Genomic DNA, 72,089 nt, shown 5'->3' on the forward strand with positions numbered 1-72,089 from the left:
CTCTTTCTTTCTTGATACAAATCCACTGCGTTTAGGTTATTATCTTAACAAAAAGAAAGCTTGTCACTGATTCCTAAAAGACTTAGATCTAAGAATGACAACTGGGAATAGATCTCTCTCCTCTTTCTATGAGTAAATTTCCTGCTCTACTTTCTTTTGAAGTGACCTGGAGACATCATTTGTTGTAGTAGAAACCGAGCAACCATTCTTCATCAGCTCTCAATATTATGCATGGGAACATGAACTCTTTGAGAACTCAGATCTGTATTTCTTGATCTTGCATGGCTATCACCCCTCTCACTTAGCAAATCTAGCGGGTTATCACTCGCTTGCAGTCACTAGGGTCTTCCTCTCTATCTCATATAGTTGCTATTTTCTCTTCTCCTATTCGGATTCTTAAGTATGACCTCTCCAGATTTTCACTTGCATGCAAGACTAACAGATGTTGGGTGACACAATCTACTCTATATTCTGCAATTATCTCTAATTGTTGTCCATCAAAGACTATTTGAATGGCAAACATCTTACAGGCTAGTCTCTATCACTTGGATATATTTCAATCTCTTGCATGTATGCTCACTGTCTTCACTTTGACACGCTTCTCTTAATCAAAATTTTTCCATATGCAATCCATTATCACTGGTATTAGTGGCGAACACTCAGCAAGTATGTCCTATCAATCTATCCTTGATTTTATGAGGCATGCCTGTGTTTTCCCTTTTTTCAACGAATTGTTCTAAGGGATTGGTTTACTCGCGTGAGCGAAGTTACAAAGATCGTAGTTAGAATTTAGCTTGTCACCTCTAATTCATCCTTCGAAGCTCATCATACCAGCACGGTCTGCAACACTCTCTCTAGCTTGCTATGTGGTTATTTGCTTGCTTACCTGATATCTTTGACCATGCATGAACATGCAATTGTCACCTAGTGATTTTTCAATGGGATTCTTCCGTTTCTCTTCTCTATTTATCTTCATCAGATATATGCTTCTGATCCACATCCATACGGTAGTACTGAAGTTGGGGAGAATTGGCTCTCAGCTCTCATCCTTTTCCAACAGGTTACTCCATTGTCTTGTGTACTCCTTTTGAAGATGTATTCTTCCTGTTGCCCTTCCTCTTCCTCCACCCCACTCTCAGCTGAAAAATTAGCCACTAACTTTGCCAAGCTTGACCTTCCCATTCGTCCTCTGGAGCGAATCTCTTTACCTAGCAGCAAGCTGGAAGACATTCGGGACAATACTCATTTTACTTTGTTGGGTTGGGTTGTTGATGGATTAGTGGTCACCATGTATGATCTTAATCATTTTATAGCCAAAACCTTCAACCCTAATCACTTTGAAATTGATGGCAAGCACCTTGTTGATTGTTTTACTCTAAAGTGCAAGAATGAGAAAACAATGAACTTGATTTTATTTGCTCAACCATGGGCTTATAAGAGCCATCTTGTAGTCTTCCAACCATGTGATCATTTCATTCCAGCTACTATCATCCCATTTAGGTATGTTATACTATGGGTCCAAATCGCCAAGTTGCACTGGAGGTATCATGATCATGACATCCTCAACTTAATCTTCAACAAAGTGGGGTACATCATTAAGATAGAATGTCCTAAAGGTGATGGATCTCATCCTCCTACCCCTGCAGCTTGGGTTATAGTCCCACTTCACCAGGACCTGGTTTCTTCCGTATTATTTGATATTGCTGAAAATGAATCCATCCAAATCAAGTTCGCCTATGAGATGCGCCCTTCAATCATATGTTCCTTATGTATCAAAATTGGCTACAAACATTCTGAATGCCACTATCTCAAAATTTGCCTCTTCTCATACTAGTTTGGTGGACATCACTCCTATGCCTCATGCCAACATCCCTCTAGCAGCTACTCCACCGAAGAGAAATGACCACCTTAGTTGCATCTTGGATCTATATGATGAAGCTTTCATCAGAAGCTACAGAAATGAATCATCTCTATTTGAAGGCTCGGTTCCACATGCTATAGAAGATGCTATTAAAAGAAGTTTTCTGAAGTTTGAAACTATCTATGATGTGTGTTCTCCAATTCCACAAGAATCCTTCCTCCACCACCAGGGGCTGCATCCAACCCTCCCAGAAACTCTTACACAATCATTCCATCTCACACTAGGGATGTTGATATGCACTTTGTGGTTCATCACTTAAACCCCCCTCATTCTCTTCTAGACTTCAGCCATGAAGCCTCTCCTACTTTAGCCTTAGACCACATCCCCATGTACACTCCTCCACCTGCCCCCCCCCCAACAACCCCCTGTGAGTATGGGATCCGGTATCGAGCATTCTGGATTGGACCTAGACCTTCTTGCATTATGGGCAGCTAACTTTTAGAACAATACTTCCAACAAAAGGTAAATCAAAAATTTCTGAAGCAGCTAATATCCTTTCATGCAAAAGAAAGCTGATGATTCAAGAAATCCAAGAAGAGAACTGTCACATCCACCCAGCCGGTACCCTATCTGGCATAGCCGAGTGTGTGATCCACAACCCTAAAGATCAAGTATCGAGGAAATCATCCTCCCACATAGGCAATAACATAATCATGAACAGATATAATCAATGTGTAAATATTATAAATAAAAGATCCAAATAAGGAAAATAATGACAGTATAATCAGAGTGCGGAAAAATGATATCAGATGTAAACATAAAAAAGGAGTAGAGTGAGGCGGAATCTCACTCCACAGTTACAGCGGAAATGTAGCACGTAAGTCTAAAAAGAGATTCAATTGTTCTTAAAAGAAAGTAAAGAAATGGAAATCAACTAAACTAAGAGTCTTCTACTCTATAGATAACGTCTTCATAAGTATAGACTTCATCAATCCAACTCAGACGTTCCCACTCCACATTAGGTCTAATCGTAGTACGCAATGTGATCACTCGTGGGATCATCAATGTGATCTTCATTGTTGCCAACACATTGCGTATAGTACACTTCTTCAACTAGTGCTTCTTTATATTGGCCTTCATAGTAATTAGTACCTGTAGAGTAATCTAACACAAGATGTTGCACAAAAAGGAGTGAGTTCGAATGAACTCAGCAAGGCAAGTTAATTCACAACAACATAAATAACATGATTTCACCATACTAACAATGCTGGCCGGCTTGCTGAAATCCAGGACTCTGACCTACACTCCTAGGCTAGAAAGTAGGAGTAGGGTATGGTGTAGGTCTAACAAAGCGCTGCTCAGTATGGTCAACTAATCCAGGATTCCTTGACTGCCAAGGTCTTTGCGCACGAGCATTCTCCTTTTCAGTCTCTTCCAACTTTTTCGAATTTTGAACCACTTGTGCATAACTTTCAATAGGCTGAACTGTGATATATGCTCTGATTGTAGGTTGCAATCCTTTTAAGAATTTATGTGCTTTAGCACGATCAGGCTTCAAAGAATCAGGAGCAAAGAAGTGGAGCTCTTCGAACTTCTGTTGGTATTCCAACATAGACAGTGATCCTTGCATCAAAGCCATAAACTTAGCTTCCTTCGCATCCTGTACGGCTTCAGGAAAATAATTCTTATAAAATGCTTCCTTGAAAATTTCTCAAGTCAGTCCACCAGTATGCAAAGCTTCCAAGATAGGACGAGTAGAGGTCCTGTCACGCCCTCCCACCGACCCTATCGCATACCCAAGTGTATCCACCCCAAATCGGTATCGAGTGATCAACCTCCCCATAACATACATAATCATGAAATCTAACAGAGTGCGGAGAAATCTGATCCTATGAATGATCATATATTAGTTAGATATATCGTGTCGATAGTAAGTCAATCCCCTTTCATCCGGAGTAGCTCAGATAAACTGATAGCTATCCCGGTACTTGGGTAACTAATTATTCTCCACTTTGTAGCGCATCCTTGTGGTGTAGTCTCTGTAGCACCGCTTCCACTCTTCGACTGCTCGTCGGAGCATCCCCCCGATCTTCGAGTTTGTGGTACCGCTCACCTTCCCGGGTTGTCTCTTGCCTTGGCTTCCTCTGGCCGTCATAGTATTCGTCTGGATAGTCTCAACATTGTCAATGGATGAGTTTCGCTCGGTGGCGTTATCCATAATACATTGGGGGATTCGAACAATCATTGCAAATGATATGAGACAAACAATGATGAATGAATCTAACTCTAAGTATGTGGTCTCTGTTGGGGACATGCTTTAAGTCATAGCACCGTACTTCCTTAGGAAAGTCCACTCACATCCTCACCATTTAGATATCTTGGATTCCCTCCAACCATTTAAGATATCTCGGCGACCGATTGGTTGGGTCCTTCATCCCTCGGACAACCTTGGCGGGGGTTAAGTCAACACACTCTCTCACAACCATTTGGTATAAGTTCGGCGCATGTCGGGGTATACCTAGCCAATGCAAGTCTTCTACTTGGTTACATCGTCGATCCGGATACTTCCATTCCTCGTCCCCGCGATCCTTTCCGGTATCCTTCACACTAGAGTCCTCATAGTCCCGACTACGGACTCACCAACCCTATTGATCATCCACATATGGTAGGAGCTCTCCGTCCTCTCACGGGTTGGTTACCGGTCTTAAGCGCCCGTGAGCCCAAGTCTAGCCATTGCAACCCTACCAATAAATGGCCCCCACAATGTGATTCCTGTCCTCTCACGGGTTGGTTACCGGTCTTGAGCGCCCATGAATCCCCATTGCTACCACGGGTCGTTCGGTCTCAATACCCCTCCGATTAGGGTCCGACATAACAGGACATCCTAGCCAAACACTACTAGACAATCCTATATATGTCATCCAACAGTTTAGGAAGGTGTCCAGAGGGCATCTCCGGAAACATCCCATAATATTCCCGTAGTAGTCCAAGGACGAAGTGTCAAAAGGACACCTCTCCTTTCCAAACCATACGTAAGCATACACATGCATCAATTCATATCATCACATATATGGTAACTCCATATATGGAAAGAAATCAATATTTACAATCACTTGTATAACATTGGTAAGTAAATCATACATGAATCAATTCAATATGAATACGTAATGCTACTGTAATCAAAGTTATGCAACAGTAGTATATCATTGTAAGAATCTAATTTAGGAAACATATCAATGATATTCAAATATAGAAACTAGATTCATGCTATCTATGTAATTAAGGAAATAACCATCCTTACCTTTTATAACTCGCAAAGAATCCTAAGAAATCAAGTAAGATCTTGGCAAACTTGAGAAGAAGGTCCTAAACAAGTATATACAACATATTAGGAAAGATCCCTAACGAAAATATAGCAAAACATCCGAACAGACCAATTCGAGTTCTGTACTCATTGGTCGAGTGGATTGGTCGAGTGGTCCGTCACCAATCGGTCACCAATGCGGTGTAGCTTAGAAAATCGAGTTTTGAGATATGAAATCCGAATTTGGTGGTTCAAAAGGGTACTAATCAAGGGGTAGACTACATCGTAGTATTCTAGCATATAGGGGACCTCAAAACACTAATCAAATCAAGGTATCAAGATCCAAATTAGGAAACAAAAAGTTACCATAAATAAATCAAACATGGATCTTGATGAATTTTGAAATAGAAAACAAGGACAAAAACTATAGGAGGATGGATTATTGCTTTCGGTAATGAAAACATGAAAACATACATAGGTCTTCATGGAATAAGGCTTAGAAGCATAAATCTAAATAAGGAAATAAAACCTACCATATATGTAACTATCATGCATCATGAAGAACACATAGTAAGATAGAAGAGAACAACTAGAATTCTATGGATTATGGATCATGGAAAGAAAACACAACCATTAACCACTAACATGATCAATGAAAGAAGATCCAAAGAGATCAATTCGATTAGGAAATTAACAGGATTAAATCATGGTTTGATCATGAATCCTTCAAAAGCTTGCAATGATCATGGTTAAGATCATTGTTCTAGCCTTAAATCCTTAGGATGATCATGAGAACATGTTCGAGATGTTTGCAGCGAGGATGCAGCATCTCTTCTATTGTCTCAACTCAAAAAGGAAAGAAAAACAAAGATGGAGGAGAAGAAGAGAGAGTAGACATACCTTTTGATGCAAAAGAAGAGTTCCCGAGATCCGCCAAGAAAACTCCAAGGATGCAAGAGAGATGACTTGCGAGGTCTTTGGTTCGTTCCGAGGGTTTGGAGGCAGCAAATACGAGTGGACTCGAGGTTAGACTTAAATAGAGCAAGAATCAACCTAATTGCCAAAGACAACACCCATTGGTCGGTGGATTGGTCGCTGGCCCATCGACCAATCGCGACCAAGGCAAAACGGGATTGAAGGCCCGATCAAATCCAAACCTAAAGGGGTTTTGTACACAAGTCAGTGACTTACCTAGTAGGTAGAATGCCTTCAAACCAAGATAGAGAGCACTCCAAGTCCATCAACTAATTAGATCTTCATCGGGATTCTGTTTCCATAAATAGACCTCATCATCAACCTTCATGGATTCAAAGCCGGCACCGTCCTCTCGGATGGCCCGCGACTTCTTACTTTACTTCGGGTCATCGGCCTCAAATAACAAGGTTTCCGGGTCAAGGTTAGGGCTGGGTTTCCCAGGTCCACCAGGCGTCAACTTCATGTTGAAGCTTCTGTTCAGCGAACAAAATCTTCTGAAGCTTCAGAACACTGCAGATGACGAAAAGCCTTTTCTAACTCTCGCAGCCACTTGTTTGGAAACAAAGCATCCTTGGACACTCCGGTGAAGGTAGGCACTTGCAACTTCAAGAAACTCTCCATCAGACGAGTATGAGGAGTTCCAGCCAACCTTTCCGCATTCAGGACTACGGCATGAGGATTCCCATTAACACCAACACGAGTCTCGTTATGCAGAGTCATGAAACCCTTCAGCATCTGATTGAACTGATTTGCTTGCTGTTGCATCATATTGCCCATGATGTTGGCAATATCATGGAAACTTCCGATGTTTGGGGCACCGGGTATGTCATGAGTACCTTGATCACCAGTGTGGGTCTGCTGATCAGAACCATCATTTGGTGTTTCACCACCGAAAGGTATCTCACCACCTCCTTGGCTACTCTGGATCCACCACAACCACTTCTTAACAAAACCATTTTGCAAAATCGAAAACATCAAAAAGATCGAAAATCGAAGATTCGAGAAAATCCACAAGTCCAAATGATTTGGAATCATACTCATATACTTCCATTTAGTCATCAAATATGCAATCATAGGACAAAAATCACAAATTTCCAAAATTCATCAGAAATTGGAGCTATTGAGTTTGTTGGTCGACTACTTGGTCGATTGGCCCAGTCGACCAACCAATTGACCAAGCCTAGCAGCACGCGAAAATCTAGCTTTTAAGCACCAAAAACTCATTCCATGTTAATTACATATGTGTTTGACCATGCTATATTATATCTCTTTTCATATGATGAAATCATTTGTGTATGATACGGTGAAATTGAGAATGTTATTGGAGAAGTATGATTCGGGATTGGGGAATGTCCTTTTGACATTTCTGTCCTTGGACATCGGAGGGAATAGTATGGGATGTTTCCGAAGATGCCCATCGACGCTCTCCCAAATTATTGGATGTCATATATAGGACTTGTCTAGTGGTGTTGGCTAGGATGTCCTTGTTGTATTAGACCCGAATCGGAAGGGCATTGAGACCGAACGACTTGTGGTAGTAATGGGGATTTGTGGGCGCTCAAGACCGGTAACCAACCCATGAGAGGACATAGATCACATTGTGGATACTCGTTAGAGGCCATTTATTGGTAGGGTTGCAAATAGCTAGACTTGGGCTCACGGGCGCTCAAGACCGGTAACCAACCTGTGAGAGGACGTGAGAGCTTTCCGTCTACTATTTGTGGATGACCAATAGGGTTGATGAGTTAGTAGTCAAGGACTATGCTAACTCTAGTGTGAAGGATACCGGAAAGGATCACCAGGGGCGAGGAATGGAAGTATCCGGATCTGACTTGATACGACTGAGTAGATGACTTGCATTGGGCTAGGCTTTACCATGACATGCGCCAATACTTATACCAAATGGTTAGGTGAGAGAGTGGTGACTTAAACCCCAGCCATGGATTGTCCCGAGGGATGCAAGACCCACAGCCTACCGGAGCCGAGTGACTGGACCTACCCAAGAAAAGTATGGTGCTATGACTTAAAGCATGTCTACCATAGATACTAGCATACATAGAGTTAGAATCATATTTGCATCATCTGTTTCATATCATCTTGCATCGTATTATGTTTTGGATCATGTGATTTATGTATTATGAAATAATTGCCTTGTTGAGTTCTTTTGAACTCACTCCTTTTGTGCAATGTTTTGTTAGATTATCCTACAGGTGTTGAAGAACTTGATGGCCCCCACTATGAGGAGACCCCCGATGAAGCATACTACCCTCTAGGTGCTGGCTACTACGAAGATTACTGTGAGGATCCCGCGGGTGATTATGCGATGTTCCAGGATTAGCTCTTCCCTAGCGTGGGAGCAGCCGTGCCTAGTCTCTTATGTTTGCACCTATGAGGACATTTTGTATAAAATTGAAGAAACACTAGTTTAGGGGTTTATCTCTTATGTTATCTTTGATACTTGGTCTATAACCCCTTATGATTTTCAAACTACTTTTCGCTGCAACTGAGGGAGTGATTTCCGCTCACTCTCTTTATACTCTAATTATATTATGTTTGGATATGTTTTACTTCCGCACTCTGATTATACTCTCTCTTTTAATCTTGTCTTGATCTTATTGTTTATGTGTCATTACATTGATTATAGTGTTCATGATTGTGTTATCGCGTATGTGGGAGGCATGGTTGCTCGATACTTGATCTTCGGACTTGTGGATCACATACCCGAGTATGCCAGGTAGGGTACCGGCTGGGTGGATGTGACACCTCTCACTCCACAAGTAGACAAACTTATATGGCAAGGCACTTCCTCAGGAAATTTCACAATCAGATCGGCATACAGATTAGTTAATCACTCAACTTCAAATACATCAGTATTGCCGACTATCTGGAATAAACTTTGGAAGCTGCCCCTCCATCACATAATCACTCATTTTTTATGGAAAGCCCTACATAACAAACTAACCATGGCCTCATTGTTAAATTAGAGAGGCTGTGCTTGTTCAACTCTATGTCTTCATTGCGGGGAAGAAAACACAACACTTGATCACATCTCCTCCATTGCTCGGTAGCCTCACAAGTTTGGCAACATTTACATAGAAGAAACATGTCTGATGGAGCACTCCTAGTAGACAAAATTATGCAGCTAATCAATCAATGGCATGCAAGAATAGCATCGGAAGGCACACTTTCAAGTTTAACTGCATTATGGTTACTCTGGCGAGCCTACACCAAATTGATAGACTCATAAGAACGGCATTCCACAACTCGACTATTTTTCAAATTCTGGAAAGGATTGCAATTCTACTTTCATGACACCCCTCCAGCCATCGAAAAGAAAAACAACACTTTCATTATCTGGAAGTCTCCCAATCCTCCACAAATAAAGCTAAACGTGGATGGCTCTCTTTACCAAACCAAAAGAGTTGCAGGATATGGGGGTGTAGCTAGGGATCATAAAGGTCATATGCTCTTCTGTTTTGGTAGAGGCATAGCAGCACAAGATATATTGAAGGTTGAAGCCCTAGCCATCCATCAAGCTTTAATTTGGGCTCTCGACTTCAAATTTCAAAACATTGTGGTGGAGTCTAATAATCAAGCCCTAATCTGCATTCTACAAAATCACATATCTAATGCCCTATGGAAAGTGTACCCGATCATAGAGGATATCGTCCACCTCAAGGAGTCATTCTCGTCAATCTCTTTCAACCATGTCCTACGTGAGGCAAACATGGTAGCTGATGCCTTAGCCAAAGACAATGCACTCACCCAAAAAGCTTTCCTAACTCTTAAAAATCCCCCTCCCCTAGTCTCCTGGTTTTTACTATTTGATATGCTTCAACTAAGTTGTAATAGAGGCTTTTCCTTCCTACCCAAAAAAAAGGTAATGCTTTTGCTTTGGCATGAAAACCGAATATCATACGGTTACAACTGAATCGGTTGAAAAATGATACTTTTTAAATCTGTCAGAAAATAATGAAATGCAAATATGGTATAGCAGCATTTGGTGGAAATCCAATCCTTTTACACACCCCTAGTATTAGTGCATCGGTTGAACCATCAACATGGTCCAGCGGCATAAAACATGGTCACCAACACCCAACATTTTTATTACAATTTTTTTTCTAAAAAAAAAAAAAACCCAATATTTTAAACCCACCCTTTGATTTTCATTTGCCAAGCATTGAAGACTTCAGCAATTACATTTGCCTAAGACAGCATTTTGACCAATCTTGCTGAGGCCAAGAAGGAAAGCCCAATTGCTGTAGTTGGGCGAACCGTTGCTGCGCCGTTTTCGGCTTCTATATTGGAGAAATTGCAACACCCTCCACCGCGGAAGGTCTGGCTCTCTCTCACTCTCGGTAGCTGTTTGGATAGTCAGCTGGTTCAACTGAGGATGCTCAGTTCCCCATTATTGACGCTCTGTATTACGGTAAAGGAATTGGGTTTCTTAACAAAATCGACAGCTCGTTTCTGCGTGAATGTTTTTACCTTTTCCAATGTTGGTTATGGATTTTACCAAATGCTTCATGAAAATCCTGGGATCTAGTCCATTGTATGAAAATTTGAAGCTTGGATTAAATTTCCTTCATATAATACTTAAGCTTGGTCTCTCAAGGGTTGGGTGTATTCCAAACCAAACTCGTGGGTGAAGTCCCACATTTCTGGTTCTGTTAACAGAGGTTTACAGTTTTGATTACGGGGAATTGAGTTCTGGGAACTCCTTCATTTGTTGTTATTGGTTTCCAATTCCCATTTGCAGTAATTGTGCAAGGTCACGGTTGTTCTGTTGACTCCAGTTAGTTCAGTAGCTCTTCGATATTTGTGTCATATAGCATTTGTGGTGGTTCAAAGACTTTGTCAGCCCTGGACTGTGTGATTTTATCGTGTATAAACTATCCTATTTTCTACGAGTTTGAGATTGAATGTCTATCATATAGGTAGTTGAGAGCTTAGAGCCCTAGATAGAATTTTGTGAGGAAGAAGGATAAGTTCCGTTGGATTTGGAATTAAATATGGATGTTAATACTTAGTTTCTTAGATGTTAGGGATGCTTTGAACTTTAGATGCATGCATGTAGTTAATAATTTCTCTTACTTTGGATGCAAGCATGTAGTTAATAACCTCTCTAACTTTAGATGCAAACGTTTTTTTTCCCAACCACTCTGCTGCATTTATCCTTTGGAAATTTGTCACCACTGTTGTTTCATTACTTTTTATTGCACAATATTGCTATGACATTTGGGTTTTAACTGGTCTTGCCTATTTGTTGTTGATGAATGGTCCTTCCAGAACTATATCTCCAATTCAGGGAAGAAGAACAAATCTTATTAGTTCATGGGAAGTGGATTCTGATACACAGGGAGGAATAGGTTTCCTGATAAATCTTTACTGTTCACTATATGATGGCTGCAACTCCGGCTAAGAGCATTGTGAGTCCATTGATGAATATTATTAAATTTAAAGGAATGCCTATATTACAGCAGCTTCATTTAGAGGAGCGACTGTTCAGGACGTCTTCTGATAACTGGTGCATCATAAATGATGGAACAAATGCTCCTACTATTGTCATGGGAGTAAGCGGGTAGGCTTTCCTGATCATGTTTTGCATTTGCATTTAAATTGTGGATGGCAGATTTAGTTTTATTCTATTTCATATGTAACCAACTCATCATTCGTTCCAGTAAAGTTGTATTTTATCTATTTTTCTTTTCGTAGGTTTTTTTTATTTTTTTTCCTTGAGCTAATCAGTTGGACTAATAAGTATTTGGCCCATAGAGATGTCTGCCATGGTTATTTTAGTGGCATGGTCGTCACCTTATTCAGTATGAGACAATATTTTATTTATTTCTTACCTCTATGATTTATGATTGCTTACTTGAACCGACTTGCCTTATTCTAAAATATTATTCCTTCAAATTGGCTTTTCCAGAGTATTAACTTATTACAGAAAACAATGTTAAAGCAATGCTATTATTGTATGCCTTCTAACAAGGATTGCAGTAATTGGTTGAGTTGCTTGGTCTTCTGATCATTTCAAACTAGTAATGAGATATTCAATATTGGCTTGGCTTCCTTGTTTTTCCATTGGATCCATGCCTGCATATCCTATCCCTTTTTCTTAGTCATCTCCAACGGCTCCCTTGTGGGGTTCTTCCCCTCCTAAGTGGGGATCATCCAGGGCTGCCCCCTTCCCCATTCCTTTACTCTTGTGCCTCCAAGAGGCTACAATCCAAAACTGACCGCACATCACCCCCAGTCCCAAGTTCGAAATCCTCAACCCATGCCATTGCTGATAATCTGATGATCTTCTCCAAGACCTGCCTTTCCTGCATTTCGTCTATCCTCACCACTCTCTAGTGCTTTGAATCCCTCTCTGGTCTCTGTATCAATCTTATGATATCTGTCTCTTCCTTGCAGTTGTCGCAGACCCAGTCAAGGCCTCTCTCCTTCATCTCACAAGGTTTTCGTTGGTTCCCTTCTAGTAGTCCACCTTGCCTCCCGCTTGTCCTTAGAAGGCTCCCTACTCATCAGGAAACCCCATGCTTATCCTCATCCATAAAAGGCTACAACTTTGGAAGGGTTAGCTTCTGATGTAACCCCATAATTTAGGGTCAGATTTTCAAGATCTTCAGAAATAGGTCCAGCCCCAGATTAGGGTTTTGGGGTAAGCTAGCGTTTTGGCTAGGGTTTAGGATGGCTGTAGGCTGCAGATCTGAACTACTGTTGCTGTTAAACTAGTAGTTTAGAAACTGTTTAGAAGAAGGGGGGGGGGCGCTGGGGTTTGAAGGTTGTAGGGTTTTATGAAATCCTGAAAATTCTGCAACTCCTCTTGAAGAAGATGAAGTGCAGAAAATTCCAGGTTAAGGGAAAGTAGGTTGGAGGAGACTATTGACTTAGAGTTTCTATTCTAGGTGCGACTCTAGGAAAGGAGTTTTGGGGTCTAGAGGGACTGAGGAGGTAGGGGTTTATGAAGATGGATGGCTGCTGCTATCGCAAAAACAGGGTGGAAAAGGGGGAGGGCTTGCAGATGCTAGGGAAGGGGGTAGAAGTTGCTAGGCCAGTGGGGGAAGGGGAAGGGGTGATTTGTGATGGGGGTGGGGGTATTTACAAAGTCTGAAACTGAGGGGGAGGGGGAAGGGATGGGAAGGCTGCGGACTGAGCTAGAGAAGATTAGGGTTAGGGATGGGATCTCTTGCTTACTTGTGATTGCAGATTTGCTGAGAATTATGTGCTGAATGCTGGAATCAATGAATGAAGCTTGAGGGATGAAGAATAGCTCTCAATACCCAGCCACAGGGCGTCCCTTAGGATCCCACGGCTTCTCAATTCTCAAAACTCAACTTTTCTTAGTATTCAAGACTGCCCATTACAAGAAAGACTCAGGCTATTTATAGCCACCCAGCTCTAATTAGAGTCAAAACTCTTTTCTAACTTGAAACAACTCAATAGGACTCTTTTAAAGGAAATAACTTGACTCTTAAGGAAACTGACACTTACTATATTTGGACTCTAAAACCAACTCAAATTCCTTCAGATAAGGTTTCCTTGAAATTAGGAATCTTATCCTGACTGGCTAACAACTCTAATTAATAAGGAATTGAGAGTGAGTCTCCTTTATAGTTTAGGATACTACCACCTTACATGGATTCTTACTTAATTAATACACTTGCTATTTTAAACAAACAAGGACTCAACTGACCAACTTGGACCATGTGAAACTCATAATTACTACTCAATACTGAAACTCTTAATAACTCACAATTAACTCATCAACATCAAAAAATAAAGTTAGATCCCTCACTTTGGGCCGTGGGGAGTAAAATAAGACCCATATTGGGTCCCAAAAGGGTGCTTGGAAAATGACCAAAATACCCCTGGGGTATTTGGCCAGCTTTAGGTGCACCTTTTGGGTTTGGTTTTTGGGCCTAACTTTGGGGGGGGGGGGTCCCAACCTAGGATACATCAGCTTCTCTTTGCTGTTGGGAGGATTGTTCTCATTAGATCAATCATCTGTTTTAAGACTACCATCAAAACCATTGGAGGCTTCTTTTGTGCTTCTCCTTGGAAAGGTGAGGAATACCCTAGGTTTCTTCACCCTATTAATTGGTGTGTTGTTTGCCTTCCTAAATCTGAAAGTGGTCATGGCATCCAAAAGATCTGCGATTAAAATATTGCAAGCTTTGCTAGAAAACTTATTTGGAAAAACCCAGTTGCCCCTTTTTAGTCAAAGATGTCAAACATCTGTTCTTCTCATATCCCCTCTCCCTTCTATCTGGGAGAAATCCCTTGCATCATTTTACCCCCCCCCCCCCCCCAAAAAAAAAAAAAGGGGGACAAAAGAACAGTTCAGGACATTGCTTGAGAATTGTTATGGATTCTAATATCCTACTGTAGCAACATTATCAGGGACTACACTACTAAGCTGGTGGTTGGCAATGGTTTCACAGTAGATGAAACCTGCTCATCTAGGATTATTGACTTGTAAAGCCATCTGTTTTGATGTTTCCTCTGGACTTGATATCCCGTTCCCCCCCCCCCCCCCCAACCAAAAGAAAAAAATGAGAGAAAAAAGAATTAGAGACATTCATATCCCCTCTTATATAGAAGATGAAATACGTTTCAGTGAAGCATGAGTTACACGCATAATGTTCCTAGTTTCTTTTACCTTTCAAGTTTTCCTACCTTCTGAGTTGTGGTTCTATGTGTTTCTTTCTGTATGCTAAACCAATTGAGTCCATTTATGTAGGAAACCATCTGAACTTCTTGAAATTAAACCTGTGTTGCAAGACAAGATTCCTGTGGTAAGAAGATTTAGTGGGGGTGGGACTGTTATTGTTGATTCTGGGACCATTTTTGTAACTTTTATATGCAACAAGGATGCCGTTCCTAATGTAGAATCATTTCCTCGCCCCATCATGTCTTGGAGTGGTCTGATTTATGAAGACGTGTTCCGAGGAATCGCTGATTTTCAGCTCCGTGAGAATGGTATTGGTCGGAATTTCTGTTTATAATCCTTTATGTACTACTATATCAAACATATAAAGGAAATCTTGTTTGTCTGTGCTGCACAGCTTGATTCTTTGTTTTCATTTTAATGTTGACATACAATGCACATGACATTCAAAATTCTCTGTCTCATGTAGCTGCTTATTAAGCAAAAATTTTATTGTAGGATTAGGTATACATAGCAGGTAATATGTCAAATGCAAATTATGTCATTTATAACTCCATAACGAACAACTGATGTGGTTGCGATCTACTTAACAAGTAGATCTAAGAAGTTCTTTATAAACCAGAATGGCTGACAAGAGTGCAAGGTATAACAGCTCAATTTGTAGGAAAATCAATAAAATCAAATCTGGATATCAGATGTAAACAGAACTTAAAAGAATTGTTGTCTAACAGTAGAACAGTAACATACTGAAAGATCAGAGTTGGATTTAGGACACCGGTCATGTTTCAGAATTGATTACTCCGGTGAATAGAAACTTCATTCTTAGATCTGAGACCACCAGTCCAAAACTATAGTAGGTGATGTCTTAACTTGAAACAAAAATGTCTCAACAAATTAATACACTTCAGCAGATTTGGTACTGTTTTACAACTAGCAAAAAAGGTGTTAACTAGAGAAAAACAAATAAACAAATAATTAAAGAACCAAATTAACAATCCTACAATGGGGAAGATTAAGCTTGTAAGTTGTGTGTCAAAGTCTACTGCACTGAGGTCAGAACTGAGTAAACTTGTCTAAGTTACTGAGTTGAGACATTGAGTTGACTCTTTGCCTTTATACAGTCTTTTGCTTTTTTCATATTTCATGAAGTACCGTTGATGTAGATCACAGCTTACTAGTCGATATGCGCCTGCAGGAACAAGCCCTGAAAACCAGCCCAGCAAGATTGCAGGATTCTAACTGCTGTGAGAGGTAGCCTAGTCTGATGGTGTGGCAAGTTTTTGTTGGTTTGGTGGAGCATCACCTAAGCCAGCCCCAAAGAGAAGCATGTAGAAGATAAGATCAAGACATGTATTGAAAAAAAGAAAAGAAGCGAAAATTGCATATAATTCCTCTGTTATGTTATCCTAGATTGAATAGGATCGGCTAGGAGCTAGTCCTTCCAAGACCATGTTCAGATCCAACTCTTTTTATTTTTATTTTTATTTTTTTTTCAAACCAGAACCAACTCAATTGGGTTCAAGAAAGTGTTTCTGGAAATTTCAGTTAGGGGGTTTATAAGGCAAATCAGAGAGATTTCTGGTGGGGTCTTGGCTGATTTGTTTGGTTTGAAACTTGAAGGGTGTGTTAGGGACAAAGAGGAGAGATAGAGTTTCCAATTTGGAACTATGGCAATCTTTGATGGAAAAGTCTTCAAATGGCAATGTTAGTTGTTTAATAAGATCATGAATGCAAGGAAAATTCCTGATGAATGGAGGAGAAGCATTATGTTCCCAATTTACAACAATAAAGGAGATTCTTGTCACAATTGTCAAGGCGGCAAAGTGAGGCGAGGACAACAGAAACTAAGGTGCACCAAGCAAGGCGCTAAGGCGTCGCCTAGGTGACAAGACGACATGAGGTCGCCTTGACCCAAAAGAGAGCTAGGGCACCAAGGCGTCGCATTGACAACTATGATTCTTCTAATAATTATAGAGGCATAAAATTGATGAGTCATACCATGAAATTATGGGAGAGTAATTGAAACCCATTTGAGACAAGAAACCACTATTACGGGGAACCAAATTGGTTTTATGTTGGGAAGATCTACAATGCAAGCTATTTGCTTTATTAGGAGACTTTGGAGAGGTATAAAGAGTGTAAGAAAGATCTTCATTATTGTATTTTATTGACCTAGTAAAGGAGTCCCTAGAGCGTTAATTTGGCAAAAACTAGAGAAAGAAATGTTGCAAGAAAATACATGTACAAAGTTAAAGATATGTATGATGGTTCCGTGACAACTGTAAGAACGGAAGGGGGGACAAGGTGGTGCATTCCCAATTGCAGTTGGGTTACATTAAGGATTAGCAACTTTAAGCCCATCTTTATTTGCACTTATAATAGGTGATTTAACCAAAGACATTCAAGATGAGGTTCCTTGGTGTATGCTTTTTCTTGATGATATTGTTTTGGTAGACACAAGTTAGGATTAATTTCAAGTTAGAATCACGAGGGGCAACTTTGGAATCAAAAGCCTATAAAACTACGTAGAACTCAGACAATATATCTAGTGTGTAAGTTTGGTCGTGATTGGATGGATGATGGGGGTGGTGAAACTTGATTCGAAGGAGATTTGACAAAGTGACTGTTTTAGGTACCTTGGCCAATCATATCATAGATAAAAAAAAAAAAAAGTGATTTAGAGGGTGATGTTTACCAAAGAATTAAAATAGTCTAGGTCTTGATGTATTCCTTTAAAGCTTAGGTGGAAATTCGATAAGACCGTCATACGACTAGCTATGATGCATGAAACATCACATAGATAAACTTAGTCTAGCAGAAATGAGGATGCTAAGATGGATGAGTGGAAAAACTAGGAAAAGCGAAGTAAGGAATGGTTATTTTCGGATAAATGAAAAACTATGACAAAACCAATTGAGGTGGTATGGGCACGTTCAACGGAGGCCCTTAAATGCCCCTATTTGGAGAAGTGATTTAATTCAGACTTAAGGAATTAGAAAAACTTGAGGCAGACCTAGAATAACATTAAAAGAAGTGGCGAGAAAGGATATGCATAGGTTAGGCCTTCTATCTAGTATGGCCTTAAATAGAGCTGATTGGAAGACGACAATCCATCTAGCTGACCCCATCTAGTTGGGACATGACTTCTTCTTGTTGTCACTTGAGACGGAAATCTGCAGTTTCTTGGTAACATAGCAGGATGAAACTTGGAGGGAATGTAGATAATGATCCTCCAATTTTGGTGCTGTTCCAATGGGTAAATTAGGCTAGATCTGTGTTCTTGTTTTTATCATCCTAGGAAGTACGAAAATTCAAGAACCTTCTTGGGTTAGGGATGTCAAAATGGGTTGAAACCAGAGGAAATATAGATAATGACATAGGGATATGATACTCCACAGTTTTGTTGGGTTTGGAAAATCAAATTGGAAGTTTTGGGTTTCTTTGTTTTAGGGTTTTAGGGAATATGAGAATACAAAACGACATTTATATCTTAAAATTGGCTGGTCAAAATGAGGTCAAATTAGGTTCTACAGTCATCAGGGTTGGGTAATTGATGTGCCTGAAGTTTGGGACAGGTCTAATGGTTAAGTTGGAGTAGACCTGACCTTGAGATTTGGTTGTCTTGGGTAGTCTGAAATTCTGAAATATAAAAAAGTGATAAGAGAAGGGAATGGGGTGGTGACTGCCAGATCCCTGGATGGGGGGAGCCTTTTCTGAACTTTGGAGTAGCTAGGATGGCTTCTGCTGGCTGAGTCCATATGCAACTGAAGGATCTCTACTTGACTTCACTGAGAACCATTTTTTCAAATGCTTGGAGGTACCTTACCAAAGCTGAAAACACTATTGTAGGTGAGAACATTAAAGAGTCAATCAACTGAGCAGCAAACCTGAGATATTTCATCTAATAATGAAGGTTGTTGTAGTTCCATCATGTTTTTTCAATTTTGGTTGGTTAGGGGAAGGGGGTGTTGGAAGGCTTTTATAGCTTTATAAAGAGAGTCATGGTAGAACTAGGACTTGGACTGAAAATGGATAACCGTCTTATAACGTGACTTTTAAATGGACTCTGCATCATGGGCTGCCTTATTAGAACTCAAATTAAAATAGAATACTGAAATAACTGAAATTAAATAGAGGGCTACACTGTCCTAACCTAGCTGTGCCGAATTACTCTAATGCACTTACCCAGCTGAAATTCATTTGGAGTTGAAAAGATAAGTATAAAATACTGTTAAACTACTAATGTGCTGCTGGGCAGAAAATCTAGGGGCTTAACGTTGGCTTCTAACTGCTGAGCTTCAAATCTAAGAGACCTAATTGGAGGCTTGATGCATCACCTGGTGTTGCAAACAATTTCTGTTAGTAGCCCTTAAATCTGCAAAATTTCGAAAATTCCCTTGTATAGTAAAATACAATTACACATACCCCTACTGTTAGGTGATGATGTTGTCTCTCCAATATTTCATCAACCCCATAATACTCTCATATCATGTTCACCTTTACAGAAAGAAAGATGAACTAATGCACGAAATTTAGAGAATCAAACCGACCGCTACTGTCAGGGCTTCTCCATAGCTGCAGTGAATTCATGGCCCTATAATGTGTCACCCACGACTGCACCAGAACTTCTACCATAAAGAGATCCTAGATCAAGCATTGTTGTCAAGTGTCATCTGAACAGTATTATTTGCTTGAAAAGAATGACGATTTGCCTGTCATGTCCTCTATTTTTCAGTTACTTTTTCAAAGCTGTGGTTTTATCACCTCCATATATGGTTTTTAGTAGAGCAAACCAATTTGCTGTCATAGAAGCATCAAGTAGGTTCCAGACAGCTCCTCCGTTAGCTGTACTGTCTTGCAGAGGGGGGGGGGGGGGGGGGGAGCAGTAAACTAGTGTTGACAGAAAGATAAAGCAGAGAGAAATAACCTAGTGTTCCTTATCTGACCCTTTCTGATCTTCTGTTAAAGATTGCAGTTGTTTATTTTTGAATGCCCATTTCTCCTCTGACCTCATTCCTACCCTATTAGTACCAAACTCACCCATCTCTTTTTCTCCTTATCAATCTACCTTTTCCTCTGTTCATTCCTATGTGATGTAGGTATGATCTGGGTGAGAAGTAGAAGTGGGCCATGTGATGTGAAAAGGAAGCTATTGACAATTAAACCCTTCAACCTTTTCCTAATTCTTAGATTATTTGACTAAGATCACCTAGGTCTTCAAATGAATGGACTTTTTAGTGTTTCTGGTTTGGTTTGTTAAGGTGTTGAATGGGGACAATGATTGGTGAGAAGAAGAAACCACAGTTCTGTCATTGTCATTGAAGCAGAGCTTAAAAGCTGGTCCATTGAGCTTAATTAGCAGCCATGACACCCACTATTGCATGTTTGACCAGCTACTTAACGTACTCCTGAAACTCCTATTGTAAGGCTTAGGACCACATGTCCAAGCACCGGACCTGTTGCTACTGACCAGCTAGTCAAGATACCAATTTCCTTTTGCTTATCTTCTCTGCTAAAATTTGGTTTGGAAATACTGATTTGCATCTCCATTTTCCAATTGGAAAATTATTCGGCTTCTAGTGATGAATTTGATGACGATTGTTTTCTAGGTGATGAATTAGATGCACTGTTGGTTTTAAATAGGTTTAAGGGGAAGAAAATCCTTTTTGTGGGGAACTCAATAAGCAACAACCAGTGGAACCCTGCTGAGAGTTGAAGGATGAACATGGGTGGTTGGAATGGGAAGATGGGGGTTGCGAGTGCAAGGTGGAGGTGGAATTGGGAGCCTTGAAGGAGGAGAAAGGAAGAGGGAGAGTGGGAACAAATTGAGGTTGGTGAGGAAGCTGCAAGCTGGGGTGTTGGTGGTGGTGGGAACTGCATGCTAAAGAAAGAAGGGTAAAATTGTAAAATGGTGATATTGGGAGGGGGCGAAACGAAACCCCCTCCCTAAACGAGATATGCAAGATATCGCCGATTTCTCGGCGATATCTCACGATATATCAAAAAATCGATATTACATTATTATTATTTTGCGATTTTTATGTTATTTCTTGCATTTTTAGACGATTTCTCTCGCGATTCTATCCCAATCTTACCAATTCTATCCCAATGATTCAAGACTCAAAAGTTAATGTACTAAATATAATTAGGAAGATAATCTACATAGAATAATTTATAGATAGGAAGACATTTATAGCAAAATCTTCAAGATTAATGAGCAAGCTTACCAACTATATTCTAGTGATTTAGTCCTCAAAAGTCAACATGCCAAATGTGGTTAGGAAAGAGTATATACATGAAATAATTTATGGAAACAATTTAAATTGTGAAGGAATTTTGTGATAGAATCGTCCGTTAATCATTCCAATTATGTCTGAATGATTTAGGCCTTAGAAGGTAACATGTTAAATGTGGCTAGGCAGGAGATTTAAATGGAAATAATTTAAATTTATCACATATTTGCATCAAATTAGGATATAGCGTCAAATTTACCAAAATTATTGACCAAAATAGCCCTGAAATAGGGGGCGAAATTTCTTGAATTGAGGAGTGAAATATCGCCGAGATTTTGGCGATATTTCGCCATTTCGCCCGGTAGCGTACTCGGCGAACCGGCGAACTTTCGTTCCTTGATTACAACCACATTTCACAAGTTATATGAATAATTCACAATAATTATAAGGAATAGATTTAATACTCTACATAACTTAGAACGTCCACTTACATACGAAAAACTCAGCCTGCACTTTAGGACTTGAAATTGTGTCCTTTCCCCTGTCGTCCTACTCCCTGCAAATGGCCTTGTCAATATTTTTGTACATGTTACAGATAACCTTCTTAGTATAAAAAAGGAAGCTGATACCTAGAAAGCAGAATGTTCTTGTGCTACGTGTTACATTTTTCTTGAAGGCCTATTTGTTTACATGAAATTTTGCTGAAAAGTAGATTATTATCTGTATATTTTGTTAAGAGTAGTTTTTCTGGTGTTATGCTCCATGGATCCAATTTTTTAGACCAGTAAATCCCAAAGTCCTCTTTCACATGTCATTTCAGCTGAAACAGAGTTGGCCAAGTGGTGATTCAGATCATTGAATAATCTCGTAATCTGATATGGGTGCAAGGGACTACTAAAGTGGTGCCTATACACACATGTGAGGGTATGCCATTATTTGTGGGTAAATGAATGAATTTGGAACTAGGTGGAACTAGGTGTCTGACGAGGGAATCTCTTACATGGCCTCCCAACTAGGGAAACTATTGCCAAACTTTACCATATTTTTCCTTTGTAGTCATTTATTTTGGCCATGGTTCAAGATCTAGATCTTGCCCCTTCCAAAACCCAAGATCTCGGTCGAGATATGGTCTTTTTTTCAGCCAACTCGATGGCCCATCTGAGTGGTTTTAGGGTCTAGGATGGGTTCAAACTTGGTAGACAGCCTAATTTAAGCTTTTGAACACACTGGTGTCCTTGGATTTGTGATAAAACAACTCTAAGTATGACTTCTAAGTCAACCCTAAGTGTGAAACTAAAATGTTGTAGGATTGGGAAATGTAAGGTTATACAACATGTAATATTACCAATACAGTTAAATGTCATCAAAATTTCATCCATATGAGTATCACAATCTCAACTCTGAGAATAGAATAATAAAATTATACAACCATCAGAAGTTCTATATAAGTCATAACTCATAAGTTCATAAGACTAGCATAGAATGATTGATCTACCTTTGGTGTTGTAGATGTGCTAAAAGTAGTTGCAAGTGAAGATCTAGCAGAAATTGGCAAAAAGTTGAGAGTTCCTACAAGATATCGCGAGATCTAGGGAGAGATCTTGCGAGATAGGCGAGATCTCGAGTGAAATGTGGGAGTCTCGCCTTTTATCTCGTCTTACACTGCATCTCATCTTGCTTTCTTAAAAAAGCAAGATATTTCGCAAGATCTTTTTGAGATCTCGGTGCAAAACCAACCCAACCATATAATGTGGATGGAGCTTTCTGTTGTTGCTAAGTGTTTCTATGATCAAGATGCCACCACTTTTTTGGGTCAAAAGCATAATGGGATCTATATGGGAAGTTGCTACTCAACTTTTACTTATCTTTTCAATAAAATCTTATGGAGAACTATTTTTTCTTGCTGCCATGCCCATCTTGACCATCATCATCCAATGAGATTGGGGTGTACTTCAAGCAAAGCTAGCATCCGGAACAATAACTTGCAATGTACCCCAATGTTAAGAGCATTAATTAAATGTGATAGGTCAAACTTGGCTTAGTTGATAATGATCAGTGCCTTATAGTATGAGGTCAAGAGTTCAAATCTCTTTGGAGCTAGGGTTGAAGTCCTGTATAGAAGCTACCAGTCCCCCCCCCCCCCCCCCCCCCAAAAAAAAAAAAAAAAAAAAAAGAGTAAAAAGAGAATGCAAATAATGTCATAGTGTGATGCTCCCAAGCCCCACCTGCCAATGTGATGCTCATTTTTTAAACATAAGTAAGAAGTCTGGAGTTCAAATCTCCTTGAGGCCATTAAGCCATGTAGTTTGCCCTCAACAAGCATATTTGGAAGTTTCCATCAAATCTGATTTGAAGTTAGCAGTTGATATTCTTACTGGGACTATCCGAGGTCCTTGGAAGTATCAAGCTATAAAAGGGAGGATTTTGCAAGAGGCAGCTATGCTAGCTAAGGTGGAATTTAGGCATGTGTGGAGAGAACAGAACCTGCACAGGTTGTATGATGAGGGTTCAGCTTAGGCAGCAACAAGAGTGGTGAGATCCTATACACCTCACTGAAGAGCTAGTTGATTTGATTGAAAGGGATGAGGCAGCACATGTTTATTGCAGTTTGTAATTGGGCTTATTTTCCTATTTGGGATACTGGTTAGGAGGGAATGCCCTCCTAGTTTGGACTGTCCTAACCCCTCTTCTAAAGGGGTTCTAGGATGATGCCTTCTTTGTATTGTTTTTTCCTTTTAATATATTTTTGGTTATCCAAAATAAAATCTTTTGGAGAAAGGTTATCTCATCTGTGGTGGAGTATACTGCCACTCTACTCCACCACACTCAGACAGAAGGGATGAAATAACTGCCCTGCCCCCCATTATGCCTACTCATCTGCTCTCATTGGTTGCCATGTATGTGCAGTGGCCACATTTCCCCACAACCAAAACCTTATACAGTGAGTTGCTTTGTAAATTGTTAGAGATCCCATTAATTCTTTATTGAACAAATGGAACCCAGCTATTTCATCCAACCATCTTAGCATGAAAAAGAACCATGCAAAGGAGATTGGGAGAAATATACTGATTTTCTGGCCAGCTAGCTTTTTCAGTTTGTTATTACTTGCACTTCCAAGTTTGTTTTTCATCAACAATAATTCATTGTATTGTTGTATTCTGTTCTGTACTTCTGTTCAAGCCTATATTACCAGTATCTCATCCTTATGTTGCTAGAATTCCTGAATAGGACTTCTGTGGGGTTTATACTTCATTGGATAACTTATCTCGTTTCATTTAATGATTGCTCAAGTGGATGGAATAATGTTGAAATTCCTTGGTTGTAGATTATGTTTTTGGGAGCAGCAAGTTTGGTGGAAATGCTCAATCTATATCAAAAAGACGGTGGATCCACCATACTTCCTTTTTATGGGATTATGAGGACAGAAATATGGCTTATCTAAAAATACCGAGACGAGCTCCTGAATATCGATCAGTACGATCTGAATCTTCTTTTTTTTTCTTTTTTTTCATCTCTGTTATGTTGATCCTTGTTTTATTTTTGTTCAGAAAAAGATTCATCCAGATGAATATGGCAAGGAGTAGTACATAAGAAAAATATTACTATTACATTATGGTATTGTGATTTGAGTCATTTGACCTCCTCCACCTTTCTGACAAATCAGAGAGCATCCCCTGTGTTTCTTAGAATTACTCACTTATCCCCTGAAACTAATGGTTTTACTGTTTTACTATGTTAATAAAAAACCTGCTGTGACCACAAAGCCCTTACTTTTTAAGGGTAACATCAACACATCCTTTCCCTTTTACTTTTCTTCTTCCTCTTCTCCTCCTGCTTCTCCTGCAAATCCAGCTGCCCCACCTCTCTGCAACACCATCCACACAGGCTGCAAGCCCACTCTTTTTTTATTTTTCTACTTTATGTTTCCTGCAACCTCCATGTCCTGTAATGCGTAGAATCTCTTCTTGAGCTTCTCATGTCTATACTACCCCGTTATTATCCTGGTGATGTCACTGTTACTGCATTTGTTACCTGGATGAGAAGAAATATACAAAATCTGAGGAGAATATCTAAACCATTGTTCAAGTTTTGACCAAGATGGTTCAAAGTTTCGGTTAAACCTTGGTTTCCCAAACCTAGATGAAAGTAGGTTTTAGTTTTAAGAGTCCCAGGTTTTGACAATATTTCAGAAATTTTGGTGGTTTCGACCAGTAAATGCCATGTTATGACCAATTTCAACCAACCTAATCTCAGCAGTTTCAACAAGTTTCTTTAGTTTTGATGGTTTTGACAAGCCCGTCACATTGTCGAGTTTACCCAAAAAATCCATGGTTTTAAAGGTCCTAGGTTTTGACAAGTTTTGACAATATTTCAGAATTTTCAATAGTTTTGACTAATATTTTGACAATTTTGGTAGTTTAAGCCAATAAATGCTTAGTTATGGCCAACTTTAGCTAACCCAATTTCAGCAGTTTCGACAAGTTTTCGTAGTTTTGACCAGCCTATCACTTTTGTAGTTTTACCCCAAAAATCCCTGGTTTCAACATATTTTCAACCCACCTCGGCATATTCGGTTCCTAGCTGGCCAAAACCGAGATCTTGGTCATTGTTCCAAAGTAGTCCCATGGATTTCAATCGCCCCTTCTCTTCTCCTCCCCGGGGTACAATCTTGTTTGTATTGGGGTTTCTGGTTTCTTCCTTACATTTACCTGATTGTTGGTCTTTCATGCTTTGGCCATCTCTTTCTTACTTTTCTTTTGTTTTGTTTTGTCCTAAAATTTATCATGTTCATTGTGTATACAAATTCTTTGTGCTTTTTTTTTTTAAAGATCTGTCTCCTCTTGCGTTGTGTGTTCCTGAAAGCATTCCCGACAATAAATATAGCAGTCGCTGTATTGCACTGGTTGCAGAAAAAATGCATGAACCCATGATGAGAACACCAGATGTGATAAAACCTGAAAGGTCTTGGGAGGTCTTCTTGTGTGGTTTTTGTAGAAAGAAAAAGAGGGGAGTGTTCAGCATTTGTGAACTCCAAATGCCATCTAAACGAGAAGCAGCTTGACTCGTTAGGTCACCCTTGGGGTTAATACTCAGTTTCTGTTAGTTCTATTCATTAGGGAATCAGGATTGAAGCTGCAAGGCAAGGAATGCCCTTCTGGATCACCTTGAGAGAGTGTCCCAACGGATAGATTTCAGACTAAAAATCTCGAATTTTGGGATTTACATCTTCTAAGTTCCTGTCTGCACTGCTTATCGTTGCCTTGTCAATTACTAGCCCTAGCTAGCCTGTCATCTCCTTTCCCTTGAGCAACCAACTTTACAGAGCTTACCTGCACTAGAAGCCTTGGTTCCCTGTCCTGACTCCATCCAGGAAGGGGATATGGAAGTACTTGTCTGGTGATCTATTCCTCTTGTTTGAGGTGGGAGTAGGAGTGAACTTACTTTTGTTAAATCATAAAAATGATGCTATGAAGGAACGAATTCCAAGCATTAAGCTTAAGCATGTTTTCTGAAACTTCTGGCTGTTGTCACCATCTCATTCAATGGTTAGTCTTTCAAATGGATTATGGGTTATCGATTACGGCTACATGCCTACATAAGTTGGTTGCTCACATTATTCAGAGCATGAGCATGCCAATTAATTGTGTACCAAGTCGTGTCTGATACAAGAGTTGGCCCATGTGTCTGCTTATGGTATGTTGGTGTTGAATCTAGTCCTTGCATATAGTGGAAAGCTTGGACTGTTTTATAATTAAATATGCTCAAACACACAGCATGTAACTTGACATAATGATCGATGGGATGGGATTATTATCTGTAGCACTCCATGTTTCATCCTGTGACTTCTTACTGTTGGTCTTCTAATTCTTTCTTTTTTTGTTTTTTGGTAGCTAGTTGGTCTTCTAACTTAGTTTTATAACTTTCTACGCATGTTGCTTCACTTCCTTTCTAGGCAAGGAATCATGTAGAATTTGTTTGTCGTATGAAAGACTATCTATCGACATCAGATTTCATCGACAGAACTGTCAATGCAGTCGGGACTCGTTTTTCATTGACACCCATGCAACTGGAAGAAGTTAATATTCATGCCAATACATCCTTTGATCAATCCAGCAGGTTGCTGACAAAGGCAGAACTTGAAGCAGCTTTAGTTTCTCAGATGAACACACACGGAGAGGACAATGGATTGAGTCAGGTACAGGTAGTTTGAGATACATATGGTCTAACCGAAGACAACTCTTTTTAAGATGTGTTGATCACATCCCTGAAAAGGAATTGCTACCCAGTTCACTACACCATTTGAGCTGATGGATGCCCAAGTTGCAAATTTAATAAATGGTTGATTTGATGGATCTGTATCTCCAATTTTGGCATTATTTGTAATAACTATTTGAATAAGTATGATATATATATTTTTTACTTCAATCTCCTTTTTTTTTGGCGTTGAGAGAACAACAGAACTTTTGTTAAGACAAGAAAACAGAGCAAATATCCCCAGAGTTTACATGTTTTTGAATCTTGGGAGTGAAGAAAATTTGCTTTCAGATGCTGGAACATTTTATTTCATAATTTGTTTTCTTCTTATTATGGAGTTTTAATAACTAGAACAGTATCCTATTTCTATTGGGTGTTGTAGTTGATCTAATAATGAGAATTATACAGCAATTAGAATTATCTAATATGGACTGACTAGTGTGAGCTCTTTGATCACCACTAACCTATAATGCAAGATTGTATAAAGATTTTTCTTGTTTTGGGGACGAGAATCTATTTTGATCTTTGTTAAATGCAAAACTAGTCCCTACTCTAATCTTTTTCTTTCAATAATAAAGAAAAAAGTAACATTTTGTCAGAGGGTGAGGGACATTTGACAGTTAGGTTACAGAACTAATTGATATACAACCAGAGTAGGATCTTATTGTATGACCAAGACAGCCTGATGGGTAAGATGGTTTGTATCATCAAAGAAAAGTTTAGAGAATAAAATGACAACTGAGTTAAAAAAATTCACATGTTACAAAGTAAGTTTAAAATATAAGTATCAAGTATCATATTGGTCAGGTGATTTTAAAAGACGTTTCATCCATAGTTCACCGTGTCGCTGGGGGGCGACATGACTCCCCAGGGCGACACGATATTTACCATATATCGGCGACATATCGCTCTGTGTCGGCGATACATTGCCGACAAGTCGATATATCGCCGAAAAATTGGCGATATATCACTACATTCATCATATATAACAGCTTTTCGTTTGTTTTTTGCCAATTTTTTTTCGCTTTTTGCCAAAGTGACATAGGGCCTCTAAAAGCTCCGGGCGCGGCCCCCACCCCCGCCGGGGCGGCCTCCCCGGACCGTCCGCTCATCGGGGAGTGGGACCCCGTGTCCGTCGGCAACAATATGTGAAGCATGAGCCATACTCAACATAATTGTATAACAAATTGTAAACTTTAGTACATCTCTTTACTAATTGTGTATTTGTGTTCTCTTTGCATATTTACATTAGTTTATATGAATTTTCCAAACTTCCAGTTTTGCCCGCGTATAGCCGGACATGTGCCAATTATAAACTTTAGGTTAGGTGATGTTTTAGGTCAAAATAACATGTCCAATGTGTTTATTGACCTCAAATTAGGTTACACGTCAAATTTTAGGTCAAAATGACCTGAAATACCCTTCGAAATAGCTGCCAAAAGTCGGATGACTTTTGGCGACATGTCGCCCGAGTCGCCGTGTTGCCAGGGTCCTACATGGCGACACGGGCCGACATGTCGGACCTTGGTTTCATCTAGTATTGAGTATTCTATTGTATTCCTCAATGTATGTAAATGCAACATAGTAGAGATACGTATCGATTTGTTGAATCAATCGTAGCCAATATGGATACGTGTGGGCTAATATTGTATTGTATCATGGGATATTTTGAACCTAGTTTGCAAAGGGGAAGGTGAATGCAAAACTCAAATGAGATTGAAAAGTTGTATTTCCAACGTCTAGATGGATAAATGAGAAACTCCTCAGGTGTAAAGCATGGCAGACATTAAGTTGTTGCATGTTCTATGTAGAAATTTAGAAGAGAAGGAAAGGAAAGAACACAATAATTTAGCAAGGTTCTGCAATGTGTCTATGTCCTTGGAGAAATCTCTTTTTCAATTCTTTTTTCATGAAAAGCAATCGCTACTGTTACAGTATATGTACAAAAAGGATTGCCTCAAGAAGATAACTAGCAACTCTCAAAATAGGAATAATACAACTCGTAATCAGGAAGTAGATATTGAATACAATTTCAACAAATCTCCCAAGAGGATAAATTAGGAGGGCTTTTTAGACCATCACCCTCTCTCCCTGATCTTCAAAATTTGATATGTAGTCTGGACCTTCAAGAAATCTCATCCCCATGAGTCCAATTCACATGGTCAAACAAGCAGAAACCCCCAAACTTGACCAAAGAAAAGCTAGACCAAAGTTGGGCCTCTCCCTCATGGATTGCCCTCTTCCCCAAGGTCTTACTAAAGAAACTCCCGGATTTTGAATCAGACCACAACCCTATTATCCTTAGCCTCATAGTTCCCAATTCTCCAAGAAGGAAACTCTTTCATTTCCAAAATGCATGGCACTTCCATCCGCTCTTTGAGCAGGCAGTTCAACAAGCATGGGTAAGTGAATGTAATTTCACTTTTGAATGTAAAACTTGCTAATCTCTCTAGATCCTTAATTCAGTGGAATAGGTCTGTTTTTGGAAGTATCGATAATATCTTTCACCAACTATCCGAAGAAATTGAGGTGCTGGAAAATTGCCCTAGACCGGATTGGGATGCAATCAAGGCCAAAAAACAATCCATCTCATGGGCCCTAGCTGCAGAGGAATAATTCTGGTTTCAGAAATTAAGAAGTAAATACATTCAGGATGGAGATAGAAATACAATGTACTATCATCTCTCTTCTAAAATTCATTTGCACAAGAGAGGAATTGAGAACATTGAATACAAAGGGAAGCTTGTCTCTTCACTATATTGAATTGCACTTGCTTTTTCAGAATACATGCAAACCCTGTTCACATCCTCAACACCGTTGGACCCATATTTCATTGAATGTTTATTCCCAAATATGGCTACTATGGTCCACCTAGAAGGAATTTCCTCAACCCCATCCATGGAGGATGTTAAGAAGACGGTCTTCTCTTTGGATCCTCACAAAGCCCCGGGTATGGATGGGTTTAATGTCATGTTCTATCAAAAGCATTGGGATCTAATTAGTAAAGACCTCTATGATTTTGTGCACCTGTTTTTCAATAACTCATCCCTCCCCTTTGGAACAAATCATACACTTTTATGCTTCATCCCAAGAAAGGAACACCCTAAAGTGGTAGCTGACCTTAGACCAATTAGCTTGTGCAATGTGAGCTACAAAATTGTGGCTATGTTATTGGCTCGATGGTTGAAACCTCTCTTGGACCATTTCATTTCCCCTTGTCAAGGGGCCTTTGTGGCCAATAGACAAATCATAGATAACACTTTCTTGGCTCAGGATATCTTTCATTTTATGGGAAGAACTAGAGGGAAGGTAGGGTTTGTAGCTCTCAAGCTTGAGATGTCTAAAACTTATGATAAAGTAGAATGGAAGGTCCTCACCAAACTTTTTGAATTCTTGGCTTTGACCAAAACTGGTGCACACTCATTGACAAGCTAATCTCAATAGCCTCCTTCTCAATCAAACACAATGGTTGCCCTTATTTTCTGGTTCTCAGGAACTCGGGGCTTAAGACAGGGATGCTCTCTTAGCCCCTACCTCTTCCTTTTCATAATGGAAATCTTGTCTAGACTGTTGACTGAATACAGATCTCTCAACTTGTTTAGAGGCATCAAAGTAGCAAAAAGAGCCCTTGAAATCTCCCACCTCTTCTTCGTTGATGATACCTTTCTTTTTGCCGAGCAGAACTGGATGATGCCTTAGCCCTAAAAAGCTGTTCTAGAACTCTTCTCTGACATTACGGGCCAAGAAATTAATCTTGAAAAAAGTGGGGCCTTCTTTAGCAGAAATGTACCCTCGAGGGATTAGGTTGCAATTCTCTCTACACTAGGAATCAATGAAATGAAAAAAGAATCTGTTTATTTGGGTACAAAACTGATCCATGGCAGGTCTAAAATGAAGGAGCTGCAGGTTGTAATCAATAAAATGAAGAAAAAAATGGCAAACTGGAAGGCATAAAACCTATCTTCTACAGGGCGAGGAATCCTGTTGCAATCTTCTCTCCAGCCACAATCAATGTACCAAATGCAATGTTTCAAATTCCCAACTGTTCTGTGCAAGAAAATTGATTCCTTATGCCAAAAATTTTGGTTAGGGAATCCGACAAAGGAGAAACAACTGACTCTCATTTCATGGGATCGATCTTGTGAGGCGAAAGAAAATGGTGGGCTAGGTTTCAAGAAAATGGAGGAAGTTAACAAAGCTCTCTTACTCAAGCAAGGATGGAGAATTCTCAAGAACCCCAAATCATTATGGGTGCGGAAACTAAAGGCAAAATACTTCCCAAACACCACACCATTCGATCCAAAGGTGAAAAGAAGAAATGGATCATGGACATGGAACAGTATCCGTGGAATATTACCAACACAGGAGAATATGATATGGAGAAAAATAGGAAATGGGAGGAACACATCTTTTTGGTTTGATCCTTGGATCAAAAATCCGGAAGATCAAACACAACTAGAACCGGATACAGGTAATGAGAGAGAAACAATTCAATAGCTCAAGTGGTGGATTCACTCAATACGCCCAACAGGGAGTTGCCTCTTCCTCTAAACTTTCATCTATTCCACCTCTCTAACCTCAGTCTGTCAAATGAAAATGATACATGGATGTCTCTTATCTCAAGTAATGGGGATTTCTCTGTCAAACTGGCAAGAAAACCCTTACGCAATTAAGATCGACATCTCTTTCTTCTACTTACACCACTTGGTGGAGTTTCTTTTGGAAACTACCCCTAAACCCCAAACTTAAGACCTTTTTTTGGCGTCTGTTAAATGCAGGATTACTAGTCAAGGCAATACTCGCACAATGGAAACCAATATCCCCATAATGCGAACTTTGTGGAAATTGTGTGGAATTTGCATGGCATGTATTCCTTTCTTGTGAATGGACGAAAAGGATTTGGGCAGCAGGACCAATCGGATTGCGAACGGAAAGATTCACAAATCCATCGATCAGTGATTTGTGCAACTCCTTTATCGCTGATGTAAGGATGGATAAGGCATCAAAAAGATGGATGGTGTCCGTTTTTATAATTACTTGCTACTTCATCTTGAAAGAATGGAATAATAAAATCTTTAATAAAGATAACCCCAACCCCATCAGAGTTCTAAATAACATAGCAAGGTGGATCCAGGATCTAAACATCACAACACAAGAAAGTTTTGAAACCTCACTTCACCAAACACAAACACAGCCTTCTGAACCAATACTTGCTTTTGTAATAGTCTAACTAACTTAAATCTTTGTCCAACCTTATTGTGTGCAGGGGTACATAATGCAGAACTAGGTAGCATAGGATGGAGTATGGGAATAGTGCATGAAGGGTAGTTAAAGCTTCTATGCACAGGAGGATTAGGGAAGGGAAACATCGTTGAGGCACTCTTGATTGGATTAAAGGAAGGGATACAACAAGCATTGCACCACAATATTGAAATACAAGATATCTGGTGCAACAACAAAGAAGTTCATGATTTACTCTTGCCAATTAATCACAGCAAGTGGCCAATATCTCAAGTCCCAATTTTGCTAAACATACTAACTAACTTTAAGGATGCAAACCTTAATGGTTTTTGTGACACCATACTCCACCAATGGCTTTTGTATTTGGCATTTCAGTCCTCTTTAGACTATAGAAGGTCAAACATTATAGACCCTACTACCTTATGTATTTGTTATCTTAATTAATATCAAGCTTTGTTTTACTATCAAAAAAAAAAAAAAAAAAAAAAAGAGATTCAACAAATCTCACTGGAGTTCAGCTTGTTCATTGTAACTTGAAACATTTCTTTGGGCAAGGCTTTGGTGAAAAGATGTTAGCCAATTGTTCTCCACTTTGAATGTAGGGTGTCTTGATTGTCTTGTCTTGAGCGATTTCCTTGACAAAGTGACAATCTACTTCAATGTGTTTGGTTCTTCCGTAGAAGACTTGAATTGAAGCAATGTGTGTCACAGCCTAATTGTCACAAAGCAGTTCTGTAGGTTTAGTCATAGAGTCACACCCCAATTCTTGTAGAAGTAGTCTAAGCCACACAATCACTAGTTGTAGTAGCCATGCCCCTATACTCGGCCTGTGCACTTGATTGAGCATCTACATTTTGTTTTTTTCTCTTCTAGGTGGCAATATTTCCACCAACAAAAATGCAAAACCCAATAGTATATTTTTTTATCCATAGGATTTTCCAACCAGATCTAAATCAGAATAACCAACAATATTAGTATTTCCATTGTTCTTCATTAAGATTCCTCTTCCTAGTGTATAGCCTTCAAATATCTAAGGAGATGATTTAACAATGTCGTATGTCCTTGTGTCAAATTCTACATGAACTAGCTCACGTAGCTAACTGAATATGTGATATCTGGCCTTGTGATAGTCAACTAGATTAATTTCCCAACTAAAGGCCCAACATGATGCAAGGGCGTGTTGTTGGATATCACCTTGTTGAAATTGCCCAACATGATGCAAGGGAGATGATGAGATATTTCTAAACCATTCATCTTCTTGGTTTTGGATTGTTTATGGCTTGTAAACTTGTTATGGATGAAATTCAGATTTAGATCATCCCAAAATCAGATAAAATTGGGAGATCAAAAGTCAGAATTTCTGACTTGAGTTTTGTCTGAAATAGGGGCCGAGTTGGTTGGTGCCATAGGGGAAGTATCTGGACTTCATATAGGGACATACTATATGTAGTCTAGATACTTCTCCTATGGCACCAACCAACTCGGTTTAGTATCTTTCCCTACCTAGGAATGATAATCTCTCGGACTGGCTACCTCTGTTGGACTCCATTCCCTAACCCTATGGTCATCCACATATTGTTGGGGCAGATGCTCTCATGTCCCCTTATGACTCCCAGTTGTTCCTTGGACTCCCATGAGCCCAACCCTAACATATGCAACCCTACCAATGCATGATTAACAGTGAACCACTGAATCTCCGCACGGATTGGGTACCGTTGTAGGATGAGATAGAGTCACGTCACTTTTATCACAGGTCATTCAACTTCAATAACCCCGCCGAAAGGGTAATAGCATGTATGGGTACCTAACCATGCAATCTAGACCTCCTAGGTATGTCATCCAGCAACCATTATAGTGCTGGGGGCATTAGAGAATAGTGTCTCATACTATAGTCCCTGATATCCCAAGCTATTGATACCCCAAAAGGTTATCCTCAATCATAGTCACATCACATCATCATTCACTATCACATAATCAGTCATTCAACATCACATAGTAATTGAAGTACATCTAATCATTATTCACAATATTTAACTAACCATAAATCATTTAAACATACGGTAACAACAAGTTACAATAATACAAATGCATTCAAAGTTATAGTAACTCATCATAGATTATGTCAATACATATAGATAAGAATGTAACTTTACCTGTCAAAATTGGAAAGACTATTAAATGTGCAGTCAAACCTCTCAAACAATAGTTCCAATAAACCTCAAAGATCACCTATAAATATGTTACAAAGTTATATTAAGAAAAGAAGTCAAAATAGAGCAACAATTAGACTGACTGGGCTTCTCTGACCCAGCCGATCGCTTATGGTGGTTGGTTGGGCCAATCAACTGCCGTGAGCGACTTCCGTATCCTTTGCAACCTAGGAATGAGAAGCCTCACGGACTAGCTACCATTGTTGGACTCCACTCCCTAACCATATGGTCATCCACATATTATTGGGGCGAAATGCTCTCATGACTCCTCACGACACCCGAGCTGCTCCTTGGACGACCATGAGCCCAACCCAAACATATGCAACTCTACCATTGCATGATCAACAGTGCACCACTAAGTCTCCGCATGGACTGGTTACCGCTGTAGGATGAAACAGAGTCATGTCACCATTGTCATGAGTCATTCGGCTTCAATTCCCCTACCGAAAGGATAATAGTATGTAGGGTACCTAGCCATGCAATTCTAGACTCCCTAGGTATGTCATTCAGCAGTCATGAGAGTGCTGGAGGCATCAGTGAGCATGTGTCACATACCACAACCCTCTGATATCTCAAGCAAAGATACCTAATTGGATACCTTTCCATCACAACTATGTTACATTATTCAAGATCATATCATAACCATTCATTCAATATCATTAAGTGATACAATATATAAACATTACAAACAGCAGGTATACAACAATATTATAATGAATTATACAACTACAACAAGGTACATGATCAATCATTAATGTAAGAAATAACAAATTCATCATATAGCATGTCATTGCATATAAACAAGAAGGTGTGTCCTTACCTGTAATTAAGTAAAAACTCACTAGAAAGCAATCAAACCACAATTATAAGACTTCCAGTAGAATCAAAGAACACCTAAATATAGGGTTACAAGAATACATTAAGGACATGAGTCAAATCAAAGCAAACACAATTCACATACAACCACTATGACTCAGCTGGTCACTTGGTCCGGTTGGTTGGGTCAAGCGACCGCCTTAAGCAACCGCCCCTGTTACAGACAGTCTTCCAGATCCGAAATTCAAACTTTAGATCATCCAATTTCAATCCGGTTTTGGGATGATCTTAATCCAAATTTCAATCTAATTAATTGTATAACAAAGGTGCAATCAACAACCTAAAATTAACATAGATCCATAACCCAAATCATCTCCCTTGATTAGATCCATCCTTTATTCAAATGCAAGGGTTTGTTTTTGGACAGGATCTTATCAAGAACATTGATTAGGGAATATAACTAATCATAATTAGGGTACCCCAACATAAAGGAGATGGATCTACACCATTCCAAAGCTGAGGGAACAAAATGGAGTGAAGGGGATTCACCAACCAGATTTGCAAAACAGATTGGGAAAAGATCCAAATCGCAATCCACACTTCTCTCACCTTCCATCACATATCTTTTGCCTCCTAACCGTCCACAACAGCAATCCCGAATGTAATAATGAGTTAATAGGGTGAGGTTTGCTATTTATAGAGGACAAGGGGCAAATTAGGGCAAATTCCAGCAAGCAGACCATGGCGGTCGCCTTTGCTTGGGGTGGTTGATTGGCCCAATCAACCGCTTTAAGCAACCACCCCTAGTACTTTTCAATACATGGGTGCTTTGCTCAAGGATTGATTCCCAACCTCAACCTAACCCTAAACAACACATGGGGGAGGTCTTACCTTCAATCTGGACACCTTCAAACACCTCTTGATCCTAGCTGGAACTCCACTTTTCTAGTAAAGCAGGTTCTTCATCAAGAGAATCTAGATCCATGGGTTCAAGGTATGGATCATGGACTTCAATCCGGATACTCCACAACTTAATCCAACTTGACCTTTGGGTTATTGGACTTGCAATACGGATTTCGGGTTAGAAATATGAGGGTTGTTGCAGCATGTGTAAAATGACTCTCCCTAGTGTATTTGAGTGGGGGTTGTTATGTCTCTGATAATGAAACATGCAAATGCTCTTCAAGGCCTCCGCCACTACCACCACCACCACCACCACCATCATCATCATCATCATCATCATCCCTCGCAATATGACTAGGAGCAAGTGTGTCATCTAGATCGTCATCCTGCCACTCCTGCGTACCTAGTGCCATCATCCAATTCTCATCAATAGTAGCAGCTACCTCTGCATGTGCCTGCCCATCTCAAGAGGCTATAAACTCATCCACATCAACCCCTGCAGCTTGAGCTAGCTCTGGGTCAAGCCTCCCTCCAAGTTGGTCCAACACTGGCTCACCCCGTCCAACATCCACTGAGTGAGGGGATCTTGCTCACCTGCACCCGCCTCAAATATATCATCGAGATTGATGTATTGCCTACTATTCTCAGCCTTGTCCCTGACATGTTGTATCTTCAACCTCATATTGTACCGACAGAGCACTAGATCATTTAGGCGTTGACTTCCCAACCAATTCCTCCTCTTGAAGTGGATCATGTTGAATGTACTCCAATTCCTTTCACATCCAGAGGCAAAGCAAGTTTGAGCCAGGATCTTAATCGCCAATCTTCGAAGGTTTGATGCCCTGTTGTCTTAGAGATACCGCAACTTAGCTGCATTATCACAAAAACATTAAGTTAGAAACTTAGAACTTTAATACTTAACATCAAATCAACTTATAATAATAATAATAATAATAATAATAATAATAATAAAAATAATAATAATAATAATAATAATAATAATAATAATAATAATAATAATAATAATAATAATAATAATAATAATAATAATAATAATAATAATAAATAGTACAATCATTTGTATTGGTTGGTTAGCTAAATTCTTTAACCAATAAATACAAATTCTAATCATTTGAAATTTCACCTCGTTGTGGCAAAATGATTGGAGCATCAGATCTAGGTCCACCCCCGAAATCACCTATAACAGCAGCATCCAACCCCAACTGTTCACTATATTGATAACTAGGGTTTAGAAAATAGGCTGCACAATTAAAAAGCTTATAGTTAGAAGTTAGAGCCTTAGAGCTAGGATTGAATGAATTACCAATACCTACAACTACAAGTCAACAACCCATAATAGTTATTTACCGGCCCTATGTAGGGGATGCATCAGATGGACAGTCCATCGTGCATTCACAATATTCAAGAAAGCTTAGTGTCCTTTAGGGTTTGCTGCCTTTATAGCAACCTTCATTCGCTTAAGGGTTGCATACAGGTGGGGCATAGTGGGTCCCCTCAAGGAAGAGTCCACCATACGCTAGACCTTTATAATAGGCTCTAAGGTCTGCAACACCATAGTAACATTTCTCCAAAACTCATCAAATGATATTGTGTTATGTGCCTCACGCCCGTTGGTCATGTTGAATTATCACAAACTCATTAAGTCAATAGACATTAGAATAATCATAGGCTCATTGTATAATAATTTGTAAGATGAAATAGTAGATAGTTATCTTACTTGGATCCAATTCAATCAAACCACTCTTGGGATGCAAACATGGATCTGAGGCTCGACTTCTTCTTTTGCATACTGCTCAAGGCGACGAAATTTGTCGCGAATCTTGTCAAACCAAGTCACATTAACTCACCTCCACATGATCTCCTCATCATGGCCAAAGTAGTGTTATGATTGTAGATGAAGTTGGTTACCTATCTAGCCCTTTCAACTGTGTTGTGGACAATGCTAATTTTTCCAATGTCCTTCAGCATTAGGTCGATAAAATGAGTTGCACAAGGTGTCCAAAAATGATAGTCTAGTGAACTCATCAACACTTCATCGGCCTTCTTGAAGTGGGAGCCATTGTCAGTGACAATTTGCACCACATTCTTCCTCCCAGCCTCATCTATCACATCCTGTAGGAGACCCATGATATATCTATGGTCTTTTGTATGACCAGTAACATCCACTAATTTCAAGAAAATGGTTCTCTTGTCACAGTATACCATAAAGTTGATGATGGACTTTCTCGTCAGGCCGGTCCATCCATCAGACATGATGATGCATATATATATACTGCTGCAGCTCTTCCTTCTCCTCCTGAAGGAGGGTGGTCATCAACTCTGTAGGGGTGGGACCTTCATATCCAAAGCTTGCATTTTCAGTAGTATCAATCATGTGCCTATAGTATGGACCTTGCGCCATGTTTGCTGGAATGGAACTATAATACATCCACTTTGATATTGTCTTTTTTTACCTTCTTGTGTTGTAAATATGTTTAAAACTTATTAATATTATTTTGTATAAATGTCTGTTTTAATCGTGTCTTTTATCCATGGTTTTATTTAGTCCCACATTGGGTTGAGAGGAGTTGATTATATCATTTATATATAGTAAGGGCCGATGTAATATTAATTTGGGTTAAGGTTCAAACCCTGTGCGACGTGAACCGGGCCTAAACCCTGTTGTGACCCTACCATGGTCATATAGATATATATTAATATTAACATTTCTATATGACTTGGGACTTGGGTCGTGGGTCATAGGCCTTGATCCGGAAGGCCCATCTTGTCATGGGCCTATTTCGAAAAGCCCATTGCTGGGTGAAAACGTGGAGATGCCATTTGAGAGGCACTCTTCTATAGGGAGGTCAGCTAGAGGTACCTTCTTGAAGAGAGTTGAGTTGAAAGGTACCCTCACAAAGAGAGGTGTCCTTACCCTTTCACCCACAGCCTTTGGGGCTCTAATATAAACCCATTTTCGTGTTTATTCTTGACACTGAATTTCCTCCTCCTCTCTCTCTCTCTCTCTCTCTCTCTCCCTCCCTGTTATTCTGTTAAGTAGTGAACATAACCTGATTACACCTTGAGTAACCTTTCTGGGGTGCAACTTTAAAGGTTTGGGCTGACTGATCTTGGGGTGAAGACACTTTTAGAACCCGTATTGCACAAATCGAGGTGTCTAAATACCTTAAAGAAACTACTTCTAGTACGTTTCAGCTCTGAAGGAGTATTGTGATTACAACAACAGTTCTAGTGTGCATGCAGATTCCTCAACCGGTTTCAACATCTTGGCCATACCTTTCCATGCACTAGAAATCTTGGGCTGCTTGGCCCCCTTCTTCTTGAAAATATTAGGATTTTGCTCCATGATCGGGTCTCCACGGCGTGGATAATCAAATGGTGTTGGACCTAATGTACGAGGGGCTCTCAGACTCTGTGATCTGCCAAACATACCAAATACACCACCCCTCCCCCAAAATTCAAATGGTCTAGCCCCTGCAGCCCTAGAGGGACTAGCTCCTGAAGCTCTAGCTCTGGCCATATCCTGCTCTAGATGGTGCAATCGCCCACTCTCTACCATGGCCCTCCGCATGTCCCTCTCCTCCTGATCTCTCGCCACATCAACATGATCAATATCCTGATCATGATCTGAATCATCTCCGTATGATGACGGTCCCCGCACTGCATTATCTAGTGCTCCGTTCACTCTCCTTCATTCATCTTTCTTCTTCCCCTTCGCTTTTTGTAAATCCCTAAGTGCCTTCACTACATCTGGATGGGCTTCTGTGCATGTGGCCACATCATTTGAACTCCCGGTGATGTGACCCTTAAACCTGCTAATGCCACTTGAGTAGATTCTCTTCTCACAAAAATTACATTGTGTTTTATTCTTATCTCCATCAATAGCCACATAGTATTGCCATGCTGGGTCAATCCTCCCTCTTGCTGGTAGTCTCTCAGGTTGTCCTTGTGGCTGTCCCCGTCCACCCTCTGAAGAACCAACTCCCCTCTGACTCCCACTAGCAGACATAATGACTGTTGTATTCAAAATGATTACATAAGTCATTGAACAAGTGAACAACACCAAAATAATTTTCTTTACACAAATAAATAATCATGTATGAATATTGAATGTATGATGTTGATGCGTCCAGAAATTGTTAAGCCTCCAGATCTCCTGGTGATGGCCTGCAAAACAGAGTTAGTCATGGCCGGACCGCTGGGGTCGGGAGGCCACCTCCGGACCGCTGGGGTCTGGCTAATTGCAGAGCATAAAATTGAATGATAATAGTAGGGAAACGATTCAGATACCTCTTGCGTGAACCAATCACCTGTTTATATAGGATTTACCCTTAATTCTCGATCGTTGGAGGAATTCGTGATCTTTGCGGGTTACCGCCCGATTGTAGGGTTTTTCCCTGAATATTCGGGGGTGATAGCAGTTACCGAACTTCTCATGATTCCCTCACCGTCCTGGAGATAGTTGCTTCCTATTAGGAAGCTTCATCTACCGCAAGATTCGGAAGGGAGTTCATGGCCGGTAACTTATAAAGCAGCGCCCTGATTGTTTAGATTAGGTTAGAATGGGCCCCGATTATGGTCTAACCAAGACGAAAGATGTGAACTCGGTCCAAATGGGTTCGGTGCAATTTTCCTTATATCATTTGCCCCTCAAACCGAGCATTTGAGCAATGCCGTGGAATGCTTGGTTTGGCTTTGCATTCTTCCCAAATATGAGTGAAGACAAGAAGTCTTTTTCATATTAAGATATCCTCGCATTTAATGTTTCTGTCGAACCGTTCCAATGCCTCTCTCCCTGTATATAGTGTGCCACATGGCGATCGGGGAGGCGCGAACATTACGCCTTGTTGTTCGAACCGTTGTGTTTTAGGCTTTTATCATCATTGCTAATGTTTTTGAACCATCGTTGAATATAGTCCGTCGATGATTTTTCATCTGAGTTGTTTGTGCATTTTTGCTTGATCCAAAGCACGATCTTGCCCATCAGTCAAATTCAATCTCGTGCATTCATTTGAATTTTGAATCTATAAAAGGCTTTTCTTGCCTCATTTCCTCTTTTCACTTCTCTGCTCTCCTGTGTTAGAAAACACTCTTGCTTTCAAGTTCTCCAACTTGTGCTCTTCCAAGTCTCCAGTTTTGCCTGTGCGATTCAAGCTTTGTCCTTCTAGTTTTCTCATTATCACAAGTAAGTTTACTTTCCTTACTTTTGTTATATCTTTCTGTTTTCTCTTTTGCATTCGTATAGTCTATTCTACCTCTGCTATTCTGTCCACCCTTTTCAGTCAAAAAATGGGTAGTGGTAAGACTTCAGAGGAGGGTGATTCTGTAGACCACTTGATAGAGGGTGAGGAATCTACTGAACAGGGAACTCCTACGGCTTCTGTTGAACTCTCTGGTGATCAGGACCATAGAGTGACCGAACACTGGTTGCAATCAGCCCCGGCTAGCCCTACAGAGACCCACCTGGCAATGCCCCTATCATTAAAAGGACTTCCTCAAAGAAGAGGAAAGCTCCAAAGAAAATGACAGCATAAAGTTCTCACCTATCAAAAAGACCTTCCATCAGTCCCTCAGACATCATTTCTGAGGTTCGTCCTGCAGACCTCAAAAGTCTTTATTTCGATTATTCAATTCCGCGTTCCTGCGTTCTTTGTGCCCCAAACTCGGATGAAAGGGTCAACTCCAATCCTCCAAGGGAGTTCTCTCTTCTACCTTGATTCTTTCAAGAGTGGGGTTCGACTTCCTTTCTTCTCTCTCGTAATCGCCAAAATTCTTGACCACTAGAATCCACTGGAATATTTGCCCTAGTATGCTCCTTCCAAACAGTTGGAGGCATATAATTGGTTACTTGGGGCTCTACCATGAGCTCGGGTTAACCCCCTCTTTAAGTGTTTTTTGTCATTTTTATACCCTAAGTAAGTTGAATCCTTCCGAGTGGGTATTCCTTTCCAAGCGCCAAAAAACCGACTTAAACTGGCAAAGGGGAATCGTTGCCGAAGGTACCTACCCTTCCAATAATAAAGGATGGCGGGAAAAGTTTGTTTTCTATAGGGTTCTTGAATCCACTCTAAAATTCGTGATGAGATGGAGCACCCTAGACTCCTTCACTCAGATCAATTGTCCTTCTTTCCTTTCCAACCGCTAAAAGATGTGGTTTGGGTCATTAAAGCCATTTCCTGGCGTTCGAAAATCCATGGGTATGCCATGGAGTATGAAGCAATTCTTTGCTACTGGGGCCTGAGCCATGGTGAGCACCCGAAGCTTTAACTTTCTTTATTGCGTATTTCCTTATTATACTTGTGACAATTCTGGTCTTTTGTTGATCTTGTAGTGCCTCCTAAGTTCAACCATAACGTTGTTAAATCGCTGGCCCAGCAGAGTTTTGCCAGCTGAAGAGAGAGAGTTCCCCGAAGAAGAAAAATCAGGGAGGCTCTCGAGAGTGTCCCTTACTCAAAGGGAGCTTCATTGGCTGCTGCCCCAAAGGGGGCAACTCCTTCCTCGAAGGGGCTTATGAGGACCAGGGCAGGATCGTGTTGCCAAAGGAAAGGAGATGGTGGAGGTCGAGGAGTCCACCCGTGATGATGCTACTCTCGTCAAGAAGAGACGGGAGGTGACCAATGATGCTACTTCTAAGAGAAGCAAGGTTGAGGGGGCCATTTATGCCCCCAACTGGAAAGTAAATCTTTTTGACCCGATCCTAATGGACACAGATGTGTCCATTGATTGGTTTGTCAATGCTTGGACGCCAAGTGATGGTAAAGCTTTGAAAGCGGTGCCCAATGATGAGTTGGTGAATTACAACATCAGGTATATCCCGAACATCCATATTTTCTTTTGGCTAATCTTGTTATTCGTTCTTGACTCATTCTCGAATGCTTATTTGCTGCCGCAGAGTTCTTGTAGAGAACTTCCATCATGAGATGGAAGAAAACTTGAGGATTGGTCGGCTGAGCGCACTGACAAAACGCAGCGATGATATCGCTGAGAAAAGTCTTGGGGAGGTCTCGAAGCTAAAGGAGGAGACTGCCCAACTACGCTCTTCTACCGAGGAACTTGTGGTGGCCAAATCCCGAATGGAGGAGATGGATAGAGAATTGGGACAACTGAGGAATACTGTCTTGACCTCAGAATCCAAGATCGGGGACTTGATTCGGGAGAAGCAAGAGCTAGAGGAAAGACTAAAGGCCACCATTGATCCCGAGGGTCCCGCAAATCTGAAGCCGAAGGTTCGGAAGGCCTGCATTCATAAGTATCTGAATAGCCAGACATTCGGCGATCTGCTCAACCAGTATAATGTGATAGCTTATCGTGCTGGCATTAATGATGTTTGGAAGAATATTTTGGCGGTGGAGCCTTCCTACCCGATCGAAGAGCACAACGATCTCATCTATGAAGAGATCTTTGAGCATTTGCAGCAGCCTATCCCGAGTTGGGTTGTGGAAAAGAGTAATCCACCACATGTTGATCCATCCATTGAAGGATACTTGAGCGATGAGCCTCCGATGACTCCCGAGGGGGAGGGTGCGGCTGAGAACAATGCCCAGCCGAATGCCCAGAATCAGGCATATAAAAATCGAACTCCCGAAGCTACTGCAGACCAAGCCTTTGGTCCTCTTGTGAATTTATGATGTTTTCAAGAATTCTCATGATGTCTTTTTTTTTTTTTTTTCTTTTTCTTTCTTCTTCTTTTTTTTTTTTGTGTGTAAGGGTAGACCCTCCCTTTTTGGGTCTTCGATCTTAATGAAAATCTTCTTTTTCTTGATATTGCTCGTTGTATTCGGCTTAACCGTAGAGTTTCAAAATCCTCGTTCGGGTGGGCATTACTCTGAGACTAGATCAGCCAAAACCGAAATCTTTTGAATTGATTGTATTATACTATTACATCCTTTATTTATTCATTTGGTCCCCCAATCAAAAAATCAAAGGCTTTGGTATTGGGGCAGACTCAAGATCTGGTATTCTTGCTCCATGATGTAACGTTCGAGCGTTTTTGCGGTTCATCCCAATCCTTTGATTTGCTGAGGGATTTATTTGAGTAATCTTCGTTGGGAAGTGCAAATGTCACTTAGTCTTAATTACTTCGATTGATAGTTCACTACTCAAGTCAGCCGTCTTCATAACCGGCACAGAATTGCCACGTGGATGGATGTGACAAGCTTGAACTCTTTTTTCAAAATTTGAAAGATTATTCGATCTCCGCTGTTCATCTTGTAGCTTTCGAACCGTCACTGATTTGTGACCGTTGATTCACTAGCACGAGTCATTTCATTCTCCACTCACACTATTTAAACCCTTCTCTGCTTCTTCTTCACTCATTTCTTCGCTTCAAGTTTTCTAGTTGCACGAAGTTCAAAAGTCGCTTTCCTCAGATATTGAAAACTTGAAGAATTTATGAAAGAATTTCTATAAGTTTTCTGCTTCATCGTTTGGAATCTTGAAGGGAAAAAACTGCTGAAGAAGTAAGTTTTGAAGCTTTTGAAGTTTTGTTTTCCTTCCTTTGCCTGTTCAGAAATTGTTAGTGATGTAAGTCTAATAACGCTGAAATCACTTTCTTCTCTTTAACTATTATATATATGTATGCTTCTAACTCCGAACGAATCTCTTGATGTTGCAGGAGTACTGTGGATAACTTCTACAAACAAGTGGAGGCAGCCTACCGGATTGGGACGATGCATTCTGATCTTTCCAGGCTTTAGGCTGAGTCTTCGGCTAAGGATCGGGATATTGCGCATCTTCGGGATAGACTTTGGGAGGAGGTCAAGGTAAGGAACATAGAGATCGAGTGTCTTTACCAAGATTTGGATGTTGCTAAGAAGAGCATCCACGGGTTCGAGCAGGGGACCGTGAGTCTTTCTGGGGAACTGAATGATTCTAAAGTGAAGGTTGCTGAGCTACGGAATCAAATAGTTCCTCCTGATCTCAACTGTATCCCTGCCGAAACCCAGAAAGCTTGCATCCGCAAATACTTGGACAATAAGCCTTTTTATAAGTTGATGGATATTTTCAATAATCAGGCTTATCGGGATGGTGAGAATGAGGTACTCCAATCAATTCTGAGGAGGGACCCAAACTTTGACACAGACTCCTCATCGAAACATTGTTATCCCGAAGTCTTCACCAAATTACAGCTTCCTCTTCAAGATTGGGCTGAAGAAGTTGTAGATTTGCTCGATCCTGATCCAGATATAACGCTCTTTCTTGACGATTCACCTCCTTTGACTCCGATTATAATAGAGCCCTCAGAAGAAGAGGAAGAAGATTACGCTCCAAATGTCAATCCCGAAAGTGCCAATCATTCTTCCACAACGATCGAAGCAGGGCAGGCTATTGGAGGAAGATGACGCCCCCAAATGTCAATCCCGAAGGCATCAATCTTTCTTTCACAACGATCGGAGACCAAGTCTAGGGCTCATCGTTCAGCTCTTCCTTCTTCTTACCTTTACATGGTAGGTGCTTGCGTTACTCTTCACAACGACCAAAGATGAAGTTCTCCTACCAACCGAAGGGTTTGGATCCTGGAAAAGCTAGATGAAGGGTATGGAAATGTTCCTCCTAGTCGTTAGTCAAGCTTTCCCAGTCGTTGGTCAGGCTCTTGTTCCCGTTAGAGAAATGTTCCTCCTTCCAGGTACTATCATTGCCCAAACGAAGGACTTTTAACGACATTCATCTTTGCATAAAAAATTCCTTGTCCCGACCGAAGAGGTTACTTGTTGACGTTCCTCTTTGCATCAGAAGAAGTTTGTAAAATATCCTTAGTATTGTAATGGTTGGCCCTTGATGGCCCTTCTATAAATGAAAAAGGACTCATTAACTGGCTTTCATTTCTGTCTTGAAATTGCCTGATTGCGACTATTTTATTTAGATTTCATCAAACTTTAATATTGTCCAACGTGATATCAATTCTGGGATAATTTTTCTAAGTGTTAGGTATCTTTCGATGGCCTCCCGAAGCCTTTCCTTAGAAAACTTCCTTGAATTATCAGTCGTTCAAAGGACTCACTCGGTGTTACCTGATGCCTTTTACCTATAAAACAAATTTTACAGGCGTTCAAAGGACCCATTCGGTGCTACCCGATGCCTTTTACGTACAAAACTTGAATTTTGTTGGCGTTCAAAGGACCCACTTGATGCTACCCGATTCCTTTTACCTACAAAACTTGAATTTTGTAGGCTTTCTAAGGTTCTGTTTGGTATTGACCAATGCCCTTGACCTTAAAAAATTCCTTAGAATTTTTTTCGAGGCTTTCAAAGGTCCCACTCGGTTTTACCCGATGCCTTAGACCTAGCAAATTACTTAGAATTTTTCTAGGCTTTCGAAGGTCCCACTCAGTGCTACCCGATGCCTTAGACCTAAAAATTCCTAGAAATTTTCGAGGCGTTTGAAGGTCCCACTTGGTTTTACCCAAAGCCTTTTGATTCTAGATATCGTTCTGGTCTTACTCGATTTTACCTGAAGCCTTTTGATTCTAGATATTGTTCCTTATGTGTATATGTGTTCCCCAATCAAAAGATTTGGTGGTGAAAAAAATTGAGAATTGCATTAAATATCCGCAGATCTTCTTATATCAAAACTGATCAAATATAGATCATTAAGAAAAATATCTTTTCAAATGCTTCATGTTCCACGATCAGTCAAGTTCACGTTCGGTTGCTAAGTCCTTTAGCTTGTATGCTCTCGAACCCATTTGCTTGGTGATCATGTATGGTCCTTCCCATGTTGGGTCCAGTTTGCATTGATGACGCGGGTCTGATGCCAAAGTGTTCCTTAGAACCAAATCACCCGCTTAGAATTGGTGATGCTTTACCCGAGCGTTGTAGTGAGATGCTATATTCCTGTGGTATTGTTGGATTTGGACGATTGCTTTTGTCACATCCCCCCAGCCGGTACCCTAACTGGCATACCCGGGTGTGTGATCCACAGCCCCGAAGATCAAGTATCGAGGAAATCATCCTCCCACATATGCAATAACATAATCATGAACAGATAAAATCAAGTATAATATTATAAACAAAAGATCTAATCAGGAAATGAATATTAGTATAATCAAAGTGCGGAAAATGATACCAAATGTAAGCACATCAAAAAGAAGTAGAGTGAGGCAGAAACTCACTCCACAGTTACATCGGAATGTAGCACGTAAGTCTAAAAAGAATTACAACTATTTCTAAAGAAAAGTAAGGAAAGAAAATCAAACTGAACTATGAGTTTTCTATCCTATAGATAACATCTTCAAAATAGTGGACTTCATCAATCCAACATAGATGTTCCAACTCAACGTTACGTCTAATCGTAGTACGCAACTTGATCACTCGAGGGATCATCAATGTAATCTTCATTGTTGCCAGTACCTTGCGTGTAGCACGCTTCATCGGCTTGCGCTTCGTCATATTGTCCTTCATAATAGTCAACACCTGTAGAATAATCTAACAAAAAGGAGTGAGTTCGAATGAACTCAACAAGGCAAGTTAACTCATAACAACATAAATAACATGCGGCAGAACACAACAAGATGCAATGCAATATGAAACAAATAATGTATGTATGCATCTAAACTCTATGTATGCTGATCTCTACTGGCAGACATGCTTTAAGTCATAGCACCGTACTTCTTTGGGTAGGTCTCATCTCACAACGCCGGTTGGTAATGGGTCCGTCATCCCTCTCGGACAATCCATGGTTGGGGGTTAAGTCACCGCTCTCTCACATCACCATTGGTCTAAGTATTGGCGCATGTCAGGGTTAAGCCTAGCCCAATGCAAGTCATCTACTTAGTTACATCAACTCAACTCCAGATACGTCCATTCCCCTCTTGGGATCCTTTCCGGTATCCTTCACACTAGAGTCAACGTATTCCCTCTCGGACTACGGACTCATCAACCATATAGGCCATCCACATATTGTAAACATGAAGCTCTCATGTCCTCTCACGGGTTGGTTACCGGTCTTGAGCGCCCATGAGCCCAAGTCTATCCATATGCAACCCTACCCATAAATGGCCCCCACAATGTGATTCCCGTCCTCTCACGGATATGACTCACCGGTCTCGAGTGCCCGTAAATCACATTGCTACCACGGGTCGTTCGGTCTCAATACCCCTCCGACTAGGGTCTGATATAACGGGGACATCCTAGCCAAACACTGCTAGACAGCCCTAGGTATGACAACCAATGATTTAGGAAGGTGTCAATGGGCAACCCCGGAACCATCCCATACTATTTCTGTTGTTGTCCAAGGACAGAAGTGTCAAAAGGACACCTCTCAATCCCAAACCAAACTTAATCAAACACATTCTCAGATCATTCATGACATACAAGATCAACAACTCATCATATAAAAGCGAATATAAAAGCATAATCTAATCATTAAGCAATATAGTAATAAGCAATTCATATAAGCTTGAATAATGAAAAAGAATACATAAGTGAAGTGCTACTGTACTTACAGTAGTACATCAGAAGTATAAAATACAAGAACAGTAAATAAACTCAGAGTTTCTTAAAGTAGAAACCAGAGAGTACGCGATCTATGTTATTATGAAATAATTGTCCCTACCTTGATTATCGTCGAAGATAATCCAAAGATCAAAGAGAGAGGCTCCAAACTTAGTAAGTAAACCCCTAACAATCATAGATATAACATTAGGAAAGATGCCTAAAAGATCACAGAGAGCAAATGAGTCAAATAGAGCGAAAAACAAAGCTATGGCCTTCATTGGTCGATTGATTGGTCTACTGACCTAGTCGACCAATCAGTCGACCAACAGAGTTAGTACGAAGGAAGTATGAGAATTATGATCCGAAACTCAATCTACAGGGTTCGGAACTTCACGAAACTTTGAGGAAAACTATATGATAGTATTCTAACACTAAGGGAGTAAAGATTGGGCACTAATAATGATTAAAAACATTACCTTTAATTTAAAATCATGGTTTCCCCAATTGGGTGAAAACCCTAGAATTCAATGAAAATACACTATGGAAATCACAGCAAAGACAAGGGATGATTTAGATCTCATCCAAGAAAAAGGTAATTAGAATCAATTACAAGTACGTCACGAAAATTAGATTTAAATGGTTACAAAATCAGACCCATAAGAAGATTTAGGGTTTCAAATGGATCTTAAAAGGATTAGGGTTAGATCTCTATGCTGATCATAAACCCTAAAGAAAAGAGTGAGATTATGAAAGAGATGGTTGCAAGAATGCAGCATCTTCTTCCCAATCTTAATCAAGAACAAGATCGAAGAAAGAATAAATTACAATATAGAAGAGATACTAACCTTAGACTGACAGATCGGAGATGAGAGACTCCAGATCTTGCAAAGGAATCTTTGAAATCACCGAAGAGAGTTTCAAACAAGTCTTCCCACATTCTCAAAGTGTTCTAGAGGCAGAGGACACTAAGAAACACGAAGTGTGTCTAAATAGAGAATGAAAAACCCTAAAATTGGAGTTTCTTGGATTTAACACACCATTGGTCGATTGATTGGTCTATTGACCCAGTCAACCAATCAGGTCAGCAAAGTTCAAACAGGGAATTGAAGGGTCAAATGGACACTAAACCTCAAGGGCTTTTGCACACACATCAAGTGACATACCTAGTGTGTAGAAATGCCTTCGAACCAAGTTAGATAATACTCCAAGTCCTTCAACTAATCTCAACTTCAGACAGTGTGGTTTCTTCCAGATCTGCACCATGTCTTCTACTGAGATGGCCCATAGTTGGCTTCTTCCTTTACTCCGGGTCTTCGGACCTAAAAAGAACCGGGTTTTGGGTCAGGGTTAAGGTTAGGATAAGGCTGGATTTCACAGCTTTTTCCTGAACCTTGTCTAATAATTCAAGGTTATCTAACAAACCTTGTTCCTTTGCCTTTTCCTCAAATCCTCTTTCTCGGAGAGTTCCTGCCATTATCTCCTACTGGTGCTAACGTTTCTGAGCCGTAAGTTAATTTGAATGGCATCTCTCCAGTGGGTGTTCGGATGGTAGTTCGATACCCCCAAAGGACATTCAGCAGTTCTTCTACCCATAAGGTCTTGTTGGTCTCGAGCCTTTTCTTTATTCCTTCAAGCAATGTTTGGTTAGTGACTTCTACTTGGCCGTTGCTCTGAGGATAGGCTACTGATGACATCCGATGCTCGATCATATAAGTATTGCAGAATAGCTCAAATTGGGGGTTGTCAAACTGTGTTCCATGATCGATTACGAGTATTTTGGAATCCCAAACCGGTGGATGATTGACTCCAGTATAAACTTTTCCATCTTCTTCTCTGTAATTGTTGCCAAAGGAATTGCTTCTACCCATTTGGTAAAATAGTCGATTGCTACGACTAGGTATTCCCTTCCTCCCAATGCTTTAGGAAATTTGCCCATTAGGTCAATTCCCCACATTGTGAACGGAATTGGGCTAAGGATTGACATTAAGGTCATGGCGGGTAGCTTCGGCACGTTCGAATGTACTTGACATTGACTGCATGATCGAACGTATCTCATAGCATCTTCTTGTATTTTGGGCCAATGTAGGCCGCTTCGGAGGATCTTATGTGCTAACGCTCGACCTCCCATATGTGCCCCGTAAATCCCTTTGTGCACCTCTTCTAGTGCAGTTTCAGCTCCTTCTGGTCCGATACATCTAAGTAATGGTCCGGCAAAGGACCTTCGGTAAAGCCTCTAGTTCTGAATGGTATATCTGGCCGCCCGACTTCTCAAAGATCGAGCTTCTTTTGAATCTTTGGGAAGCTTGTTATCTTTGATGTATTCCATAATCAAATCCATCCAGCATCTTTTACTTTCTATGTAGGATACCTTGTTCGCCTGAGCACTCGGGGAATCCAATTCCTCGATGTAAACCGATGGTCCTAAAGTTTTTCTTTAGCATTAGCAAACCTTGAGAGTTCATCTGCTACTGAGTTTTCCTTTATGGGTATTTGACATACCTTAACATCCCGGAACTCTTTTCGGAGAGTCCAAATTAGCTCCTGGTATCTCTGTAACCAAGGCTCTTTTATCCCATACTCTCCTTCCACTTGGTTGACGATGAGCTAGGAATCGCTATAAATAGTCATTTTTGTTATTGCTAATGCTTTAGCGAGTCGAAGTCCTGTAATGAAAGCTTCGAACTCTGCTTCGTTGTTGCTTGCCTCGAATCCGAACCTTAGAGCGTATCAAATAAGAAATCCCCCTGGACTCTTTAATAAGACGCCCGCTCCCGATCCGTATTTGTTGCTAGAGCCATCAACATATATATGCCACATACTTGGAAGAGTAAATTCGTTTTCTTCCTCGATTGGGGTTGTTGATTCGACTATGAAATTTGCCAAGGCCTATGCTTTTATAGCGGTCCGGGTTTGAAGTCTATTTGAAATTCCCCCAACTCTACTGACCATGCCACCATTCTTCCAAATAAATTAGGTTTAAATAAAACCTTTTTAAGAGGAAAATTGGTTAATACCTCGATTGGATGCGCCTGAAAATATGGTCTTAGCTTTCTGGCTGCCATCAGAAGTGCCAAAGCCTGTTTTTTGATCATTGAATACCTTGTTTTTGCATCCAAAAGTACATGATTGATGTAATATATAGGTCATTGCTGCTTTTCTTTTTCCTGAATAAGAACCACGCTTATGACAGATTGTGAAGTAGCCATATATAGTTGTAAAGTCTCTCCTTTCTCAGGTCTAGAGAGCAAAGGTGGTTGTCCAAGCCTGGTTTTTAGTTCCTCGAACGCCTTCTGACATTCGTCCATCCATCGAGCCTCCTTACTTCCTCTTAAGCCTTTAGGGCTTTGAAGAAAGGCAAACATTTTTCTCTTGATTGAGAAATGAATCGAGTCAACGTGACTATGCGTCCCATTAGGCATTGTACATCTCGAACAGTCTTCGGAGGCTCCATGTTGATCAAGGCTTGTATCTTAACAGGGTTAGCCTCGATTCCTCTTTGAGAGACCATGAACCCTAGGAACTTTCCCAAAGACACTTCGAAAGCGCACTTCGCTGGGTTCAGCTTCATCTCGTACTTTCTTAAAACAGAAAATACTTCTCTGAGATCTGCAATATGCCCTGTCTACTGGAGACTTTTTACTAACATATCATCTACATATACTTCCATGTTTTTCCTGATCAGATCACTAAAGATCTTATTTACTACCCTTTGGTAGGTAGCCCCCGCATTCTTCAATCCGAATGGCATGACTTTGTAAAAATAACTTTCCCGATCGGTCATGAAGGCCGTGAATTTCTCCTCTTCCTTATTCATTAGGATTTGATTATATCTTGAGTAGGCATCCATGAAACTTAACGTTTCATAACCCACAGTTTGCATCAATCGAAGATCTATTCGGGGAAGAGGATAGTAGTCCTTCTGGCACGCCTTGTTGAGATCTGTGTAATCTGTGCACATTCTCCACTTCCCGTTCGACTTCTTTACCATCACGACGTTAGCCAACCAATTGAAAAGATGGTAGCAGTCCTTTGATTGCCTCGTGTTTTTCAATTGAGAAGTTTTGTCTTCTTTGAATCACTGGTTTAACGCTCGAGTTGATCCAAAGTTTGTGTTCGGCTACCGCTCGATCAATACCTGGCATATCATTGGCTGACCAAGCAAACACATCTAGGTTTTCTTGAAGGAAAGCTTTTAATTCCTCCTTGAAAGCTTCTGGTTGCTCAGACCCAATATGAGTTGCTTTTTCTTCATCCTCTGGGCGTAACAGAATTCGCTCTAGCTTCTCAACAGGTTCGGGTCTTTGCATGATCTTCTCATCCCGATCGTCTCTTACCTCTATTGGTAGGGCCGTGGCCTTTTCAGGTCCAATTTTATCCTTGAGGTATGCAATATAACACTATCGGGAGAGTCTTTGATCCGAAGTCACTTGACCAATTCCCTTTTCGGTAGGGAACTTCATCTTCATGTGTCTTGGAGAGACTATGGCGCCCAGCTTTGTTAGGGAAGGTCTGCCAAGAATAACATTATAAGCGGGAAGGTCCCGAACGACTAGGAAATTTACCCAAATAGTTGCTTCCTTCGGGAAATTTCCCACCGAAAGGTCTAGCTGGATCGATCCTTCGGCCACGGTTGATGACCCAGCAAAGCCGTAAAGATGTGTTGATGATGGCTTTAATAAATCTTCTAAATCTTCCGCGACTTTTAGCTTTTGATAAGCTTCATAAGACAGAAGGTCGGTCAAGGATCCTGTGTCTACCAAGACTCTATGTACTTCTCGCGGTCCAATCTCCACTTTTATTACATGGCATCATCATGAGGTGTGCATATGTCTCATTCGTCCTCCTCACTAAATGTGGTGGGATTTTCTTCCAATTTCTTGCACTTCTGGGATTCTCCCAAACCCACAAACTTAGATCTTGCCTTCAACTTTCTTAACGATTCGGGTTCAATTCCCCCGAATATCATAAGAATTGGGGATCGACTAGGCCTTGCTACTTCTTTGCCCTTTTTCAACCTTGGAACTTCCGCCCGACGCTCTCTACTTCTCAAATGATCCCTTTTCTCTGCGACCGTTCTCTGTTCATTTTCTCGACCCTTGACAAAGCTAGCCAGGTGACCCTAATTTATTAACCTCTCGATATTAGCCTTCAGGTGTCTACATTCATTTGTGTAATGTCCGTAATCCTTGTGAAAATGGAAATATTTCTCCATGTTATTTTCTCCCGTCTTTGTTATTATTTTTATGGCCATTTCAAAATATCTTAATTCTTGATTTGCATCAAGATTTCTGATCGTGGAGTGTTCAAGGGCGTGTATTCATCTTGATCAGGAGAGCGTTGTCTCCAAGTCGATCATGGCTTTTTGGCCCGATCAAAGACGGGTTGCTTCTGTTTTTGGCTACGTTAGGGAGCCTTCTGCTCTCTGCCAAGCGTTTTTGGCTCTCCTTGACGCGCATTGAGTATTTCTTTTCTTTTGCTTGTTTTTTACACCATTGCACCAATTCTGAGTAAGTGGTAGGCATGTCTTGAAGTAGTAATTTCAGTAAATTTCTATTTGTGAGTTCAGTAAACAGAGCAGTTTTGGCCATCTGTTCGTCCAAGTTTTCAATCTCCATAGTGACTTTATTGAATCTCTTCAGATATTCCCGAATTGATTCACTCTTCCCTTGCTTGATTGTGAACAAGGATTCCTCCATCTTTTTTATTTGGATACCGGTTTGGAATCGACCAATAAATTTTCTAGCCAATTCCTCAACATCGACTATTCTTCCAGAAGGGAGGTTCGAGAACCACTTCTGGGCTGCCCCAGTCAGGGAGGAACCGAATACTCTACAGAGAATTTCATTAGAATTTGCCACCACCGCCATAGTTTGTTGATAGTAACTAATATGGGCTATGGGATCTCACGATCCATCGAACAACGTAAAAGTTGGGAGTCGAAAATTATGTGGAAATTCGAACCAGGCAATAGCCTCCACAAATGGAGTTTTTCTAATAACCGAATAGATGTCATCGGTTCTTCGGCCTTGGGACAGCTGTCCCAATCTTTGATTAATATTAGCTAGTTCTCGATCAATATGCAATGGTAGTCCATCGTCTAGCCTAATGGTTCCTCGATCCGAACGTCTGGAGATTGGGGAATGCGTGCAAACCCCCCTCAACAATCTTGTTGTTCCGGTTCGGCTACCTTGCGGCTTATCGTACTGGTCGTCTCTCTTGGGTAGTTCCCCAATTCTCAATCCTTGGGTCGTCTCTGCACATCTCTCTAAGCAATTTGACAAAAATTTTGGCCTATGGCTACTTGTCTATCCCTTTCGACGGAAAGTGCTTCAATGAGAGGTATTCGCTCATCGGCTTCTCTCGCACATCTTCCGGCCTCCACTTGATCAGGAGCCTGAGGAGCGATTGTCACATCCTGCCCAAATACACCCAGCCTATACCCTATCTGGGTTACCCGGGGGAGTGATCCACAACCCAAAAGATCAAGTTTAGAAACGATCATATCCATTTAGCACAATAACATAATCAAAAGCAAGAACAAATCATTGTATTCTAATAAGTTAATAATAAAAATCAAGAAAAGATCTCAGAAGGATCACTAAGAATATCAGAGTGCGAATTAACAAGATACCAAATCAAAAGACATTTGTAGAGTATAGCGGAAATATACTCCACAACATTTGCGGAAGGTAGATCGAAATCTAAGTAAAGCTCTAAGCTGATACAAGTAAAGTAAAAGATAAGTCTATAAGAATGTAGAGAAAACTATTCCACATCTTCAGTCGACTATTCTTCATCTTCTTCACCTTGCGCTTCCTCATACTTAGCGTCAAAGTATTCCGAACCTGTAGAGAAGTCTAACAAAAGATATGGTACAAAAGGAGTGAGTTTCGAAAGAAACCCAGAAAGGCAAGTTAACTCATAACAACATAAATAACATGCAACAGAACATAACAAGATGAAATGCAATATGAAATAGATAATGTATGTATGCATCTAAACTCTACGTATGCTGGTCTCAATTGGCAGACATGCTTTAAGTCATAGCACCGTACTTCTTTGGGTAGGTCAATCACACAACGCCTTTTGGTAGTGGGTCCGGCATCCCTCAGGACATTCCATGGCTGGGGGTTAAGTCACGCTCTCTCACATCACCATTGGTCTAAGTACTGGCGCATATCAGGGTAAAGCCTAGCCCAATGCAATTCATCTACTCAGTTACATCAACTCAGATCTAGATACTTCCATTCCTCCCCTCTCGGGATCCTTTCCGGTATCCTTCACACTAGAGTCAGCGTATCCGACTCTCTCAAATACGGACTCATCAACCCTATTGGTTATCCACATATGGTAAACGGGAAGCTCTCATGTCCTCTCTCAGGTTGGTTACCGGTCTTGAGCGCCCATGAGCCCAAGTCTAGCCATATGCAACCCTCCAATAAATGGTCACCACAATATGATTCCCGTCCTCTCACGGGTTGGTTACTGGTCTTGAGCGCCCGTGAATCACATTGCTACCACGGGTCGTTTGGTCTCAATACCCTTCCGATTTGGGTATGATATAACGGGGACATCCTAGCCAAACACTGCTAGACAGCCCTAGGTATGACAACCAATGATTCGGGAAAGCGTCAATGGGCATCTTCGGAGAACATCCCATACTATTCCCTTTGATGTCCAAGGACAGAAGTGTCAAAAGGACACTTCCCAATCCCAAACCATACTTAATCAAACACATTCTCAGATCAATCATGACATACACAACCAACAATTCATCATATAAAAGAGAATGTAAAAGCATAAGCTAATCGTTAAACAATATAGACTAATAGGCAATTCATATAAGTTTGAATAATAAAAAGAAAACATAAGTGAAGTGCTATTGTACTTACAGTACTACATCAGAAATATAAAATATAAGAACAGTAAACAAACTCATAGTTTCATAAAGTAGAAACCAGAGAGTATACGATCTATGTTATTATGAAATAATTGTCCTTACCTTGATTATCGCCGAAGATAATCCAAAGATCAAAGAGAGAGACTCCAAACTTAGCAAATAAACTCCTAACAAGCATAGATACAACATTAGGAAATATACCTAAAAGATCAGAGAACAAACGAATCGAATCGGGCGAAAAATGAAGCTACTGCCTCCTTTGGTCGAGTGCTTGGTAGACTGGCCCAGTCGACCAAGCGAGTCAATACGGAATTGCAGAAACTGATTTGGTCATAACTTCTTCGTTTGAAGTTGGATTGATCCGAAATTCGAAGGGGAACTTCCTAGAATGTATTAGAATCAGATGGGAAGATAAAATAATCAAGTCTATGGTCAAAATATGGGTTCTTGATTTGACCCAAGAAACTAGGGTTTTAACCTTTATGGCTCCCATGAAAAGGTTATGATCACGGAATGAGAGGGAATGAATGCTTGGCCAATTATAACAAGAAAATCATAGAAAGATCAAATTTAGATTAACATAAATATTACCCATGAGGTTTCCCTCGCATGGGAGGTTACCAAAGGTTTCCAGAAATATCATACAAGGTCAGGGTTTCAAGAAATTAATCAGGCTAAGGTTAAGATCATGATTATGATCATGGATCTCAAAGAAACGAAGGAGATCACGAAGGGATGGTTGCAAGATTGCAGCATCTTCTTCCTGATTTCAATCAAGAACAAGATCGAAGAAAGAATAATTTAAAATTCAGAAGAGGTACTAACCTTTAATTGTCAGATCAGAGATGAGAGGCTTCAGATCTGCAGAGGAGTCTTCGAAATCACCAAAGAGAGTTTCGGAGAGGTCTTCTCACGTTCAAAAAGTGTTTAAGAGGCAGCCATAACAAAGAAACATGAAGTAGGGTTTAAATAAAAGTGAAAAACCCTAAAATTGCATTTTCTCGGATTTAGCAAACCTTTGGTTGAGTGCTTGGTTGACTGGCCCAGTCGACCAATCAGTCGACCAAGCAGAACAGTAAGGTTCAAACAGGGATTCAGAGGGCTATACAGGGTCAAATTGAGTGGGGTTTTCTCCTACAAGTCAATCAAGTAGTCTAGTTTCTAGAAATACCTTCGGATTGAGCACGATAGTTCATTAGGTACTTCAAATAATTCACCCATCTTCGATGCGCAGATTCTCACTAAACAATGACAATGCTTCCAAATATGGATCACCATCAACAATATCCATGGGTTTTGGGTCACACACCATGTCTTCTATAGAGAGGGCCCACAAAGACTTCTTCCTTCACTTCGGGACCTTGGATTTACCCTAAGGAAAGGTTTGACATGACTTCCTAAGGCTTTCAAAGGGTAGCAACACTGTTATCAAGGTCCAACTTCAAGGTGTAACATTTAAACTAACCTTTCTTTACCCAAAACAAATAGGGTGTCCTAGCTAGGTTTGGGCTGGATTTCACGTTCTCCACTCCTTAAAATAATTTCGTCCTCGAAATTGGGAGAGTTCTTGGATTCCGAAAGACAGGGGTACTTTCCTATTATCTTGGCTTCCTTCTCCCAAAGTCCACAGAAAACAAATAACGATAAGTCTTTTGTAAGAAAACAAGGAATAAATCTAACATGCTTTGAAATCAAATCGAAAGTATGATCATGGCACGATGAAGATTTCACAAGGATCATGGCGAAGATCAATATGAAGATCATAAAACCTTAAGAATGAAAGGAGATTGTAGAAGAGATGGTTGCAAGGATCAATATGTTGCAAGGATGCGGCATCTTCTTCATAATCTCAATCTCAAAGAATAAATCATAGCAAGAGTAGATCAATACAACACAAGAGAGATTACAAATCTTTGATTGAAGAATAGGAGATAAAAAGCTTGAAGTCTTGAAACAATTAGAAGGAATAACAAATCATGAAGATCACACTTGATTTCTCTTCGAAATCATCATGTGGAGAATTCACGAGGTTATAGAGTGTATGGAGATCCACTCTAGAACAGCAGGGATAGAAGGATCAGTCATGGGAATGATTTAAGATCACCCTCCTATCAAAGGGAGATAGAAGGCACTAGAAAAATAGAAGAGAGAATAGGTCAGCTTCGGGGTAAACTTCTACCAAACGAAACTAGGCAACTCATATGGCAGAGAATAAATCGAACAATGCACATGGTATATATGCATTTGGTACAACAGCAAGGTTAGGGTTAGGGTGGGATCTCACAATCTCCCCCCCCCCCTTAAAATAATTTCATCCTCGAAATTGAAAGCATACTTGGGCTCCCACTAAGATGAGGAAACTTCTTCAGGGGTGTGATTCTTCCACCGAATTTTTACCAGGGGATGGAAGGTACAACAAAAAATAGATCTAATAGGCAAAGAAGACAGGAGTCTTGGTTGACTCCTTAAATAGCTAAGAGGAACTCAAAACAATATTGACAAGCATTTCTGATCAAGACTAGTCAAACTCATATGGTAAGATTAAATCAAAACAATGCATATGGCCTATATGCAATGCATCAGTAAGGATTAAATCAAGCAACGCATATGATATGTATGTAATGCACAAGTAAAGAATAAATTAGGGCAATGCATGTGGTATTCATACAATGTGCAAGCAAAGATAAATCAAAGCAGTGCATATGGTATTTATACAATGCATAAGTAAAAATAGATCAATAGCAGAAGTTAAAGGATAAGAGCAACGTACTGGTTGCGAGATCTTGGTTTGGTTCTATTTCGCTTCCAACTACTCTACACGCTTTACCAGCAGGAGGGGCTTGAACTGGTTTTGCAGCCAAAGTAGCTCTATGACTTAGTTTATGAGGGCAGCGACGGGCGAAATGTCCTTTTTGACGGCAGTAAAAACAGGTAATCTCTTCATGTCCTACAAGTTGCACTGGCTCTAGAGATATTCGATTCACTGGCCTCGGGTCTGCAAAAATTTGATTGAGGTTTGCATTCCCAACACTTTGTCCCATAGTCTGGGGCTAATAAGTCGAGGTGGAATACAGTGCAAGCCTAGTGAACTTCCTGTCGATCCTTTTAGCATAGTTAGAACTTCTACTAGGTAGGGACTTCTGGTGACAAAACTTCTTTCTTCCAACATCAGGCACAGTAGCGAGATTAGGGTTTGCCTGGGTAGCAGCACGGGTCTCATTGTGCATAGCCATAATCCCAGTCAAGATTCGGTCGAACTGTGCACTCTGCTGTTGCAACATATCCCCCATAAGATTAATGATTTCTTGGTAGTTGACCACTAGAGGAGCACCGGTTGCTTGACCTGTCAGAGGGTTCTTGGCTTCAACACTGCCAGAGGACACTCTAGTTCTAGGAACAACTCTCTTTCCATTCCGACTTGAGGAAGCACCACAGTTCCTTCTTCCGGTCATTCTGACAAACTAATCGAAAGTTAAAAATCTACGAGAAAATGTCCAAATTCAAAATCACACTTCCAACATGTCAAACATACTTGATTTCAACTGCACATGCCATTATAAATCCAAACATAGCATCAAAATCAATATTTTCCAAAACTGCCAAAACAACAAAATCTGCCCTGCTTGAAAAACAACCTTAAAGGGACCACTTTCTCTATTTCAATCTCATTTCAATCACTTCCAACTTCAAGTTTGGCTCAGGGGAAAAGGTTATCTAGGGCTCCTAAGGTTCCAAGATTCTCAAGAGGCTTCAACGACAACTTACAACCTTCATTGATCAACAACACAAGTAAGACCTTCTCTTTCTTCTCTTTTCTTTCAAACTTCATTTACCATTGATATGCTTTTCTTCAAAATTGAGAAATACCTGAGGCTGAAGGTTAGAATAGTGCCTAGGGATGTTTAGAAACATGTTCCCATTATTTTCCAAACAAAACCAAGCTTCAACCAAAAATATTTCCCACACTTTGGTTCAAAAACACTATTCACTTTACCAAATCCCAACTTTACAAACGCTTGTCCCATTTTCAAACCAAATTGAATTTTAACACCAAACCAATTCCCACAAGACTGATTTACTATGGGGAAGATGCTCCCACTCTCCGTTCGGTCAAAATCCAACTTTCCAAAAATCACAACACCTTGTCCATAAGAGGATTCCTTCTTCCAAAGTTGCTGAATTTTCATGTCCATAAAGCAAAATTGTGGGTTGTCTTCAAACAAACCATCCCAGCATGTTTATCCAAGTCTTATAAACACACTAGAATGTTCAAATCGAATTTTTGACAAAATCGAAATTTTTCAAAAAAATTACGAAAATGCCCTTCTTGCAGAATGTTTTCCAAACTCCAGGGGTTTCGATGGATCTTCTCCAAACAAACCTTCTTAGCATGTTAAACCAACTCTTATACACATGCTAACATGTCTAAATCGCAGTTTCCATCGAAAACAAACTTTTCCAGAAATTTACCAAAATGCCCCTCTTCACCAAATATTGCATTGTTTAACTTCCTTTACTCATGCAATGCGAAACTCAACTTGACTCTTCAAAGTCCCATCAAACCACCACGAAGAAAATAGTTAAGGATTAGGGGAGGCAGAGATGAGGATCAGAGTACTATTCCTATGCTATAAGCAGAAATAATACAAGGATAAGGAGGCAACAATCCAATCTTCAGGTGAGGTTCAAGATCAGGATGAAGATGATGATGAGAATCAGGAAGTTCAGTTAGACGAGGAGGGAACTATTCCAGATCGACAGTTTTGAGGATAAAGGTACACGTATACATTATAGAAGATCAGTTGACATGACTAAGATGAAAGTCTAGGGCTATGAGAGGTCAGCTCGATTCTCAGGAACAATTTCCTAACCAAATAGCACTAGAATTGTCATCGAGTCTACGGTTGGAGGCAGAGCGATCAGTTTCACTATCAGGGACATCATAGGGGCTTCGCGACATAGCTAGGTCAGAGGATGAGGGTGACATTGTCAAGGCTAATGACACAGAGGATGATGATGATGATGATGATGATGATGATGATGATGATGGGGATGAGCATGGAGACAATGATGATCATGATGGGGTTCTAGTTCAGGATGAGGATGTTATTGATGATCAGGAAGATGAGGATCAAGGTCAGGGTGAGATTCTGAGACACGAGGAGATTCCTACATCGCGGTTCTTCGAGGTTGGAGGTCCATCACATACGACTTCTGAGGCTCCAAGTGTGTCTTCTCGTCAGTCATTGATTTCTTCCACACTTAAGAGGATAGAGGCTCGTCAGGAAGCTATAGAGGCAGGACAAAGGAGGATAGAGTCCTATATGTATACCTTGGGAGAGAAATTTTCACGACTGGAGAAGGAGTTCAGATCTAGGAGGGACCAAACAAGTCATCGGAGTCGATCACCTAGATAGATTGTACTAGGAGTTTCCTTTTATGTTTTCTTAGATGTATTTCCTCTCAGACTTGTAAAAATCTCTTATGTGATTAATGAAATTTAGTTTGTTTCACTTATGTTATTGTACATTATGCGTCACTCTTGTTGCATTAGTATTTGTTAATGTTTAGTTATGACTTATAACTCATAACGACTACTCACGACCATTACACCCAACGACAACTCCCAACTCAGACTCATACGACAACACATGACTACAACATGACTCAGACTCATATGACAACTCAGGACGACAACACCTCACAATGACAACTTACTAACCAAAAACAACTCACCACGACAACTTTCAAAGCAAGACTCAACTCACAACTCAACACACATACCCAATAACTTAAAACTGACAACTTAACTCTAACCATGACTACAACCCAAGTACAAGTCATAAACTTTAATTATTTTGCATTATTCAAACTTGGTATATTATGTTTTGTTTGTTCAAGTTTCTAATCCAAGTTTTCTATTATTCACTTCTAGGAAAGTTTGAAACACTTTTGGATCTGACTCAAGGATGCTTTCATTACTGTGTTCTATGGCTATAATTGTCCGAAAACTTAGGCTCTGATACCATCTGTCACATCCCGCCAAAATACACCTAGCCTATACCCTATCTGGGTTACCCGGGGGAGTGATCCACAGCCCAAAAGATCAAGTTTAGAAACGATCATATCCATTTAGCACAATAACATAATCAAAAACAAGAACAAATCATTGTATTCTAATAAGTTAATAATAAAATTCAAGAAAAGATCTCAGAAGGATCACTAAGAATATCAGAGTGTGAATTAACAAGATACCAAATCAAAAGACACTTGTAGAGTATAGCGGAAATATACTCCACAACATTTGCGGAAGGTAGATCGAAATCTAAGTAAAGCTCTAAGCTAATACAAGTAAAGTAAAAGATAAGTCTATAAGAATGTAGAGAAAACTATTCCACATCTTCAGTCGGCTATTCTTCATCTTCTTCACCTTGCGCTTCCTCATACTTAGCGTCAAAGTATTCCGAACCTGTAGAGAAGTCTAACAAAAGATATGGTACAAAAGGAGTGAGTTTCGAAAGAAACCCAGTAAGGCAAGTTAACTCATAACAACATAAATAACATGCAACTGAACATAACAAGATGCAATGCAATATGAAATAGATAATGTATGTATGCATATAAACTCTACGTATGCTGGTCTCTATTGGCAGACATGCTTTAAGTCATAGCACCGTACTTCTTTGGGTAGGTCAATCACACAACGCCATTTGGTAGTGGGTCCGGCATCCCTCGGGACGTTCCATGGCTGGGGGTTAAGTCACGGTCTCTCACATCACCATTGGTCTAAGTACTGGCGCATGTCAGGGTAAAGCCTAGCCCAATGCAAGTCATCTACTCAGTTACATCAACTCAAATCCAGATACTTCCATTCCTCCCCTCTCGGGATCCTTTCCGGTATCCTTCACACTAGAGTCAGCGTATCCGACTCTCTCAAATACGGACTCATCAACCCTATTGGTTATTCACATATGGTAAACGGGAAGCTCTCATGTCCTCTCACGGGTTGGTTACCGGTCTTGAGCGCCCATGAGCCCAAGTCTAGGCATATGCAACCCTCCAATAAATGGCCCCCACAATATGATTCCCGTCCTCTCAAGGGTTGGTTACTGGTCTTGAGCGCCCGTGAATCACATTGCTACCCCGGGTCGTTCGGTCTCAATACCCTTCCGATTTGGGTCTGATATAACGGGGACATCCTAGCCAAACACTGCTAGACAGCCCTAGGTATGACAACCAATGATTTGGGAAAGCGTCAATGGGCATCTTCGGAGAACATCCCATACTATTCCCTCTGATGTCCAAGGACAGAAGTGTCAAAAGGACACCTCCCAATCCCAAACCATACTTAATCAAACACATTCTCAGATCAGTCATGACATACACAACCAACAATTCATCATATAAAAGAGAATGTAAAAGCATAAGCTAATCGTTAAACAATATAGACTAATAGGCAATTCATATAAGTTTGAATAATAAAAAGAAAACATAAGTGAAGTGCTACTTTACTTACAGTACTACATCAGAAATATAAAATATAAGAACAGTATACAAACTCATAGTTTCATAAAGTAGAAACCAGAGAGTATACGATCTATTTTATTATGAAATAATTGTCCTTACCTTGATTATCGCCGAAGATAATCCAAAGATAAAAGAGAGAGACTCCTAACTTAGCAAATAAACTCCTAACAAGCATAGATACAACATTAGGAAAGATACCTAAAAGATCAGAGAGAAAACGAATCGAATCGGGCAAAAAATGAAGCTACTGCCTCCTTTGGTCGAGTGCTTGGTAGACTGGCCCAGTCGACCAAGTGAGTCGGTACGGAATTGCAGAAACTGATTTGGTCATAACTTCTTCGTTTGAAGTCGGATTGATCTGAAATTTGAAGGGGAACTTCCTAGAATGTATTAGAATCATATGGGAAGATAAAATCATCAATTCATGGTCAAAATATGAGTTCTTAATTTGACCCAAGAAACTAGGGTTTCAACCTTTATGACTCCCATGAAAAGGTTATGATCACGGAATGAGAGGGAATGAATGCTTGGCCAATTATAACAAGAAAATCATAGAAAGATCAAATTTAGATTAACATAAATATTACCCATGAGGTTTCCCTCGCATGGGAGGTTACCAAAGGTTTCCAGAAAGATTATACAAGGTCAGGGTTTCAAGAAATTAATCAGGCTAAGGTTAAGATCATGATGATGATCATAAATCTCAAAGAAAAGAAGGAGATCATGAAGGGATGGTTGCAAGATTGCAGCATCTTCTTCCTGACCTCAATCAAGAACAAGATCGAAGAAAGAATAATTTAAAATTCAGAAGAGATAGTAACCTTGAATTGTCAGATCAGAGATGAGAGGCTTCAGATCTGCAGAGGAGTCTTCGAAATCACCAGAGAGAGTTTCGGAGAGGTCTTCTCACGTTCAAAAAGTGTTTAAGAGGCAGCCGTAACAAAGAAACACAAAGTAGGGTTTAAATAAAAGTGAAAACCCTAAAATTGCATTTTCTCGGATTTAGCAAACCTTTGGTCGAGTGCTTGGTCAACTGGCCCAATCGACCAAGCAGAACAACAAGGTTCAAACAGGGATTCGATGGGCAATACAGGGTCAAATTGAGTGGGGTTTTCTCCTACAAATCAATCAAGAAGTCTAGTTTCTAGAAATACCTTCGGATTGAGCACGGGAGTTCATTAGATACTTCAAATAATTCACCCATCTTCGATGCACAGATTCTCACTAAACAATGACAATGCTTCCAAGTATGGATCACCATCAACAATATCCATGGGTTTTGGGTCACACACCATGTCTTCTATAAAGAGGGCCCACAAAGACTTCTTCCTTCACTTCGGGACCTTGGATTTACCCTAAGGAAAGGTTTGACATGACTTCCTAAGGCTTTCAAAGGGTAGCAACACTATTATCAAGGTCCAACTTCAAGGTGTAACATTTAAACTAACCTTTCTTTACCCAAAACAAATAGGGTGTCCTAGCTAGGTTTGGGCTGGATTTCACAGTGAACTACCTGTCTGACTAATGTGCGGAGCATATCCTGCATCTCTAGGAATTGGACCTGCATTTGATCTATTTTTGATACGATATAAATTACACCGAACCCGTCGAACCAGGATCACCTTATCAGGCCCGGTTGAACTATGACTAGGATCTATTAAAACCTAATAAAACAATTGAAAGGGCGCCATATTCCAATTACTAATCCGGTATGGCCTCCCGAACTTTGCGATAGACGAAGCTGACTTATAGAAGGTCTCTATCAGTAAAACTGTGAAGGAATCATGCTGAGAATAGGTAACTAGTTACGTCCCCGAGTATCTAGGGAAAAACCCTAAGATCGTATGGCTACCGAAGGAGATCGAGAATTCATTCAACGGATGAAGATTAGAAGTAAAATCTATATAAACCAAGGTCGTACAACCTATCAGGTATTTGAATCGTTTCTCACACTCATTATTATTCTGCTCTACAAATAGCCAGAGCCTTTTGGTGATCAGTCCAGTTATTGACTTAAGCTTCAGAGGTGGCCTCCCAACCCCGCGGTTGCGGGCCACGTCTAACTCCTTTTTGCAGGACTACATCAAGCAGTCCTGTGGCTTAACAGAATTTGGACGCATCATCTGGTGCCGTTTGTGGGAATCAAACCCATGACCACGTATCTACAGTGACTCTCAACTCATCGTCAATCAAGTGAAGGGGGAATATGAAGTGAAAGAGCCACGCCTAAAGAAATACCAAGAGCTGATCCAAGTCTTAAAGAAGGATTTCAAAGATATTCAAATATGTCAAATACCTCGAAAGGAGAATTCGGTAGCAAACGAACTCTCAAGATTGGTGAATGCTAAAGAAAAAGCATTAGAATCATTCGTCTACATTGAGGAGTTAAGCTTCCCAAGCGCAAAAGTTGAAATCATTTCATACATTGAAAGCGAAAGATGTTGGATGGATCCCATTATTGAATATATTCGGGATGATAAACTCCCCGAAGATCTGAAAGAAGCCCGATCGATCAGGGTTCGTGCGAGCAAGATACACTATCCAACACGGAAGATTATACTGGCAATCCTTTGTGGGACCCCTGCTTAGATGTGTTGGACCAAAGGGGGCCAAAACTGCATTAGTCGAGGTTCATGAGGGCATTTGCGGCGCACATACGGGTGGACATGCTTTGGCACATAAAATCCTTCGTCTCGGATTATGTTGGCCTAAGCTACAAGAAGATTCTTTAAAGTACGTTCAGGAATGCAACCAGGGCCAGATACACTCGAACGTGCCCAAACAACCTGCAACAATCCTTACGTCAATTCTGAACCCTATTCCTTTCGCAATGTGGGGAATTAACTTAGTGGGAAAATTTCCACCAGCTGCAGGATGCAAAGAGTACTTGATCGTGGCAATCGAATATTTTACAAAGTCGGTAGAAGCAACTCCATTGGCATCGATCAAAGAAAAACAAATGGAAAAATTTGTACGAGAATCGATCATCTATAGATTCGGGATTCCTAAGGTACTAGTTACCGACCATGGAACTCAGTTCAACAATCCTCAGTTCGAGTTGTTCTACAATACCTACATGATTGATCACCGAATGTCATCGGTGGAATATCCTCGGAGCAACGGTCAAGTGGAAGTTACAAATCGAACGTTATTGGACGGAATCAGGAAAAGACTGGAGACCAACAAAGCTTTGTGGGCTGAAGAACTCCAAAATGTCCTATGAGCATGCCGAACAACTGTACGAACTCCTACTGGTGAAACTCCGTTTAGGCTAACTTATGGTTCGAAAGCGTTAGCTCCAATCGAGGTAATGGCAGGAACCGTTCGGGAACGAGAATTGGAAGAACAGGTGAACGAAAAAGGTATGTTGGACAGTCTCGAGTTAATAGATGAAGTTCGCGCTCAAGCCATAGCTCGAACCCAACAATACCACCGAAGGATAGCCTCTCACTACAACTCTCGAGTCAAACACCGGTAGTTTCGTGTAGGGGATTTAGTTCTAAGAAACATCCTTGCTTCAGACCCACGTCATCAAAGAAAGCTGGACCCCACATAAGAAGGGCCTTATATGGTCATTAAGCAGGTAGGATCGGGAGCTTATAAGCTAAAGGATCTGGAAACCGACAACGCTTTGGACCGATCATGGAATGCCAAGCATTTGAAGAAATATTTCTCTTGAAGTCAGGACAAAATTCCTTTTTGTTTCATCAATTTTGATCTGTTTGGATCTATAATAACTTAATGCAGAATACTGGTTTTTTCATCCAAATCTTTTTGATTCGGGGCCATATATAGCAGAGTATATTTAGAATCAAAAGGCTTCGGGTAAATTCCTCCGGGTAATACCGAGTGAGACCTCCGAATATCCCGAAATATTCCCTGGAACTTTCGAGTAAAGGCATCGGGTAGCACCGAATGGGTCCTTCGAAAGCCGAAAAAAATCTTTAAGGAGAATTTTTCTGGTCTAAGGCATCAGGTAAAACTGAGTGGGTCCTTTGAAAGTGTCACATCCTCCCAGCCGGTACCCTAACTGGCATACCCGAGAGTGTGATCCACAGCCCGAAGATCAGGTACCGAGTAATCAACCTCCCACATAAACAATAACATAATCATGAACAATAATAATCGATGTGCGAAAGATAAACCATAGATCCAAATAAGGAAAGAATGAATCATATATAAATCAGAGTACTAAATATAATCAGAGTGTCTAAATCAGATAAGTAAAGTGAGGCGAAATCCCACTCTACAACCAGCGGAAAAGTAGTTCTAAAAGAGAAGAAACAGAATAGAATCTAATCCCAATAGCAGGTACAAAAGGTAACTAAGTTGTTCTCAATCTTATAGACAATATCCCTATAAGTATAAATCTCATAAATGGCACAAGGGCGCTTCCACTCTATGGTCGGACTAAGCATCGTCGGAGCATAACCACTCGTGGATCTTCGATGTAATTGTCGTAACCGCAATCACTTTCCTGGAGATATGCCTCTTCTCCTTGCGCTTCTTCATACAAGCAGTCATGATACTCAGAACCTGTAGAATAGTCTAACAAACATTGTACAAAAGGAATGAGTTTCAAAGAAACTCGGTAGGCGGTTAAATCCATAATAACATAAATGGCGGGATTACAAAACAAACATAAATGCAATATGGTATGAGACAAACAATGAATGTATGAATCTAACTCTATGTATGCTGGTCTCTATTGGCGGCATGCTTTAAGTCATAGCACCGTACTTCTTTAGGAAAGTCTCATTCACTCATCATCAGTTGGTAATGGGTCCGGCATCCCTCTGGACATTCCATGGCTGGGGGTATAGGTCACCACTCTCTCACATCACCATTGGTCTAAGTACCGGCGCATGTCAGGGTAAAGCCTAGCCAAATGCAAGTCTTCTACTTAGTTATATCAAGTCAGATCCAGATACGTCCATTCCTCGTCCCTGACGATCCTTTCCGGTATCCTTCACACTAGAGTCCTCATAGTCCCTGACTACGGACTCATCAACCCTATTGGTTATCCACATATGGTAACGGGAAGCTCTCACGTCCCCTCACGGGTTGGTTACCGGTCTTGAGCGCCCGTGAGCCCAAGTCTATCCATATGCAACCCTACCAATAAATGGCCCCCACAATGTGATTCCTGTCCTCTCACTGGTTGGTTACCGGTCTTGAGCGCCCATGAATCCCCATTGCTACCACGGGTCGTTCGATCTCAATACCCCTCCGGTTAGGGTCTGACATAACGGGACATCCTAGCCAAACACTACTAGACATTCCTAAATATGTCTTGAGCGCCCATGAATCCCCATTGCTACCACGGGTCGTTCGATCTCAATACCCCTCCGATTAGGGTCTGACATAACGGGACATCCTAGCCAAACACTACTAGACATTCCTAAATATGTCATCCAACAGTTTAGGAAGGTGTCCAGAGGGCATCTCCGGAAACATCCCATAATATTCCCGTAGTAGTCCAAGGACAGAAGTGTCAAAAGGACACCTCTCCTTTCCAAACCATACTTAAGCATACACAAGCATCAATTCATAACATCACATATATGGTAACTTCATATATGGAAAGAAATCAATAATTACAATCAACTTGTATATAACTGGTAAGTAAATCATACATGAGTCAATTTAATATAAACAAGTAATGCTACTGATATCAAGACAACCACACGTAGTATAACATTATAAGAATCTAATTAAAGAAATAAATTAACAAGATTCAAATATAGAAACTAAGATATGCAATTTATGTTGTTAAAGAAGTAACCATCCTTACCTTTTATAATTTGCAAAGGAATCCTAAGAAATCAAGTAAGATCTTGACAAACTTGAGAAGAAGGTCCTAAACAAGTGTATACAACATATTAGGAAAGATCCCTAACAGAAAAAGATATCAAAACATCCAAAGCAGACCAAATCTAGAGTTGCTGTACTAATTGGTCGATTGGATTGGTCTCATCGTCCATCGACCAATCAGTCGACCAATGGAGACAGTGGCCTACAAAATCGGAGTTTTAAGAATAAAGAACCGAATTTGGTGGTTCAAAGGGTACTAAACAAGGGGTAAACTACATTGGTAGTATCCTAACATATAGAGGACCTCAAAACACTAATCGAATCAAGTTTTCAAGTTACAAATTAGGAAACAAAAGGTTACCATAATTAGATCAATCATGGTTCTTGAAGAATTCAAGATAGAAATCATAGACAAGAACAATAGGAGAATGAATCATTGATTCGGATAAAGATATCATGGAAGGCATACTTAGATCTTCAAGAAAATAGACCTAAGAGCATAAATCTAAATAAGGAAACAAAACCTACCATAGATGTAACTGTCATGATTCATGAAGAAAGCATGGTATGGTAGAAGAGAAACAACTAGAGATTGATAGATCATGGATCATGTAAAGAAAACACAGCAATTGACTACTAACATGATCAATATAGTAGATCTAAGAAGATCAGAATTTAAATCAAAAGATGAACAAAGACAAGATCATGATTTGATCATGATTCCTTCAAAAGCTTGCAATGATCATGGTTAAGATCATTGCATTAGCCATTAATCCTTAGGAAGATCATGAGAGACAAGTCCGGAGATGTTTGCAACAGAGATGCAGCATCTCCTCTGTCGCAACTCAAAAGGAAAGAAAAACAGAGATGGAGAAGAAGAAGAGAGTGTAGACATACCTTTGATGCAAGAGGAAGAGTTTTGACGAAGATCCGTCAAGATAAACACCAAGGACGCAAGGGAGATGACTTGCAGAGGTCTTTGTCTGTTCCAAAGAGTTTGGAGGCGGAAAATACGAAGTAGACTCGAGATTGGACTTAAATAGAGCAAGCAAGACCTAATTACCAAAGACAGAACCCATTGGTCGAGTGGATTGGTCGACTGGTCCAGTCGACCAATCAGTTCAGCAACTCCTAAACAGGGAATTGAAGGCCCAGATCAAATCCAATCCTAAAGGGGTTTTGCACACATATCAAGTGACTTACCTAATAGGTAGAAATGCCTTCAAACCATGATAGAGAGCACTCCAAGTCCATCAACTAATCCAATCTTCATCAAGATTCAGTTTCCATAAATAGAACCTCATCATCAACACTCATGGATTCAAAGCCAGACACCAAGTCCTCCACTGGGATGGCCCAAAGCTGACTTCTTACTTTACTTCGGGTCACTGGACCTACAAATAACAAAGTTTCCGGGTCAAGGTTAGGGCTGGGTTTCCCAGAAAGCCTTGATGACAATTCTGAGGAATTTTCTAAGGCCAAGGGCATCGGATAAATTCCGAATAGAACCTTAAAAGCCTAGTAAGTTTTTACTTTCTAAGGTAAAGGCATCGGGTAGCACCGAATGGGTCCTTCGAAAGCTGAAAAAAATCCCTAAGGAGGAAATTTTTCTGGTCAAAGGTATCGGGAAAGACCGAATAAAACCTTCAAGAATCACAAAAGTTCTAAAAAATTCTTTGGGGATCGGGTATATCGGATGTACACCGAGTATAACTTTTGAATCCTTGGAAAGAATTTCTTAGAAACTATTGTGAATCTGATGTTTCGAATTAACCAAACACTACTTACAAAAGCTTAGCAAATGAATTGGAAACGTTTCTACTCGACCAAGCTAAGAAAGATAAAGAAATGTGTTATAATCAATGGTTAAACACAAGAATTTTCATTCAAAGGCTAGTGGAAGCCAAACTATACAACGTT

General features: G+C 40.3%; 1 protein-coding gene across 2 annotated transcripts; it reads left to right on the forward strand.

Annotated features, from left to right (window-relative positions):
• The first annotated feature begins 10,329 nt into the window (after positions 1-10,329).
• On the forward strand, positions 10,330-27,894 carry LOC149015964 (Biotin/lipoate A/B protein ligase family). 2 transcript variants are annotated; one of them, XM_089156953.1, is made up of 5 exons: positions 10,330-10,569; positions 11,430-11,721; positions 14,887-15,125; positions 24,373-24,521; positions 27,001-27,894. In XM_089156953.1, exons 2-5 carry the CDS (start codon positions 11,540-11,542, stop codon positions 27,256-27,258), a joined length of 828 nt encoding a protein of 275 aa, XP_089013079.1. In that variant the 5' UTR covers positions 10,330-10,569; positions 11,430-11,539; the 3' UTR covers positions 27,259-27,894. The 2 variants fall into 2 exon arrangements, with proteins under 2 accessions (XP_089013079.1, XP_089013080.1); XM_089156954.1 differs by having other exon boundaries at positions 10,330-10,476.
• The last annotated feature ends 44,195 nt before the right edge of the window (positions 27,895-72,089 follow it).

This window comes from Hakea prostrata, chromosome 5 (assembly GCF_041222555.1).
Source record: "Hakea prostrata isolate BN-2017 chromosome 5, UWA_Hpros_2, whole genome shotgun sequence".
NCBI classification, from domain to species: Eukaryota; Viridiplantae; Streptophyta; class Magnoliopsida; order Proteales; family Proteaceae; genus Hakea; species Hakea prostrata.

Coding starts and splice junctions, on each gene's coding strand:
- LOC149015964 (XM_089156953.1), top strand. CDS start 11,540: ATGATGGCTGCAACTCCGGCTAAGAGCATTGTGAGTCCATTGATGAAT. Junction 11,722..14,886: donor ATTGTCATGGGAGTAAGCGG/GTAGGCTTTCCT, acceptor CCATTTATGTAG/GAAACCATCTGAACTTCTTG. Junction 24,522..27,000: donor GAGCTCCTGAATATCGATCA/GTACGATCTGAA, acceptor CTTCCTTTCTAG/GCAAGGAATCATGTAGAATT.